The sequence below is a fragment of the Diadema antillarum genome, unplaced genomic scaffold (genome assembly GCF_040938485.1).
Source record: "Diadema antillarum isolate AM-2024a unplaced genomic scaffold, OU_Dant_1.0 scf00000050, whole genome shotgun sequence".
In the NCBI taxonomy this organism is placed as follows: domain Eukaryota; kingdom Metazoa; phylum Echinodermata; class Echinoidea; order Diadematoida; family Diadematidae; genus Diadema; species Diadema antillarum.
The window spans coordinates 1075-69392 of record NW_027270939.1 but is presented as its reverse complement, the minus strand read 5'-3'; the positions used below and the strand labels follow the sequence as shown (position 1 = coordinate 69392).

The 68318-nt window shown below is 40.1% G+C and overlaps 2 protein-coding genes across 2 annotated transcripts; one reads left to right on the top strand and one right to left on the bottom strand.

The window, feature by feature from the left end:
- Positions 1-2765: 2765 nt before the first annotated feature.
- On the top strand, positions 2766-10608 carry LOC139715529 (spermatogenesis-associated protein 24-like). Its single transcript, XM_071627096.1, has 5 exons — positions 2766-2903; positions 6011-6073; positions 7257-7387; positions 8509-8579; positions 10400-10608. The coding sequence occupies exons 1-5, from the start codon at positions 2772-2774 to the stop codon at positions 10606-10608; spliced, it is 606 nt and encodes a 201-aa protein (XP_071483197.1). The 5' UTR covers positions 2766-2771.
- A 27359-nt stretch (positions 10609-37967) lies between these two features.
- LOC139715554 (bifunctional UDP-N-acetylglucosamine 2-epimerase/N-acetylmannosamine kinase-like) lies at positions 37968-64361 on the bottom strand. Its single transcript, XM_071627117.1, has 13 exons — positions 64278-64361; positions 60816-61057; positions 57816-58245; positions 55193-55367; positions 54171-54383; positions 51765-51852; positions 48362-48572; positions 42788-42920; positions 41577-41645; positions 40774-40926; positions 40030-40212; positions 38970-39086; positions 37968-38203 (listed from the first exon to the last, which is right to left on the bottom strand). Exons 1-13 carry the CDS (start codon positions 64278-64280, stop codon positions 37968-37970), a joined length of 2253 nt encoding a protein of 750 aa, XP_071483218.1. The 5' UTR covers positions 64281-64361.
- Positions 64362-68318: the final 3957 nt, after the last annotated feature.

The following is a 68318-nucleotide window of genomic DNA, read 5'->3' as shown; positions in this document are numbered from 1 at the left end:
TTGTCATTTCTGACATCGTTATTTTTTATTGTGCAATGATAAATAGAAATATTAAATATATATATATATATATATATATATATATATATATATATATATATATATATACATATGTATATATATATATATACATATATATATATATATATATATATATATATATATACATGTGTACAATGTACGAGAATTGTGATGGTATTTGGGGGCTTTATCATTTTTCGTGCTGGAATTAAAATCTAATTTGTAAATTCATCATTGAAGAAATCGAATTTTATTGTGTTGTGTCTATTCTATATTTGAATTATTCCCCATCATTTATTTGATAGAAGTTAGTGGGTTAATGTATTAAGGAAGGCGTTTGATATATCTGCAATAAGTACTTATGTTTTCAACACCTCGTTGACTAGTGTGTGTTTATGGTGTTTGTGTTGTTCGGATTAATGTGTGTAGCTTGCAGTATAATGTCGCGTGTGTTGGTGAATGGGTTTTATTGAGAAGTGAACAATGGGTGTCCACTCATGGCGGCAATTCTAACTATACTTTTCATGTCTTTTACAAAGGTGGGCAGTGCTCACCTAAGCATTATCTATTTTCTGACATTGGGTGTCATTATCATAATTATGATAGAACATACCTTCAGCCAATCATGTATAAAAATTTTCCCAAATTCCGTTTTTGTTTTTGTTTTGTTTTGTTGTTGTTGGTTTTGTTTTGTTGTTGTTGTTGTTGTAGTTTGTTTGTTTGTTTGTTTTTTTGGGGGGAGGGTGTTTTAAAAGTGTGTGTGTGGGGGGGGGGGGACACACTGAATCATAGAATTAAGGCCAATATCAGCTCCTCGCTAAGATTAGACCACTTTACTAACCTTGACATTCAAGCAAGCAAAGACGGAGCCAGAAAATTAACAACATTTAGAGGACAGCCAATCGTTTGCTCGCTGTACTTGTCTCGTCAAGTTCGGGTAAATGATCGGTGCTCTATATTTACAAGGAAAATATGCTCCAAAGCATAAACTAGACTACAAAGCAATAGGGCGTATACTATCACATAAGATATATTTTTCAAGTGTAATAGGACTTGTAGATTTACGTTGTGACTTACAAGTTTAACCACGAGACAAGACGCATTGAACAATAATTTCCCTCAATATGAAACTATTCCATCGAGTTTTTCTTATTGCAACTGATTGACATATTGCCCTATATCGACGTAATTTACTTCGATGTTGTGCAATTTGTCAATCCGATGCAATCATTTTTCTTCTTTCCCCTCTCTCTCCCTTTGGACGAAAGATAAGTTAATTCTGTACAAATATTTGCATTTGCACTGATTGATCTTTTTGCCTGAGAGGCGCCTATACTTTCTACTCTGTTTTGTTATCGATAAAGTTCCTTGTTGTTGTAAATTCCTTAATTGTTGTTGTTTTTCTCTCATGGGAATAGGTCCGGGGAGTCAATGGGAGTATAGGTTGGTTAAACTATTACCTTTTCCACTGATCGATGATAGCAAAAACTATTCAACTATATAGCCAGAGACTCCAACCCCAAGCACCTTCTGATCTGGAGATTCTCCCGTCCGAAACCCCTAGCAAACGGGAGACTCCAAGTTGATGTGTGCGAAGCGCGAAGTTCCTAGGGTTCTAGATGTTCTCTGGTGCTATCTAAGGCTTAGTTTTTTCAACATACGACAGCAATAAGTAAGAAATCCTTTCCACCGGGAGACACAGAGCCAGGGCGGGAGAAATCAAATCTCAAACGAGAGAACGGGAGATTTTGCAAAAATTGGCTTTCGGCGGGAGATCTCCCGTCAAAAACGGGAGAGTTTGAGTCTCTGTATAGCCTGTTCCTCTCCTCACCCATCGTGCGGATTGCACACTGCTAGTAGTTAGTTGTTGCTGTACGTTTGAAGTTTGTTTGTTTTGTTTTTGCGAGGAAATATAGGCTCTGCTATACGTAACCCCGTTTTAGCATAGCCTTTCAAACCAGCTAGCGACAACATCCGCGGATACCGCTCCTCTTCCAACTCCCTGTTAGGAGTATATAGTAATGTCAAGTTTCTTTATTGTTCAAAACGTAGTTAAAGGCACAAGAACATGGTAACAATCTCGAAGTTTATAAACAGCATAACATGTTTTGATATCAAACTACTATGCAATGAAACCTTGTCATTAAGTGTTCAGAAAAAAAAAATGTTGACACCAAAGGTGACCCTGCTGATTCAAACACTTCAGTCTTTTAACTTGCCTTTCCATTAGGCACCACAGGTCAACTGACACAAGATGATTTTCATCATGGTCCCATGGAATTCCTATATAACAATAGCCAAAATAACTATACCAACAACCAACAACAAATATTATCAACAACAAAAATAAATAAATCAAAAAGGGGAAATTATATAACATGGGAAGATGAACTAGATATTGATAAATTCCTAGTATACCAGGTAATATAGGGCCTACATAAAGTATAAATCCGCACAAATTAATCAAACCTTTACCTCTTGCTTGAAGGTGGATGAATTTTCAAAATGTTGCCTTTTAACTAACAACTTCCTACATTCGAGTATGTACTAGTAATGAAATTCATCTCCTAAAACATTTTTCTTGCATTTTTCACAGTAGGTGAGCACGTGGAGCGCACGTACAGGGACGGACGTGCGCGATGCTTTTTATATGCGTGCGCTTATAAATTGTGCAGCTAGCTTGGTACTGTATACTATTGGTAGGTCTTCTTGACTATGTAACGAGAAGTTTGGGAGCATGCCTGGAAGTCATGTCGGATGGCAGTGAAAACGCTTCCGTCAGTGGTGCAAATAGCTTAGAGGACTCTCATCAATTCGTTTTCACTCAACTGCAAGATGTCGTGAGAACCCAAAAGCGTTTGATTAGTACGTTATGCGAAAAGGTCAGTACTCAAAGCGAAAGTTTTGAAACGGTCCCATATATGTACATTGGTGTATGGTACATCATCAATTGTAACGTCAATGTAAATTTACCCATTGCATTTGCATTCACAGACCTGTGGTGTATCATCATGGGCATGGCATGGCATGGCCTGGTGATGATTGACATTAAAATGTAAATTTAGCCCGACCGTCGCGTCACAACATCCTGGCAGCGACAGGGCTTGATGCTTGTTGTATTGCGTCCTGTGTTTCAGTAGCTGAGTAGGTAGAAACTATACCAGTCCGGGAAACCCGCTCATGAGGACCGCTCCCGCGTAAGAGGACTGTCCCTCCTCATGAGGACCTCCCCCCCCGCCTCATGAGGCCCCCCGGGGAACGCCTCATGAGGCCCCTCATTCACTTCTTATTCATCTCACATCTGACGTATAAATTGTCGCAACTTTGCACGGTGATTTTTTGTTACACACACATGTCCACTATCCATGATGAAAAGAAGAAAAAATCCTGTCTGTTTTTTTTTTTAAAAATCGAGTTTTAATCAACCGATGCAGAGCGCCCATCAAAACACGGGCGCCAGCGCGTTCGCACAATGCAAGACTGCCGCACCTAGCGGCCTGATCCTACTAAATATTTTCGATGCTTTTTTCTGCGGCTCTCACCTCTCCGCGCACGAATCAGCCTCGTGAAGCTGAAGTCTGACATCTTTTTACACAAATTCGTAACGAGAAAAATTAAATCAGTACTAACCTGATCTTGTCCATATATTCCAAATTACTATTCCACACTGATAGAGTAGGTGGGTAGATGACATACTCCAGTTTGTTAGCAAAATAATCACTTTGTAGGTATGACGAGTTCACTTTCTTCGTCAATTCCGCCCACGATTCCGCCGCCCGCTTACCGTTTGGGCGCTTTTGCTGGAATCATCCCGCGACGCGACGTACGTCGCATCACATCACGCATCCAGCACATGTCTGGTATGTGCTGGATGCGTGATGTGATGCGACGTACAGTCGCGTCGCGGGATGATTCCAGAAAAAGCGCCCAAACGGCGGAATCGTGGGCGGAATTGACGAATAGTAATTTGGAATATATGGACAAGATCAGGTTAGTACTGATTTAATTTTTCTCGTTACGAATTTGTGTAAAAAGATGTCAGACTTCATCTTCACGAGGCTGATTCATGCGCGGAGAGGTGAGAGCCGCAGAAAAAAGCATCGAAAATATTTAGTCGGATCAGGCCGCTAGGTGCGGCTGTCTTGCATTGTGCGAACGCGCTGGCGCCCGTGTTTTGATGGGCGCTCTGCATCGGTGCAAAGTTGCGACAATTTATATGTCAGATGTGAGATGAATAAGAAGTGAATGGGGGGTCTCATGAGGCGTTCCCCGGGGGGCCTCATGAGGCGGGGGGGAGGTCCTCATGAGGAGGGACAGTCCTCGTACGCGGGAGCGGTCCTCATGAGCGGGTTTCCCGGACTGATACCCATTCTAAATTTCTATCATCATGATCATGTATTCATGGTATTAAAAATGCAAACAATGGTCAATGACAAATTTTGTGTAGAAGAGTCGTGGTAGAGTTGGAGAGTTGAATGTGTGTGTGTTCATGGGCGTTTAATTTGAGGAACAACGTTGACCGACCGGTCTACATAGACTGCGCAATGTTGAGGGTTAATAACTAGAGTCTACGACTATGTAAGTAGGTGGATGTGCAGAGCTACACTGAATTGACGGCCGGCGCATGCGCACACATCACATGTGCAAAAATTTCAAATTTGATTAGATACCTTTGTTTTTAATCAACCGCCTGTTCTCCATTCATAAAGCATGTAAATCTAGTGTCAGTGAATGGCAAATATGTGTTAACATTGAAATGATCCAGAGAAGGTATGCACGCTTCGTCTGCAATGACCATCACAGAACAAGCAGTGTCACAGCCATGCTTCAAAAACTTCAATGGCCATCCCTGCAAGAAAGAAGAGCACAGGCAAAGGTTGCAATGATTTACTGCATTAAGAACTCCATGATATCCGTCCCTGCAACAGTTCTGACCCCATCGCTACCTCTTTCAAACAGGGGCCACGACCAGAAACTCCAAGTACCATTCGCAAGAGCACAAGTCTTCCAAAGAAGCTTCTTCCCAGATGCAACCAGGCTTTCGAACTCATTACCCCAGGCCACCATCTCCTGTACCTCTCTGTCAAGCTTTAAGAGAGAGGTACTCAAGACCCAGCTCCGTTAAGACAAGGATGCCTGTTTTTTAGCCGCACATAGTTCCATGTAGATTTTTCTTAATCCAGACACTGTACATATGCCTGCACAGCACAACAGTACGAAAATACACCTGACGGTGGCCTGTACTTATAGTGAAGAAGAAGAAGAAGTGTAGTATTATAGTAACTGATGAGGGTTTTCTTCAATTCTTTTTCCTCCTGTTTCCTCAGGTTATTTACCTGTACCACCCTCATTTCTCTTGATTTGTGTTTATGTTTGAACGTTCCAGCAAATTGCAATTGCGCCCCGTCCCACGCATACTTGTCATATCATACGCCAGAAAATTATTGCGTGAGGGTGGTCAATCTGAAAATGGGTGGTCGATGTGTAGTAGACTTACTATGCTCAGCGCTGCACTGGCACTGGTCCGACGGCCCCTGACCACTAAAAATCACTTTCGGACCAGTAACATTTTCAGGAATGGACCAGTAAAAATGGAAAAACTGGGTACCTACTTGTCAGACAGACAGGTTGGACCAGTAGAAAAAAATGGTTAGTATGCAACGGTGCTATACTAGATGCAGTGGTAGTCGTAGGTCTGGACCCATTTTTTATGTCGAGTTGGAGGTTCCAGATGCAGACAACAGAACCCCCCCCCCCCCCTAAAAAACAAACAAACAAACAAACAACAATAACAACAATAAACAGGCAAACAAACAAACAAACAAAACAAAACAAAATAAACAAAAAAGACAACAAATCAAAACACCTCCCAGCCCCCATACTTACTTGCCATGCCCATGGCCATGTACGTGTAGATCATGCAGTCATTACTAAGTGGAAACTGTCCATTGATTTTTTTTTTCTTTCGTGAATGCTGTGCTATCTACAGATTCAAGATGCAGAGAATAGACCAACCCAGGAGGAGTTTGACAACTTACAGCAAGAGTTAGAGGTAATCAGTTTTGCCCAAAATTCATAATTCAAAGGACAAGTTCACCTCAATAGTAAACATGTGGATTGAGTAAATGAAGCAATATTGGTTCAGTAGAATACATCAGTGAAAGTTTGAGGAAAATCAGACAATCCATTCAAAAGTTATTTTTAAAGTTTCTACGCAGTCACTGCTGGATGAGAAGACTACTGCAGGTCATGATGTCACATACATAGGGAGAACGATAAAAGGAAAAATAAAAGGAAAATATTAACAAAATTCCATAAAATTTCATTTTTGAAAAAAGTACACATTCCTTCAACTTGTTACTGATGGGTACATGTTAGGGTAATATTATTTTCCATGCCTTCTAAAAGAGGCAAGTCAGGTGCTCTTTTAGCATGTGAGAAAAGTGTTGAAATACGTCTGTACATGGAATTTCTTTGATATCATTGTATGCATGTGGCATCAAAAGCTGTAGTAGTCTTCTCATCCAGCAATGGCCGCACTGAAACTTCAAAAATTCGTAACTTATGAATGGATTGTCTGATTTTCCTCAAACTTCCACTGATGTGTGCTACTAATACTGCTGCTTTCACTCAATCCACATGTACATAATTTGGTGAGCTTGTCCTCATGTGTTTGAACATTTTAACATATTATTAACAATGCTTAAGGAAATACTAGACTGTACATGTATACATTGTATTTACTTCAAGGGGCCAATCTTGATATGCCCTTTAGATTTTGAATGAAAAAAAAACCCACAAATGAACAGACTCTGGTAATTGGTTTTGTATCTGTGTGCATATTTATGTGTGTATGTGTGCCTTAGTGATTTTGAATGTTAGTCTCCCCAGCAAATTAGTTTCTATCTTAGATTTCTGAATCCTGGGCTCTGTTTCATAAAACTTGTTATCAATAACAAATTACAATGGTTATTATAAACTACTGAAATCCTTGCATCTACAGCTTGTAATTAGCTGAGAGCAAGTTTGTCTTAGAAATATGGCAGTTGTAACTGATAAAAAATTTATGAAACGGAACCCTGCTCAATAAAGTTAACTGATTTATTATTTTAAACAGACATACAAAAAAAAACCAACCCACAACTAATACAGGTGAACGTTCCCCTGCACTCTTCAAGCAAAATTGATGTTACCTCGTGTAATTTTGAAAACTGCACTTTTTTTATAACTTCCAGAATGAGAAAGATGAGCATGGGAGAACAAGAGCCTTGTTGGACACCCATTCTGAGAAGCTTCAGTTTGCTCTTGGAGAAATAGAGATCTTAACAGCACAGCTGACTAGGGAGAAGGCAGTATTTGAAGCTTCGTAAGTCTCAGTTCTCACTCTTTTGTCACTTAATGCAGTGGTCTGCAATTCAATTAGTTTGGTTTGTTGTTTGTTGTTTTTTCTCTCTTTTTTTTTGGGGGGGGGGAGGTGTTCTGTTTGTTTTTGTGTGTCTTATTTTTATTTTTTGCAAGATAGTCCCCGCGTTCACATTCGTCCCCGCGACGCGGGGAAAGTCCCGAGCTGTGGGACTTTCTCCTCCAAAACCATAATGTGAACGCTGGCTAGGACTTGTCCCCTCGTCCCCGCCAAGCAAGTTGGGTACGGGGACAAGATTTGGAGGGGAGAGTGACCTTGGGGCGAAATTGATGGCGTCCAGCTGTTGTCATCAAATGTGCGCATGCGCTATGCCTGATTTCAAGTGGCAGAGCTCGCCCCAAACCCAAATTGCCCCCACAGCTCGGGGACAGATGAGATAGCAGTGTGGACGGTCAGTCGTAAAAAAGATAAGATCTCTTGTGGCTGTCCCCGCGTCGCGGGGACTAATGTGAACGCGGGGAGTTGTAAGCTATGCATTGTAACTCGTAGATCGCTGTGTAGGTTTCTTGCTGCCTTATCTTTGGACAATGATAGCACCACTGGAAATTTGTGTATTCTTATTCTCTCTCAGAAATGATTGATCCTTGCATAGATGATGAGCTTGTCTTTGTGCTTAAGAAGGCTCAAAACTAAGGTATATACAGTCTTGGTATCAGAAAGCTTCAATGTTGTCCCTTTACTAGAATAATATGGATGTGATGCCCTTTTACTGATCCCCCACATTGACTGAATTAACTGTAAGCTTTCTCTGTCTACTTCATTGATTAAATTAGCAGTCCCTCAAATTTGAGACCAGAGAGGTGTACCTCCCAGGAAGGATGTGTGATCCTGAGTCAGCTCAGATATACAGTGAGAGGATTGTACTTCATTGATATTAGTAACATGACTGCAGATTTCTGGCAGACTTCCTGCTAGTATGGAGTGCAATTCAGTAATGAACACACAGAGAAGTTTAATGCATTTGAGTCATTTTCTTATACCTGTGACACTATACTTTGTGATCTTATGTTTAGTAAGGATGGAACATTGTGATGATTTTGGCATCCCTCCTTCCTCTTGCACAGATTTAATAAAGTGAGACACCAGGCCCTGAAAGAAACCAACAAAAATCACACATTGGCTGCGGAGTGTACATGTAAGTCGCAATAGACTGGTTTACTGTGATATTCCAATTTTGTACAGTATATCTATACTTTGTGGAAAATGGTTGTCCCTGACAATGTGGAACGCTTGCCTGCTGCATGACAAAGCAACAACTAACACAGGCAAGCAAGACTCCAGGGGGGGGCGTTTCATCAACGAGTTCGTCGGAGGTTTTCACCGACAAATTTGCTATCAGCCAATCAGATGCAAGGATTTCAGTAACTTAACAGTTGTCAGTGTAAATCACTGACAAAAAGTTTCATGAAACGGTCCCCAGGTATTGAAATAAATTGACTGATTGCATGCAGTAGCTTGTCACATCTGCAGAGGAAAACTATGAGTGTCAATACATTGTGAACACACCTTATAAAAAGTCTTGTGTAGAAAAAAGAGTTCTTCAATTTATTTAAAGTTTCTGCACAGTTGTAAAACAAAAGATTTTCCTTGGCAATCATAAAGCTTGCCCAGCCCTGTCTTACTTAGCAACAAACTAATGAATGCTAATAAGTTCTGATTTGGGTTGTAAACAAAAGATCAGAAAAAGCTGCAAAGTAGGTTAAGGAGTTTGTGTCGATTGCTGAGACCACTTGAAAGCCAGTGCCATGAATTCAACAGTCTTGTTGTAATGATAGCTCAAATGTATAGATGTTTTCCCTTGAAGGCATTGTATGAATTTTTCATTGAGCCTGCAACTATATTATGAAACAAACTTGAAATACTTGGATTTCAGTTTATAGAACATAATGGTGTATTTATATTGCAAGCGTCGGGCAATTTTTATATTTTATAAAGAACAACCTTGTTATAAGTTGTGCATGAATTTGAAAATACTGATAAACCAGTTTAATAAATTGTTTTACATAGATACAGTCATGACTTCCCTCCCTACCTCTCCTTTTCTTCTCAGGAACCGAGAATGTGTGTCATTCTGACATGTTACGTGTTCTGTGATTTTGTATTCAAAATGAATGATTGCACAATAGTGAATTTGCAGAGGGATTTATAATGAGCAAGCACTTGAATATGGGTTTAGTGTGCTGCACATGAAAATCATCTTTGAAAGGGCATATTTGTAACTTAAATCCTTGCAATGTTTACGTTATGATTGAACCTGTTCCAGATGATCTAGTATGTGCTTTATCACTTACCAAATTTGAATTAGAAAGAGATATCTTTAGTGGTAGACATTTATATAAATGTACAGAATAGAGGTGCTCTGCGTCATGGAAGGATCATTCAATGTTGTTTTGAATCAGGATTCCAACTTTTTGTGGGATAGTGAGAAACCTCTTATGAAAATATGAAAGAGCATACAATTCTAAGAGGAATTCAAAGTTTATTTGATTAAAATTGGAGTCAAAAGGGGCCTGAGCTTTCGATCCTAGCATATGTGATTGCTTTCCCTGCTTTTTTGTCATTTTGCCTCTGACAAAGATCTGCTAGGATCGAAAGCTCAGGCCCCTTTTGACTCCATTTTACTCCATTGGCTCGCCTTTATTGGATAAGCAGTTTTCAGCAGCTTTTTTTTTGCTACACTTGATTAAAATTGGTTTGGAAAAAAAAAAAGGTCTTGAAAAAAGTGCGACCAACCTTTCATAATGACGACTTTGTTTTACTTTATTCTGGATATCAGCCATTTCAAAATGGATTTGTATCAAACAAACTTTGAATTCCTCTCAGAGTTGCATGATCTGTAATACTTATAGGATAAGTGGTTTCTAATTATCTCACAATAGGTTCAAATTGGAATCCCCATATCAACCAAAACTATACCATCCCTTTAAAGTTAGGTCTTGAACATTTTGTCATCAGCCATCAAGGCAGAGAAGGAGAAGCAGGAGGACCTGCTGGCGTTCAAGGATGCCAAGATCTCCGACCTCAAGAAACGCCTGGCCAGCCAGAAGGAGAGCCACCACCGACAGCTGGAGGAGATCAATATCCAGCAGCAGCAGGAAGCCTACATCAGCCGTAACCTAGCAACCGCATCCCACAGGGGCAGGGGCAGGAGCGGGAAGAGGTGACAGGAAAAGGGATGCACGGATTCCTCCCTCTCACAGCTCGCTGGTACCACTTGGTGCTCTCTTTGTATTGTATTATATAAATTCTATGTATTTTATAATATGTTTGTCAAATTTATTTCCGTCACATTGTTGCTTCATAATTTTCAACAATACTACCTGGTGTATCTTTCATACTCAACTACCTCAAGATGACACATAGAAAAAAAAAGAATCGCAGCGCCATTAAAAGAACATTGTTCGGGGATGGATAACCAGTCACAATAGTTAAGGTTTGAGCAAACTTTATTATGCTCACGCAACACAAACTGCCGGCCGAAAGGGGCGAAGATTGTACAACAACAATTTAACATACTTCTCAAACACTGCCCGTAAGAGGGCAGTATAACACACTGGCGCAGCAGACAGAGTAATGTATGATATATACCAAGGTGGTGTTTTATTCACTCAATGCCCAGATGGAGTTTAGGAGTCTACTTGTGTGATGTAACGAAGTGAATGTCTTCCACTCAATGAGTGACAAACAAGGATGTAAGTGGGTAGTGCATCAAAAGAAATAGATGTATTTGATGAGCACAATAATTTAGTCAAGTGTATGTTGATGCAGGGAGACCCCCCCCAAAAAAAAAAAAAAATAAATAAATAAATAAATAAAAAATAAATGAATAAATCAAACACATTCATGTATTTATTTATTACAAAACAGTTATGTTCATTTTGTGTTAATCCCTTTCTCCTGACTGTAAATGTGAGGAACAAGATACTCCATAGCGTCACTGTACTTGTACTTCTGTGTTGATGGGCGTTGATGAGCTTGCTCCATCACCATTTTTCTTCTCCTGCATTTTCTTTCTGTTCTTCAGAAAGCAATCCCTCATGTTGGTCCACTCTTTCCTGGCTACATCACCTGAAACAAAATAATAGAATAAAGTATGTATCCTCTCAAAATCGTGTTGATATCCTCTCCACCATAAATGATTCTGAAGGATTAACTCATGTCTCAATTACGTTACCATCAATTTACCATTATCTCTTCCGAGTTACAAACTAGTTAAAAGGAATTGTACCTGAACTTGAAACATGTAGTTATTAGATTGCTAATAAGAGATGGATTTGCTGTTCATTCCCATATTTCTCTATTACTCACACACACAGACAGACAGACACAGACACACACATGCACACGCACACACACACACACACACACACACACACACACACACACAGAGCAGTGTTTGTAGTCTTCTCCATAATTTTGTTTATTCCATGACTTCCATCAAAGTTTGTGGCTTTTCATAACCCTGGAACAGATGGTTTATGTATGTGTGAAATATCTCGAGATTCCAAGTGGGGTGCCAGTATGATTCTACTCATTATTCTTCTTCCTCACGTCTTTGAAACTCTCCAAGCTCTTGTAGAGCCATGGATTTTCTTCTACTACAAGGATCAATTCCTCCTCCATGGGATTATCTGTTTATTTAGTTTATTTATCTAGTTTATTTTCCTAAGATTCAAAATACACTCATTGTCTTCCATAGTGGACTGCATTGTACATTCTAAAATCTTGGGAAAATCTTCTATGTAGGTTTTTTCAAATCTTATGTATTAAATGTTTAAAAGGGATAGTACAGTATTGGTGGAGATGAGAATTGGGCTTTTAACTTTTTGCGAGATACCGAGAAAACACTTATGATATAGTACAGAGCATACCATTTTAAGAGGAATTCAAAGTTTATTTGATGAAAATCGGGTTTGGAATAACTGAAACATCCAAAAACAAAGTAAAACAAAGCGATCGTAATAAAGTGTGGGTCCCACACTTTATTAGAATCACTCTTTTTTGGATATCTCAGCCATTTCAAAACCAATTTTCATCAAATAAACGTTGAATTCCTCATAGAATTACATGCTCTCTCATATTTCATAAAAGGTTTCTCATCATCTCACAAAAAAATGTTAGAAACCTGAAATTAGGTCTCAACCAAAACTATACGATCCCTTTAAGATAAAGATGTAGTTTAGGAAGTAATATGATACCCCTAATACGTCTCTAAGGCTGCGTTTATCATCTTTCCCCTGTTAGAAGCGGCTTTCAAAAGCCGTTTCCAAAGCCCTTTAGAAATGGCTTCCAAAATAGTTGCATTTATCAACTCATCACAACACGAAAATTGGTCTTGTCACTGCGCAGCTGCATTTCGTGTTCATGCTCAGCATCAGACTCGATCTTAAAAGTTCCTGTATCCAGTGTCGCTACCGGGGATGTGGATGGTTTGTCCTGAAAGACAGGATGAACAATGTCGTACCGAAAGGGCAAGTCATCCTCGTTGCCCTGTCCTGATTTGCGAGACTTGTCTTGAAGGGTCCTGTATTTCCTTTGGATTCTGTTGATCTTGTCTCTACATGAAGGGCCCTCCCAACGCGCGTAGCCGGCACGGGCAAGCTCCGAGGCAAATCTCGCGAACACTGGCTTGTTTCTCACTTTCGACTTCAGATCATGTTGAACTTCAGGCTCTGCCCACAAAAGCAGTAGACATCACACATCTTCCGGTGCTCAATTGGCACCTTTAGCAGCCATATCTGCAGTCAAAACTTATCCCTGATCAGAAGAGAGCAATCAATTAATACAAAAAGAAAACTTACAAACAGACAAACAAACGTCTACGGTATAAGTTACGCAGCGCATTTACATGCGCAAGATCCTAGCATGAGCAAATGTATTGAATTAAGGGAAATGGCTGTCAGATTCATTTTCTTCATAAAAAATATATAGAGAGAGCACTTGTTACTGAAATCAAGGCCATTCAGGCGCTTTATGTCCTTTAAGGGGATTTTAATGTACCTTTGAAATAAGTAAAATTGGTGTTTATCTTTAGAATGAATGTGTATTTGGTAAACTGTTGAATAATTATAAGTAAAATGCTTGTAAGCTTTGCAACGTGTATGCCCAAAACTCATTATCATATCACAGTAACTCAAGTCAATGGTACTGTATATTACATACTGGTTGTAGTAGTTGTAGCATTAATCAAAGATGTGAACATTCATATTTCTTAGGAAAAGAAATATATAATTGAAGAAAATGAATTGAGGATTCATACACACGCTGAAAATTTATTTCTTTTATACAGTGTAGGTTATTTTGTAACTTCACTCACTGCGATTCAAGAAATAATTGAAGACAATGGTTTGACGGAGAGAAAATATGCTGTGGATATCTTACCCTCAGAATTCTGCTATTGTGAATGCTTCCAAGCCATCTAGCTGAAACACTTGTCATCTCATATTGAGCATTGCAGGTCTGCTGGACATTGATACTGTAGAACCCTTTCCGGTTGACGTACAGATGTTCTGCAGCACCTAAAGCCACTCCTTGGATGTGGATGTGAGTGCCATCCACTGCTGCCACCTCCTTTGGAAACCCAGCCAACTGGAAGAAATCCAGCTGGGTCTCTTTCACATCTTACTCTCAGAATTCTGGTATCATGAATGCTTCCAGGCCATCTAGCTGAAACACTTGTGATCTCGTATTGAGCATTGCAGGTTAGCAGGACATTGATACTGTAGAAACCTTTCCGGTTAACATACAAATGTTCTGCAGTATCTAAAGCCACTCCATGGATGTGGATGTGAGTGCCATCCATTGCTGCTACCACCTTTGGAAACCCAGCCAACTGGAAAAAATCCAGCCGGGTCTCTTTCACATCTGCTGGAGATTTCAGAAATTTGATGAACTGTAGAACAGATGACAAACACAACAAAGCAAGTGTGTATAAGTCTGTATTAATTTCTTTGTACACATTTCAGTTTTGAACACATCAGTTCACCAAAACTAGCAATTCAGTAGTAGTAATGTTATTTCTGACAATCTGACCCCCAAATTCACAGGAAAAGCAAGCAATATAATTCCATTACTTTATGCCTGTGTCTATGCTATGATTATCCTCCCCGTCAACCTGAAAACAAAAGAATATAACAAATTATGGATGATTATGAACACGGCAAGGTGTCAAGCGAACAGAAGAGTAGGATCATAAATCGTATACAGAAGAATATAAAATGAATGATTATGTGAATACGGAAGTTTCAAACTAACAGAAGAGTAGGATCGTAAATTGTATTTACCGTCCTATTCCTAACTCTCTAACGTAGTCTGGATGGGCAACTCTGTTGTGCACTGAAGAATACAGTATAATAGAACCCTAACTTTTTAGTCTCTTCAGAGACAAATCGAATCTTTCTCTCTCGGTGGTAGAGGAGGGGGGAGACAGACCAAGGTGTCGAACATTCTCGGGTCAGTCTCCTCCAGGTCGGCAATGGCCGTGGAGACCTCCAAGGCCATCTGTGTCTCCAAGCCCGTGGTCTTCAGAGAGGCAAGGCTGGGCATCTGCCGAATGGTAGTGTGACATGACGCGACGGACTCCACCACGTGGATGATGCGTCTGCTGACAGATTCACACGGGTGAATCTGGATAAGGGGTAGAAGATCAATGTATTTGAATGTTTATGAAGATGATTAAAGCAATATGAATAACATAAAAATTGTTGAGGGAATTATGTTAACATCAAACTGATAAACATTGTAAGGAGCAAATAATTACTCACCTATTGCCTCTGCATTCGGCGAAGATGGGCGTCATCTGATGGAAGGCCGTGATGCGCGTGTGGGAGACAAACCCGCGTGCAACGAGTGGTGGACTGCAAAATATGACAAAAGATAAAGAAAATAAGGAAAATAATAATCCAACAACAAAATATAACTAAATAAAATGTAATAAATGTAATAAGGAATTTCATTAAAGAATAGAATCATTAGCAATGAAGCAAAAGAAAAGTTATAGTCACCTTCGATTGGAGACGGACACGATGATGCGGAATGTGGCACTGAGGAGTCCAGCCCCTTCCTTCTTGGACCTCGTCACCATCGAATCTTATTAGTCTACAAAACCTTGTTAGTACTGGTAATGAAAGTTGACTATCTTTTCGTCATCTCACCAGTTTTTATCCTGGTCTGTCCCGATTACAGGGGTGGCTGGAATCATCTCACAGCTCTCACACCTCGCCATCTCTCCCAATTTGGGGCATCCTCCTCTCTCACGCCAACCTTCCCAAGGTTGGCTTTTCATATCTCTTCTAATCTGGACAATGGTCTAGACCTAGAACTATCTAAATTGAAGGCTAGTTTGTTTGTAACATCCTACGTACCTCCTTGAAATGGGATTATCGAGGCCGCTTTCTTGTCCCCGTAATGATACTCGAAGATGATGAGGGTTCGATGAGTACGTCAGCATGATTGGAGTTGTCTTCCTCAGTGGCTGGATAACCACCGGTGGTCAAATTGGATGTTGATGGGCCAGGCATTTCTGATGGTCCAATTCCAAGTGATCATGACACTAGCTTGCTCGTCTGGTGTGTCTATGTGGAGTATAGCAGTTGGTAAGAGCCTTGGTGGTAATTTCCTCGGTCCCATACGGTGCATGAGTACCTGGATTGAGTCAAACTGTGACTCATTGAAATGCAACCCACAAACGACGATATTTTTGACTTTGTTGTGATCAAACATGCGCTTTCGGTTCTCAAAGTTGAGCCGCCCCATTTGCACTGTGGTGACCTATCTCCCTGCGGCGACAAGGAAGAATCTTGTACATTGATGCCGTTTTGTGTGTAGAACCACAATGCATAGCCATACACTGCTTCCCCGCAGATCTTGACTGTTAACCACTCTTTTTGTGCCTCTTTTCAGAGTCCTTAGTACTTCCTTTCGTCGTCAATCGTTCAGGCTGTAGAGGGTTCTATGTTGTAGTAGAAAATGTTAGTCGGGCATAATGGTAAACAACCCTGTAGCTGGAGATTTTGCAGTTGCAAAGCAAAGGCTGAGTATGCAACTAATTCACATCCTACGCCAATTAAGGTCCTTCCATGACTTGTCATATCACGTAACAGGCCAAACAGGCAGGATGGTGGTGCAACTGCTAGCCACTAAGTCAGAGAGAGTGCACCACATCACCATGGATTAATACTATTTTACGTGCAAGCAATTGTGAGCTGTCTTGGCCGCACCATTATCTAGATCCAGGTTCTAAAATCTCTCCTATTCTGATATGCCTTGTGATGTATCTGAGGTGATTACTGTCCATGTGTGTGACACAGCCTTTAACCAGTGTCTACTTCATGACATCCTATCCTTTACTGAGGGTGATAATCTTAACCTGATGAAATGTGTTCAAAAGATCACTGCCTTGTATTGTCTGCACTTATCCTGCTTGTAGACAGCAAGCTACTCATCCTTTGCAGTGTATACCACCTTCTGACTTCAAGCTTGGTCTGTGTGACCTTAGCTGCTATTCCCCTTGATTCTCCAAAGTTGTACATTTAAAATGAGACAAAAAAACATTGAATGTTATTCATAAGTAGTCCAATCCCAGCTCGCTGATACCCACGACTCTGGCGTCTTTGAGCAGCTATTCCAGCTCAAAGATCTGTCGGTCAGTGGTCCTACCAGTGTGCTTGGGATGGATGCCCACTACTACCTTCCACTGGGCATCCTCCGGAAACACTATGCTGGAGTACTGGTCGGGGTCACAGTAATTCAGGACCCCTCCGACCACACTCACAGGCACCTTGGGAGGGTGGCCTACCCTCCTCGCCAAGGTCGGACCCAGACCCCTGACATTGAGAAAGCGCCCCATTCTGTCCAAATGGAAATGAGAGTCAATGACTAGGGGAGGGGAAACTGCCCCTTTGACCTTTGGTTGGACCGTTACCCGAGGGGTCCACGCAGCCGGTGTACTAGCAAGTGCTGCCGCCGGCCAAACGGCCACCTAGGGCACCTCCGCCTTGACCGTAGGCTCCTCCCCCTCACTCGCACTGCTCTCGCACTCCATGGGGACAGTTGGAGGGCTCTGCTCCCCTTGGCCTCCTTCCACCCCTGGGACTGGTGGCCAATTCTAAACCCAATTTACTACTACATTACTATAGCCTAAGCCTACCTTTTACTTTACCATCAAACGAAGGTTGCCCAGCTCACCGTCTACAGTTCTCACAACAGAAGTGATGATGATTTGTGTGTTTGGTTGGTTTTATGTTTGAAGGAGGAAGTTAGATGCTTATGGACTCAGGAGAATAATGGAGGCATGACTGCTTGGCTCTGGAGTCAGAATGCAAGTGTTCTTTATTCACTGTTCTCCAATATATTTACATTTGATACATCACTGTACATCATGTTTACAAAACATGTCCTGGTGACTTTCCAGAGTTGCTTACATTTACATCGCTGATATCGTGTGATGAGGTGAAGACAAATATACTCGCCTGTGCAAGGAGAGTTGTCTCTCCGCCGCATCCATCAGAAGCACGGTGAGTTGCCTGGATGTTGCGCCCTGACTGTCGGCAAGGGCCATCCAACGCTGATGGGTCTGGTGGTCCATTAGCACAGCCTTGTTTCGGCTGTGCCTCTCCTTGCCTCTTTTCCTTTTTCTTTCTTTTTTTGCGCTCTCTGATAGGTTTAGCCGCAGTCTTCTCATTTTCTTTTTGATTTTTCCACCTCCATGAGTACGACTTTATTCTGATACACAAGACACAAGGGAAACAGCTTATCGCTAGGCTTACTACTTAGCTAGCTGAGCTGAGCTGAGCTGAGCTAACTGAACTGAGCCGAGCCGAGTTCGGGGCATGCATGATCGATGCACACGTGTACGTATATACACAAAGCAAGAGTTGTGCACTCTTTTATCGTAGAGGGAACTATACAGAATTCGTTGCATTTACAGTTCCGTTTTATTTTTTTAATTACGGCCTTTTTCCAGGCTTCGCAAAAAGGTGAGATCTGTTATTTTATTGAAGATTATGTCATTAAAATCGATTTTCACGCCATTTTGGTTTCAGAGATAAGTTGTAAGTCCATTTTCTTTCAAATGATAACAGAATTCGGGAACTTTCAGATTTAGGTGTGCAAAAGGGACGGGCCATCTTTGAACCAAATGAGATGAAACATCGCCGACAATAGTGTATATTCAGGCTAGAAGAATTTGTCTTAAATGTGTTTATTTGAGAAGAAAACAGTCTTAATTTACCAGTGCTGAATTAATCATGGACCCTACCACATTTTATCTTCATTTCATCCAAGATTAGCGTAACATTGGCATTTCGAGTCTAGCTCAAATCCATGTCATCAGTCATCGTCTCTAATATATCGTGCTGAATGCCAACGACAGGATATCGTCTGTTGAGAATGAGAAGGGCGTTAAGTGGTCTTGAACACTATGGGTTTTGTGGCAACTTAACGCCCTTATCATTCTCAACCGACAGTGACTGTACTGTTTTAATGTTGTCTCATGAGGAAGCTTAAAAAATCCAGCTTCTCGCAAAGCATGATAAGCTGGATTTTTATCTTATCGCTATCTTATCGCTATGCACCATCTAATAACTGCTGGGTGCCATCTCATATTTTTTTTTATTTTCCAGCACTTTCATCTGTTCATCCAATAAAAGCCTCTCAGGGCTCTCTTTCGGCATCAATTTGTCCAAATCATTGCTAGAATGGAGCATAGCTTCCGACTGCGTTTCTGAGAGTTCAATAGCTTCTGCGGCCATCATTTACTTGATGTGCTTCTTCAGAGCCACATTTTCACGAGTCAACTGCTGCCTCTCCCCCTGCAATGATCTGCAGCGCTCTATCAACCCTTCCCTTGAGAGTGACGATAGTTTTGAAGATGAGCTCGCTTTGGTCTTTTTCACCTTGTCACTCTGCCTCATGGAAGCTACGTCCCCTCTGTAGAACCTACATGGTCCGCAAACTTCTTCCTCACTGCTGGCGATAAGAAGCTTGCACAAGTTGTGCCTCAAAGTTTCGTGGTACTGTTTACCTCTATACGTAAACTCGCCAACAGTTTCAACATGTGCAGAACGGAGGAGTTTTCCTCGCACCTCCTCTGTCATGTCAGGTAGTCCTTGCATGGCACATGCTCCGTTATATATCGAGACAGCACTTTTGCAGTGTCTAGCGTTAGTGTCTCGCCGATTCCCACATCAGCAGTATTTACTCTGTGTCCAAACACAGAGAGATCCCATGTTAAATCTCGATAGACAGTCAGACACTTTTCCACCTTCACTTCAGATGTCCTAGTTGGCTTTACAGTCAAGAAGAATGTCCTGTCACAATGTTCACTCTTCAACAGCCTCGCTGCTTCACCAAGAGTTTCACAGGCTTCGTGAATAGCAGGTCTTGCCTTTTGGTCACCACAGATCGTGCACTCCGGATTATGTTTGACGAATTCCTGTGGCTGGATGTTGAGGTTCTTCTCTCTCGACTTTATCTTCCTGTACCACACAATCTTCAAGTCACATGCTCTGCACAGGAATGGCGGGTATACGTCGGAATCCTCATTTTCGACATCAATGAGGAGGGCATCCCTGAGAACCTTTGCGTACTCAACTTTGGGGCGCGGCTTCCTATTTCCATCTGCTTTGATGGTACCCTTACAGAGCCGGCATAGCTTCTTCAGCTCACAGGCATGAAGATCCTCCATAGCTGTATCCTGCACATGAACGAGAAACAAAATGGCTTTAAAATTGAGCATGCTGTGACACTGCGAAACATAACAAATCTGACAATAATGAAAAATATGCACCAGTATTGCAATTCACTCTCTACACAAGCATGATGAAGTCTCATACTGGATCACTCATACATAGGATTTCTAGTTTTATGCATATTTTACTTATAGTTTTACCACACACGTTTACATTTGTAATATTACTGGAACTATTTGCATATAATGAAGTATAGCACAAGACAGTCTATCATAGATTGCTATTTTTTGCACCTTTCAAGATTAAGCATCATTTAGAAGTAACATGCCTATGTATTCCTGTTCTTGGTATATTGCTTTCAATATGGTGCCGTACTTGGGGGCTGAGATATTACAAGTAAACCTCTAGACTCCCCTCCCCCCCCCCCCCTGCTCAATTATGTTTTGATAATAGAGCTCTACTTATAACAGTAATATTAATGATAATATTAATAATAATAATGATAGTAATAGAAACAATAATAATTATAATAATGATAATGATTATAATAATAGTAATAGTAATAATAATGATAATAATAATGATAATGATAATAATAAAATAACGCAAAAAGATACACACAGGCCTAACTCAGGTCAAGGCACTGCTCCATTACACCTCCAGTCCCCCCCCCCCCCAAATAAAAATAATAATAAAAACAATGCGTCTACCTACAAACACAGGAGGGCCTATACAATGTCCATTCAACATTTCACATTTGACTTTCACAAATACAAGCCTCAAACATATAAAAGTTTATGATCTCACCTGGCTGTGAGCTCTCCCCAATGGAACCCAGTGGCACTTCCATTGCCGGTCAGTTATGTACGATATTGTGGATCTTGTAGTACCACGGGAAGTCTGTTAGGAGTTGTGACCCAGACCCCGAAGGACCAACTTCTGCGGAAAGGCGTTTATATTCCTTTTTCAATGCATTAACTTTATTTTTTACCGCAGAAGAACTTCTTGATTCAAAGCCTATATCATGCAGTCTCACTGCTATGACTTCCCAGATGTCCTTCCAAGTAGTTGTCTTTTTTTGTGATAGCCTCGGCGATGTCTGGTTCAGCCCACACTGCTCGTAAGGCATCAATTTCTTCTTTGGTCCAATTATAATAGGAGTTATGTGTCCTGTCAGAAAGATCTCTTCAGCTTCATATCATAACACAGGGCAACAAGGCATAGAAACTAGAAACCAACATGGCCAAACAAAGAGACAGATGTTGTGCCCCTAAAGCAGGGCTGCCAAAATTGGAAACTAATTTTAGTTGAGAGTGAGACTCCCATAGGCCAATGCTATGATTTAGGATGCAAAATGAGTGAGATCAGAAGAAATGCATGCAAATGAAATAAAGTTTTAGGGTGAGAAAGGACCAAAATGAGTGAGTCTCACTCTCAATGAGTGAGAGTTGGCAGCCCTGCCTAAAGACGTGTGTCTTGTTTTCCTTTGACTGTATCGCGTGCATGAGAATGATTGCTACACATACCAGTCCGGAACTTCAAGTCCCTGTACTTTCTTGCCTTGGACGACATTTCGGTCCATGTCAGGCGAAGGTCCTTTGCTGACCGTCCCCTTGGAAGCCCCTGTGCTTCCAGCTCATCCAAAGCATTTTGCCATGAGGCATCCTTCCTCTTCTGTACCTACATTATATTTAAAAAGAGATACTTTTAAGTTTGTTGATAGTCATTAGTGTACGTTAATGAAGACATGTTTTTGTTTTTTTTTTTAGAACTGTTTGCATTAAATGAAAAGTGTATGTTCTTTCTCACTCTTTCTTTCCTGCTGCAAGGTCAGTTTGGGCCTCCGTTTTCCCATTACTGGTATTTGATGCTAGTTCACTGAAATGTAATGTATGCAAAGAAAAGGAAATATCTTCAAGGTTATTACAAGTGCATTATTGCTAAGAAATTGAGTTTTCAGGCACAGGCTTTGTTAAGAATAGCTGAATATAAATGATAATTATATAACTGTGCAAACCCTTGTCCATTCCGTGTTTTTTGATTGTGGGAACTGTCCTTTTGGCATACTTATAAGGGCACATGGGTTTGAAGGTTGTACACTCTTGCAAGTGATGGATGCAAGTTAATGAAAGATGGGGGTGATTAGTTGTCCTTTTTTCGATTGCCTCGGCGATGTCTGGTTCAGCCCACACTGCTAGTAAGGCATCAATTTCTTCTTTGGTTCAATTATAATAGGAGTTATGTGTCCTGTCAGAAAGATCTCTTCAGCTTCATATCATAACGCAGGGCAACAAGGCATAGAAACTATGTGGCCTCAGAGAGACGTCCCATGCGGCGCTGCCTGATTTCCTCTACACTGGGTGGTGGAAAGGGTGCAAGACGAGGTCTGATGTGACGTGGATCATTGGGCAAGAGGATAGCTTTGGAGAAGAGTCTCGATGGGTCTACTTCCCTGCGGGCTAGGATGCTGGTCATGATGTCCCTGATGTAGGGGTACGTCTTCAGTACTTTAAGGGCCTTGGCAACATAGTTCCCTGCATGCTTAGACCAAGTTGCTACATGTCTGAGGAACGAAAAACAAAAACAAAACAAAAGAGAACAACAACAAACAAACATTGTATGATAAATCAAACACACATCAACACCCAGCATTGTCTTGACTGCATACCACAATTATTTGAGTGTGGAAAGTTACTGAGAGTGCAGCAAAAGGTTGACAATACTGCTATTGCCACTGACAAGGACAACAGTATAGTGATATCAAGGCTCGCTTCCCCTGTGTATGCCAGACAAAATATTACATGTAGCAAAAAAAAAGACTGCTGAAAACTGCTTATCCAATAGTGGTGAGTCAATGCAGTTAATATCACAGAGGAACTATAGTCCACATGAAACAGGAATGAATTTCGTCCATAAAAAAGAATAAGTGTATGCTATACTTTGGCTGAAGTAATTTAGGTGAAACATGCTGAAAATATTCACAATTACTTCCTTCACATTTCCATCAGCATCTCTTTTGACTGGTCTGTCTTTGTGTGCCATGTAATCAATCATGGCAAGGAGATTTCTTGCTCGATATGCTTGGTAGCTTTAGACAAATGAGTATGACAACTCAACATGTAGTTGTTATTTGTTTGTTTGTTTGTTTTTTAAATCTAACTAAACTGGTGAACCTATACATGAGGCACACACAATTTCTGCACAGAATTCTGAGATTAATTAAAAATGCATTCTTATGCACATCAGTGCAATGATTGAACTATATATGTTCATGTTATCTAAAAAACGATAGTTTGAGAGATCATGTCAAAAATAAAATGTCAAGGAAAAATTGCTTTTAGAAATTGGCTCAAAGAAAATGTATCCATATTATCAAGTTGCGACCCAGACCCGGAAGGGCCAACTTCTACAGAGAGGCATTTATATTCCTTTTTCAAAGCACTTACTGTATTTTTGATTGCAGAAGAACTTCTTGATTCGAATCCGATATCATGCAGCCTCACTGCAATGACCTCTCAGATGTCCTTCCTTGTAGTTGTCTTTTTCTCGATTGCCTCGGCGATGTCTGGTTCCGCCCACACTGCTAGTAAGGCATCAATTTCTTCTTTGATTCAACCCTGTCGGACTCCCTTACTCTTTGTGCCACTGGAGGCACTAGCTTCCTCTGTCGTGTTGTGTATGCAGAGCACTGGCGACTTTTAAAAAGATATTCGTCAAATTTTGTATTACAAGTAGAACTGTACACTTCTCCCCCCCCCCCCCCCCCCCCCCCCCCCCGCTGCCTGATCAATTATGTTTTGATAATAGAGTTCTACTTATAACAATGATAATGATGATGATAATAATAACAATGAAAATAATAACAATAATAATTATAATAATAATAATGATAATAATAATAATGTTAATAATAATAATATGAACAACAACAATAACACAAAAAGATACACACAGGCCTAATCCAGGTCAAGGCACTGCTCCATTACACTTCCAGCCCCCCCCCCCCCCCCAAAAAAAAAGAAAAATGATTATAATAACAATGCATCTAAACTACAAACACAGTAGGGCCTATAGAATGTCCATTCAACATTTCACATTTTACTTTCACAAATACAAGCCTCAAACACATAAAAGTTAATGATCTCACCTTGCTGTGAGCTCCCCCCAATGGTATCCAGTGCCGCTTGCCTTGCTGATCGGTTACGTACGGTACGTACGGTATTGTGGATCTTATAATACCACGGGAAGCCTTTTAGGATTTGTGACCCAGACCCCGAAGGGCCAACTTCTGCAGAAAGGCGTTTATATTCCTTTTTCAACACATTAACTTTTGTAAATTATTTTTTACCGAAGAAGAACTTGTAGATTTAAAGCGGCTGCTGTAAATTCAGGACCACCATCTGACGTGATCTCATTGGCGATGCCATAAGTTGCAAAGATACGTCGCAGGCAAGCGGTGAGGCCGGCAGCTCCATTTGCGGCACTTTCAACGATAGGCCACTCAGTTGGAGGATCTGTCGACAACCACAAGGTAGTTGCTGCCTCTGTACTGGAAGTAATCTGCACATATGCACTGAAAAGGGTAGGCTGGTTCAAAGCATGGCATTGGTGAGGCACTAGGTTGTGATGGCGCCATTGTGGATTCCATACGGCGACTCCGATCGGAGGCAGAAAGTCTGAAAGAACTTGGACCCAGCGTTTTTGATTTTGCCGTTCTTGAGGGGAAATTTTTGATAATCGGAAAGATGTTGTCGTCATAGATAATAACCCTGAGGTATTTCGATGGCTGTTGTCAGGCGGTTGCATCAAGCGAATGACGACAACATCTGAAGCATCAAACAAAAACATATGTACAGAGTTACTAGAGTTATTGTCTATTCTGTTTATTGGGTTTGGGGAACAGTTCAAAGTTTTTTTCATCAGTCCACATGATAATCATTCTTTTTTGTTTACTTTGTTCAGAACCGTCGAGATATCCGTTGCGATGCCAGTAGTTGCATGCTGCCAATCTCTTTTTCTTACGGTTGTCAGTGCGAAGTGGTTTCACTTCCATTTTGTAAGAGGTCTGTCCCCTGGTTGACTCCTAATGTACCGTTGCACACAACTTGGATGTACTGTAACACCAACACCAAGAATACCACTTGAATTGAGAGCTCTTGCAGCCTTCCTATAGCCCCTGCACCATTTATCCTTCACAAATTTTGTAATGAACTGTTTAGCAGCCGGAGTCAATTTACCCGGTCTTTGTTTACGTTTTTTATCCTTCAAACTTGGCCAATGTTTCCTTGCCCATGTCTTGGCAACAAAACTCTTACTGCGATTTAGCATAGTAGCAACCTTATTCATACTATGTCCCTGCATTCTGAGTTCAATCACTCGTTTTCTCTCATTTTCTGATGCATTTTTACCTCTGTTCCTTGCCATTGTTGTTATCACGTGACTCCCGTCCCTTTAAACGGAGGATGCACGCGGAAGTTATCAAGTAGACTTCACTAAAATGTCTCCAAAAAAAAAAAAAAAAATAGCTCAATTTTCACGCCAAAAGTTTCTACATGGAGGCTGCCATCTTGTCAGTGCAAGTGCATTGACATTAGCTAATTTCTATTCAGTCCAACCACCAGAGGGCAGCATACATGATTATTCAGCTAGTGTATACTTATCCGCCTCACCCTATATTTAATTTACCTTTTTGGTGGAATCCAGTTTCAGGATTCTGCCATACGCCGATGTCAAGATGCCTCGCATGGCGGTAAGGTTCTGCATGACCTCGTTGGCATGAGTTGTTTTGAACCATGATGCGAGAGGCAGAGTGGGATACACAGGAGGTTGCTTGTAAGTTGGAGGGGGGATCTTGAGCCGATTGCACGTTCTCTTGTGCAATTCACAGTCAGAGAGATACTCGAGTACTCGTTTAGCCCACTCTGCACTGTGAATCTCATCTAGCGCTTGCTGGATGTAGCTACAAGTATTTAAGGCGTGTCTGGTGGGCGTGACACTGTTGAAGGGGGATGCGGTAAGCGTGCGACTATGGAAGGGGGGGGGGGGGGTCCGGTGGGCGTGCAATTGTAGACCCCTATACTACTAGTATTAGTATTATAGACGATAGACCTAACCAACCATTTTAGTTGTTCTATGTTCTAAAAACATTGATTGTTAAAATCTAATATTATATTGACTCTTCGGTTAAGCAGTGCAATGGAAGGGTTAGGATATGAGTCCAAGGTCGATACTAGACATCGGAGTAGTTTTGTTTGTAATTTATATAATTTGTTTGTATTTTTGTAATTTTCATTGACATTCGCATTGAAGGTTTTTTGCAAATCAAACGGAAAATCACGCGTAGGAGACACAAGGATAGACACTGTTTACACACGTGTACTCACACAAATATAATAACCGGAAGCAATGCGTCTTTGTTAGATTACAGGATAGACTATGTTTTCCGTTATACCGCAGCCAGAAATAGACATAAGTTATTATAATCAGTGTCCATTTGAAATTAATCAGTAAAGCAAATTGTACGCACTCAATTTTGGGTGCTCCTCCTTCAAACCCGGAACTGTATGAAACAGAATGATGTTCCCGTATGTGCGGAAGCGTAGTTCCACAAACAGATCCAATTTCGGTTTTTCTCCGCCTGTGGGCTGCATACCCACAGGCAGTTACGTGGTTTTTTGCTTCCTGGATAGCGGCCGGAAATTTTTCTGAAACCCCTGGTCTTCCGCGTCGTTTCCTCTTCTTTTGCTCCGAGTTCTTGATGTTACGTTTTCTCTCCGGAGGACTCTCCAGCCAGGAGAGAATTTCCTTTGTCGAATTCATCGCCATCGCGTAAAACGAAAGGTTTGCGCAAGTTGGCTTCATGTGCGTGTGCTATTTATACGATTCGGATTGCGTCCTACTGCGACCGGACGATAAGCGTCCTACCACGTTCCTCTGCGCGATGGCAAATTAATTTTTTCCCCCTGCCACTGAGCGAGGAAAAAAACGTTCAGCAGGTATTGCGCGCTCGGCAAATCGTCCTACCGCAAATTCGCAGGATCCCGCAGTAGAACGCTAGTGAGAATAAATATCCCTTCCCTAAAGTACCTTTCATATAACTAATACTGTGAAACTTACTCGCCCCAAAGTGCTCTCGTGAATTTACTAGGCTAAACAATCTCTCGTCCGAAGCATTACTATGGGAAATGATTAAGACTAACTGCAGCATTAGCTTGGGCAAGAAGATGAACTTGAAATTGTCAGATGCATCTTTAATGCTACGAATTTGGACCCACACATTGTCTGCTCTGTCATCCAAATCGATTAGAAGTGGGTCCATTTGGAAATGCACGAACTCTAACTCGAGTTCATCCATCTTGTCCTGCAAGAAATGAAACCTTTCTACAAATTATGACACATCACTAAAGGACATCTCCATCCTCAATTTGGGATTCGCTACACGCGAGTGCATTAATAGTTCATCCTGCAGAGGGAAGGTATCAAAGACATAAGTGCATACAGTAAGGAAGTACTTTCTGACAGAGGAATAGAACTGTGATTGCTCTTCTTGGGTGAGTTTTTCAAGGCATTTCCTTGTTGCACTTCCCACAATGAGATCCTTGTCTGCTTTCTGGTTTTGTTCAGATTTGTAGTCCACTTCATATATTGACACGTCCACCATAGCAGCTGGTTTGACGAAACGAACAAACAAATTGCGTACAAGTCCTTGCAATTTGTCATGGAGCAGATGGATTTTAGGAGCTTCCTCCTGTAGCTCAAGACTGAGTCCTGTAAACAACGGAATGACAGACTGTCTAAACAAGAGGTAAACTTTATTCCCATCTTGGAACTTGTCACAGATTTCACCAGCCTCGCTAGTTGCTTGTGATGTCCCTTGAGTGCATTTACTGCTGGTTGATGTTGTGCGTGCTGCAGCTCCTACACCTTTCTTTGTACCTGCATGCAGTTTTGATGATGCAGATGAAGAGGACTTCTTTTTTGAGGTGGGGGGAGGTGGGTTTGCAGTTGCACCACCATGGGAAGACCTTGAAGGGGCGCTGCTAAATGGACAAAAAGGTGCACTTGCAGAAGCACTTTTTGAAGATGCATGAGTGGTTGTCTTCTTTGCCGAGGTGATGGTAGCACTGCTCGACTTCTCAGCTACATGGGTTGCAGAACTCATTGTCTTCTTTGCCGAGGTCATAGTAGCACTGCTTGACTTCTTCGTTACAGAGGGGTTAGCACTAGTAGTTAGTTGTCTTCTTTGCTGGAGTTATGCGGACAGTAACATTGCTTGCCTTCTCACCTTCAGATGGTGCAGCAGGAACCGTCACTCTCTGCTGCAAAGAAATGAAAGAAGAAAAAAAAGACTTTATTACACACTTGCACAATAGCACAACCTTGTTATAGCGAGCTTGGATATAGTGAGGTTCTGGTTGTATTTGTAACAAGGTAATTTTGCTGGAGGCATCTCTTTACTCTTTAGGATGGAAATATGGTAAGAGTAAAGTTCTAGCCAACTTATACTGTTTGTTATTAATATTCTGTTTTTTGTTGATATGCTTCTTTTATTCTTAACCGTTATAATATTATGCTTCACAATTCATTTTCAATTGTATGAATCATTCATTTAAGACTGCTCAATTGCCAGAAAAACAGACACACACAAAACAGAATAATATGTTTACACTATGTTACCGGCGAACTACAGGAGAGGACTCAGATTCAGTTCATGGATTTGATAATTTGAGATAACGTGATGCAATGTGGAGAGATTATGCATTGTTGTGCGTCCATGAATTGAATTTGTGTCCTTCCGTAGCTAGGCAGGAACATAGTGTAAATGTAGCATAACTTACTGAAGTGCATGGAATCTTGAATAACTTCATAGCACTAGTAATCTGACTGCTTGAAGATGTAGACACTGTGCTAGTGCCCTTTGACTTCTTGGCTAGTGCAGTACTGTTTTTCTCTAAGAAAATGAAAAAAGAATAAATAAGATGAAATTAAAAGTCTCAAACTTACAAATACCCCATGACAATAAGAAAATAATTAAATGCCCTTACATAGCACATAATACATAGCAAATTGCTCTGCGCTTAAAACAATTATCATTTGCCATTCTTCAATTTACTTTTATTTTACCATGTTGACTTTTAAATAAAATAGTTTCGATATTGATATTATACAAAAAAATAGGGCAATAAGGAACAATGATATCTGGTACTGAAGTACTGTACAGTACACAGCAATAAAGTTTTCCAATATTTTTTGAAGTGTAACATTTGTAAATTACAATATTTCATTTTTTTACAACTGTATTTTAAAAAAAAAAAAGTTAATTGAACTTACGAGAGTGATCAATTTTCTTGGTAGCACATGGTGTAGCAGTTGGAGAGGACTTGGTGGCTGTACTTAGAGAACCATTGTGTTCCAGCTTGGAGTCTTGTATTGCAGCCCGTCCATCATGGCAGACTTTCTGCTTTTTTGACTGGGTTGTGGTGGGTAGATGAACCAACACTTTTCCTCTTTCCAGTTGGCATTGCAGCTTCAGCTTCTGATTTAAAGTAGAGGGTGAGAGGTAACCACTGCTCAAGTCGTTTCTTTCGCGGTGGTTTTATTTTCGCGCTGTTAGGTTGAACCGCAAATTTAACATCACACGAAAATATTTTGAACTCGTGGCTTGTTACAACGCTATCATTACCGACTGCGAATTTAAACACACACGAAAAAGTCGGCACCGATGGAAACCGCGAAAGTTTCTGTACGTGAAAGAAACCACTTTTACAGTAACCTGTCCAAGCAATGCTCTACAGATAGCCATCTTGTACACACATGTCGGAGAATATGATGTGTTTGGACATCACACAGCATCTGAAATTTCTTGAAATCCTTACGTCTCTTACTGGATTTTTCAAGGTAGTAGTACACGTGGAGGGGGGGGGGGGGGTGTACATGTCACCCCTGTGCTGTATACACCCCTATGCTCAAATCACAAGTAAATAGATAGTTGCATAATGCTTCAATTGTATTGAGATGAGTAAAGCAAGGTGTTGTGGTTACGTATACCAGTGCCAATATTGTGGGTCATTAGTATTCATGCCATTATTCAAAGCTTGCAAAGCCTACTTATGTTCATACTAATCTGCAACTGTGTATTAAAAAAAAGCATCATGCACATGGCAGTAGATGTATTTTAAGTACTGGTATCGATCCCAAATAGGACATTTATTTGCATTGAACATTGATACGTATGTGCGTATCCGTTACCATCACAAATCCATATCAGACGAGGCAATGGCATCGCCTCCTATCTCATCAGTTTGTAAATAAAGTCTTGTTTCATCATTGATGAAGAAACAGTAAACTCCCACTTTTGGATGGTAATCTTATCTCTAGGTTAATATGAGACTTTCAGAATGATTTGACAGAAAGATATCACATGTCTTCAACACAGGAAAATCTACTCGAATGCAAATAGCGGTAGATGTAGTTTTTGTCTCTTTTTTGTTCTTTGCACCAGAAGGAAAACCCTGTCTATATGCCCAGTAAACAGTTTTGCTATATCCCTCTCAAATCTCATCAGAAGGACTATTTTACATTTGTTGAGGACAGTAGAATAAATAAAGGGCATTGCGTTCAGCTCACACAAGAAGATGTAACACAACAGTAGTAGTATTGATAATATGGCAGGCATGGCCTGTACTACACAGGAAGATAACATTATGCTCCATCATCCTTAAAGTTATGGAGCCGAGAGATACTGGAACCTTCTGTTATGGAATTAGAAGTGTTTAGGATGAACTACTGAAAATAAGGATTTGGAATGTTTCCTTCCATAAATATATATATATATATATGTATTTGATATACAAAAGGGAAACTGGAGAAAAGATTTGTGCAGGAAAGCGGCTGAATATGTCATGGAATATTTGTGCCTGTACGGTAATCATATCCATTTTATTCTAGATACATTATATTAATTTACACCAAATTTCCTCAAGCAGATGGCATTACTCTCAGGCACATGACAGTGCAACACAGCAATTATGAATGGAAGAACATTATCTGTTGGCATATATGTTGTTTCTGAGACATATTTGAGTTTATCTGTGTGAATGTATCATTCCTTGGTGAATCATTCTTTTTTTTTTCTTTGAACTACATTTCTGTCACAGAGCAAACCCGTTCTTGTCTGGCAATTCTGTTGCTATGGTGCTTAACTTGAATGCAATCCAACTTTTACTTTACCACAGGTATATCATTCCAGTAGGCTGGGTTTACTCACTTCTCAGTCAATTGTTTCTGGTTTTATGCCATTCATTCTCTGTGGTTCACTGCCTTTTCTGGCAAGCATGACATTATCAACAAATTTCAACCCATGATAGGTTCTGTTGTATATTGTATATATTTGTAAATGCTGACACATGCTTTTATATGACATAGTTATTTTGTAATAAACAATGGTAATTTCTGTGAAAACTTACTGTTTTTGTATGCAGCTCTTTGTAAAGAAGTAAACTTGTCTCAGTTTAAGAATTATAATGTGGTGCAAGAAACCCACATTCTTCTCATACTTTAAATATCAAAATGTCAGTTTGTAAGGGACTAGCTGTTTCTGCATCAATGGTATTTATGTGTGTGTGTGTGTGTGTGTATGTGCATGTATGTATGTATGTATGTATTAATGTGTGTATTATGTACATATATACATATATTTCATAACTAGTGTATAGTATCTGGTACTTCTAAAAGTTGAAATTTGTGCGCATATTGTACAACATGAAACAGGCATGAAAGGTACCGGGAAATAACAATATCATTATTTAGTGTAATGCACGACAGTAAATTGGAAAAATGCGTCCTTTTTGCGCAGAAGAGTTAAAAGGTCGATCCTTGTAAAAAAAATATAAAAAAAGGTGGAGGCAGCCAAGTGCACTGTGTAGCAGTTAAATTGCTTTGGATTTGGGTTGGGGTTTTTTTTAGCTTGTCTTTTTTTTTCTCTCTTCATGGACAATATGCCATTACATGTGGCATTACATTATGCTGTTCATTACATACATGCTATTACAATCTTGTTCACGAATAGTTGAGGCAACACACCTCAACGGTAAGCATGACGAATCAATTCCTCTCCACACTCGCCACGTCACAGCACACACCTCACCCATCTCACACAGAAACATTCTAGAAATCAAGCCCATTGAAGCATGATGCCATTATAATCTGTAGAAGTAGTCATTTATTTATTCATGTACTTTGAGTGACCTAATAAAATGGATGTACAGAGAATACAGTATATTTTTCATCTTCCTCTACACCATTTCAACTGGAACAGACAAGAATTGCATTGGACCAATTGACTCAATTGAATGGGACAAGACACAATGACATTTAGTATTCAAAAATGAAATACCAGACTCGTCCAATACCATCTCAAGTTATCAGTAAGTCAAGGCAGCACTGTTCAGTCATCTTGATAGAACTCTTGCAGGACAATAACCTCAAAATACAATTTACATTGTATGTGAACAGGTTGCGAGCAGTAGTTACAGGGTTAATGTTTGTGTACCACCACAAGAGGTGGTATCCATGGTTATGCAATGACAGACACCGGTACTCGATCATTGCAACGTCGAGGAGATGAAAATAAAGAAGCTCTTGAAGAATAAAGAAGATCTTGAAGTCGTTCAACTGTCGTTAGAACTGAAACGACTAACCGGAATGGCTTCCGTACAAGCGCAGCCAAAGTATTAATAAAAACAGTACGCAACCTTTCAGCTCTATTTCTAGTCAACAGTTTGTCTTTTTTTAAATCGAGTAAGAGAAAGACTGCAAGTGCAACATAGAGTTGCTTCAAGTGTGATATGCATTTCACTTACAACTACAATAAATATAGTACCTTACTCTAGCAGACTGCCTTGTTAAACAAGGCATACTTACAACACATAAATATATATTTCTTTTAATTGTCTTTAAATTTGTGAGAAAACAAGAATGGTTGGTTTAATAAAATTTCCAGTTCTGAATGATGTGTAAGTAAGTAAGAAATGTCCTGGAACATCTGACATCATTAATTACACAGGAATGCATTTTGCACACACATGACACTGTTGACAAATTGTTATTGAAACATCCTAGTGATGCAGGCATACATTTTTGTTTTTCGTTTTGTTTTGAGGTGGAGCGGGAGGTTTTAGGCAGATATTATGAGGGAAGTGCTTTCATTTTTTTTTTTGACATAATATCACCTTTTGAACTGCATTTTGCCATCTTCTGATTACCAGTGGCAGTAAAACTACAGGGTGGGCAAAAGGGCTGGCTTTAACCCTTTTAATATGTGTACAGCCATATTGATGGGGTAGGAAGTACGATGCTTCAGACACACATTCACACACACTCAATATACACAGACAAACATTCAAGTTCTCACAGTTAACAGCTTAAAAAGGCAAAGCAACTTAACAAAACAGATTTGTAGGTATAATGATGTCCAGCACTTTGGTGTACATACAATGTATAGTCCTCACTTAAAGGACAAAAGGCAAAATAGACACCAAGAATGAAAATACATTTGGTGTCAACACCTTCTACACAAGTGATTTTTGAAAGATTATAATGTAGATGCTCCTACTGTCCAAGCATGTGAACAGTTTGCTGCAAATTTGTTACTGTTTTATGCACTGATCAAAAGCAAAATCTTGCACCTAAAGAAAAAAAAAATGGATCTACAGTACACATTTTAGAAGGAAGTACATAACCTAGGCTTCTACAGATTAACTAGTTATGTTTTTGTACATGGCTAAAATGATAAAAGATTGATAAGGCATTCTCAATGACTGGACATCTCTCTTTGAGCAAACTATACATTTTTATGATCAAAATAAATGCAAAAGAACACAAACAATTAGACTTGATATTAAAAGGGATGAGCATGAATCCAGCTACATGTGACAAGACAAATGAATTTTTAAGTTGTAGCAAAGAAAAAACTATACAAACATCCCAATGACCATAGAATAATTCAAAAGTTGTGCTGCATTGAAATTGCAGCCATTCTAACACAATATGACTCCGCAATATCTGTAATCTTCAGAAATTGTCTAAATTATGTGATTCACTGAACTGCATTTTTCCCCAGGTTTACAAATCTTTTGAAGATGGTTCATAATTTTTGTGCCATTGGCAATAACATTTATCACTCCAATGTCTTGCTTTGTATTTTTTGACAGATGCAATTGGATAGTGTAGATATCTATCACAGTGTCACACTCTCCTACAATCATGAATTAAAATGGAATGTCTTTAAATGGGCAATACTGGCATTTCTACCTCAATATTGACTTCTAACATCAGTTATTAATATTCACATTTGATCTGAATTTGATGCCGACATATCTTGTCACTTATTCTATAAACTTAAAAAGACAAAAATATTCAGTAAATTCTTAGAATATCAATAAGAAATAAATCACACAGATAGAAGATATCTCCTTCATTACTTTATGACCTCATGTCCGGCATCTGTTCTGTTGATGTTATGATTGGGCAGCTATTCATCAACAGCCTCCTCTACACCCCCCCCCCCCCCCCCCCCCACCCCCCATCCATTTCCAATGATAATATAAGATCCAACTGTACATGCCATACTTCCTATTGTGACATAATCCTGAACATCATCTACCATTACATCTGAAAATGCCTACAATGGACCATCATGCTCTATGCTCAATTTATCTGCATAATGGTCTTCCCTACACTTAACTGGCAAGCTTTACAGAAAAGTTCTGCCCGACACGGCAGTTGTCGACATATTTCAGAAAAGCCTGTGACTCCACGACCTGCTCGATGGAATGATCAAATTTAACATGTAAATACAATCTTTGCTGACTCCAACTCCTGTCTACATGATTAAAAGCTAAATATAATGCTATACATATGTCACTAATTGGAATTCTTTCTCCAATCCTTTTAAGCTTGACAAACTATCAGCTGGGTCATACACCAGAAAGATAATCTTACGGCAGACACCTCCATCATGAAGTCAAGACGGGACATGAATTATGCTAACCTTCTCCCTATGTTATCAAAACTAAGTGGAATGGATGATGTGTTAAAAGTGTTAAAGTTACAGTGGAGGATCCTATCTTTTGAAATTCCATTACAATGAGCTACTGTGGCTATCATTTCTGTTGCAAAACTTTTTTCAAATTCCCATGGCCGATATCAAACCTTAGTGAAACTGGATGAATTATATAATTTTCATCTTACTAGGTTTCTGCTGATCCCAAGACAAAGCTGATTAACTGACACACAGAGTACTTCACATAAGAACTATTTCATAAGACTTGGCAACCATGAGATAGATATGCTCAATAAAAGAGCTACCTCATGAAAGAATCAGATGTGGTGTTAAAAAGCCAAAAGAAAAAGCAATATCATACAGTCAACTACAAAAATACACAAGACGGCTATTAAAGTTACTTTCACAGCATACAGAGATAGCATCATTACACACATATAATCATAATTGTCTATAATATAGACATATTAAATTCATAATAACAGAGACTCCAACCCCAAGCACCTTCTGATCTGGAGATTCTCCCGCCCGAAACCCCTAGCAAACGGGAGACTCCAAGTTGATGTGTGCGAAGCGCGAAGTTCCTAGGATTCTAGATGTTCTCTGGTGCTATCTAAGGCTTATTTTTTTCAACATACGATAGAAGTAAGTAAGAAATCCTTTCCACCGGGAGACACAGAGCCAGGGCGGGAGAAATCAAATCTCAAACGGGAGAACGGGAGATTGTGCAAAAATGGGCTTTCGGCGGGAGATCTCCCGTCGAAAACGGGAGAGTTGGAGTCTCTGTAATAAGCATTTATTTCTCAATTTTTCTAAAAGCGCATACACTCTGAAGCCTCAGACCTCATTCAGATGGCCAAAATGTTTAAAATCAAATCAAATGAAAAATAAAGGGCCGGGCCATCCTGTCAGTCTCGAATTCCTTCAACAAAGTGCGCTGAACCCTGCTACTCAAACTGCGCCAAATCTCCAGAGTTGGTTACATATAGATATGTTGAGTAAAGCTCTGGAATGACGTGCCTCTGACACGGTGACAAGACATTTTGCTTCTGCGACAACAGTTGCTCTGGTCCTGTTTTCTCGAAGGACTTAGGGTTAGGGTTGTGATAAGGTTTAGGGTTTAGTTCAATGTGAGGATTAGGAATAGGGGTATGTTTGTAGGTACAATTTGTTTCGCACATGTTTTGTGACTGAAATTTTACTGTAGACTTTTGGACAAGCTCGCCAGTGACCGAACACGAATGCTGGGTAATTCCCCTATGTATGAGACATTCCAACCTGCAGCCATATTACTTTGTGCATGCTGCAGCACTTAATGAATGAAGCAAGGCCATTTACCATGCCAGGGGAAAAGGACTCTCACACATTTGAAAGTACCCTTTTAGCATTGCAAATATTCACAAAATGACTGAAGTAACACTGTACAGCACAATTTCAGTTGTGTAACGATGAAAATGCAAAATACTAGCCAGAAAGGTTTGTTAAAAGGTTACAATTTTGTAGCTTACCCAATTATGGTTGCTACACATTTTTTCATAATCAATTACAAATAATCAATAAATCGGGTCGCAGCACTTTTCTTCGATCTTCCATGCTACAGTGAATCACATGCAGAATACAATTACAAGTTCCAAATCGATCATCACGTAATGTTCTACCTCCCCACAATGCTGAACGGGGAGGGTGATTCCAGAATAAAATTGGTATACCCACTTTAATTATTTTGTATGTTTGAAGTCAAAATACTAAAAAAAAAAAAAAAATGAAGAAGAAGAAGAAGAATTGTTATCCCAGCAAATCTTGTCAGCCAGAATAGTTTCTTGGTAGAGCTTTCCAATATATTGCAAGCATATATTCAAATTGGTAAAAGATTAATTTTGAGCCCCTATGAGTACTACTGTCTTAGTTCCAAATGAACCATGAATTAGTTTACCAACGATATCTTCGATTTTGTTCCCACTTTGGCACAATATATAGCTGCAGTGTTGACATTCAAGTATCAAGCGAGTGATTGTTTTGACAGGACAGACATTACAGCAAAACTACCACTAATTCTTGACAGATTTGATTGCCTCACTTAAAATTGCAGCTGTACTGAAATGTGAACCTTTATAAATAAAACAGACAAACAAACAAATAAACATACAAAACTCCATCGGAAACGAGGTGTTGCGAGTAACACACAAAACACCCATGTAGAAAAATGCACAAGCAGGAAAGACTTCTGAAATTTACTCTTGTCCATGTACATTACTTTGTCAGCACTAGATGCGTGATCATCCCCAGTACTTTTCATTCTAAGGAACACAAAAAAAAGACACAGAAAAAAAAAACCAGCTAAGTACACAATGTCCTTCTATGGGAGGAACAATAACCGCTGGCCAAGTTGGGGCTTAGAACTGTTCACATCTTGTGGCACAAAACGGAGGAAATAACGCATGCTGGCACTGTTTTGCCTCAAGAAAGATTGTAGACACATACATACTACATTGTGCCTTGTTTAGGGATGAGCTTCTTAGGAGACACAAGGCACCCAAGATTCGGCCGACAGTTCGGCCAATTTCCTTTGAGATGTGCTTTGGGCACAACACGGTGGACACATGCTTGTGTCTAGTGTTGTAGCAAAAAACAAGTAAACCAATAAATGACTTTAATTTTGTGTGTGCAATTACTAACAAAGCATTAGCAAAGGCAATCCCACAACTCCGCTTCCCGCAACAAAATGCGATTAGATGGTAAGCACTGAGGTGTATCGGGTCCAAAGGAATATGTTTTAATAAGTCCTCCTTGTTGCATACTCCAGCACGAGACTCGCCGCTCCCATGAGGGCGGGCTCCGTGAGATCGGAGCTGAGCACTTCCACCTCCCCGGCCGACGGCAGGCTTTCTGTCCTCACCATTTGCTTGACGGGCTCTAGGTAGACCTTGGACAGCACGCCGCAGAGGATCACTAGCTTTGGGTTTAGGATGTGGAGGAGAGAGACAATCGCTGTGCCGAGCGCCTTTCCAGCTGGAAAACAAGATGAAAAACAAGATGAGAAAGGGAGAAAAATTCAGAGTTTGGGGGGCCAAGGTTTAGTGTTGCAAGTCAATCTGACTCAAGAGTCAGAAAGTGATGCAATCTGTCAGTTCCAGGATTTGTAGTTTTCTCCATAAGTCTTGTCATCAAATCTACAAAACTATCAATTTGCAAGAGTAGAAATACTAACCATCAACAAAGTTGAAACGACTGAGCTCTACATGTGTTCTCAACTGTGCAATACTGGGTATTCAATGACGTATCTTAGATATCCCTGAGCAAAGATCTATGAATTTCTCAAACACTTCATACAAGGCTCTCAGACTATAAACCCTGAAGAGACATCTACAGAATCTAACAGATTCTTTGGTCTTGTGAGAGATCATCTCCCACAATGTTACCAGCCCCACGGCAAGACTGCATTCAGAGGGGACTATCCTGACCAACCTCCGACAAGAACGATGAGAAAGAGCAGGAGAGAACCAGTATGTTGGGTGTGACAGGGGATACAGCCAAAAGACAGAAAGGGATGCTTCTTGCAGGGCTGTACATGAACTCATTTTTTTCTACTGGCCTGACCTGTCTGATTGACAAGTACGTACCAGGTTTTACCACCTTTTACTGGTCCATTCCTGAAAAAGTTACTGGTCCGACAGTAATTCTTACTGGTCAGGGACTGTCGGACCAGCGCCAATTTGCAGCGTTGCTTCTTGTCATGGGTGGGAAATGGGACAAGTTGTGGTAGGGGGTCGCTTACCTGTGTCCAGGATCTTCTTGGCGGCTGCGTTGCCCTGCTGGGCAGCTTCGATGAGATGCTTGGCCGTCACTTCCTCATCGTTGTTGATGGACACGCCCTCTGCCAGCAGTTCCCCGGCTGATGCATGTGGAGACCAAAATGGGAACAAATCAGTCGGTCACTCACAAGGATACAAGAGTGAATTCTTTCTTACGATGTCCTATTAATACAACAGGAGACAACTTTCACATTCGACACAGTTCTGGCTGAAACTTGGTGCAAAAGATTGTCAACGATTTTCTTGATCAGAGTGATCAGAGTCATTTTAGGGCCACTCACATACTCCAGAAAGGATACGTGGTGCACCATGAAGCCTTCTACCACCCAATGTTCTACCACCAAGGAAGCCTTCAAAGATTTCATAATTTTTTTTTGTGCTTCCTCTCATAGTGCCTTATAAACATAATCATAATAATTTTTTTTTGTGCTTCCTCTCTTAGATGCAGGCCTGAAATCAAAATAATGATGTGTCTAATGAGAAACCAAGAGGTTATTAATCTTATCTCCCCCCCCCCCCCCATATCAATCAACTCAATACCATCCAGCAAACTACCAATCTTTAGGATGATTATGTTTATAAGGCACTATGATATTTTGTAGAATCTAGTTTTCAGAGTTCCTCATGAGTACAGCTCTGCCATGACTACACTGGCCTACCAAGTCTTGCACATGGCATTATTTTCACTGCTACAATTTCAGTTGTCGTTGTAGTTAAGATCATAGTCAGTAAGTTGAGTTGTGATTATAGTTGTAGAGGTAGCTGTGGCTGTGTTATGATCAGTCTTAGCATCATATTTATCATTATATTCATTTTGATAAGGATGATGACAGTGGATGATGTTGATGATGATGATGAAGATCATGATGATGATGTTGATGATGATAATGAGGATGTTGATGATTGATGATGATGATGATGATGATGGTGATGGTGATGATGATGATGATGATGATGATGATGATGATGATGATGATAATGACGATGATGTCGAGATAATGTTGGCAATGTTTCCATACACACCTTGGTGTAGTTTCACAGCCTCCCTCTGAAGGGCCAACCCAGAGCTGTAGGCTTCCACGCAGCCATTGCTACCACACTGGCAGCTGGGGCCATCCAGGGAGACTTTCATATGACCCAGCTCCCCTGCGCAGAAGTTGGTCCCGTGGACAAGGTGCTTATCCAGGATTACCCCACCACCGATGCCTGCATTTTGATATTGAATACGTTGCAAAGCTTTAATGTCTATTCTGTAAAAATTCTGACTATCCAGTTACAGACTTCCCTAATGTTACTCTTCTAGGTTACTTGAAATAGAAGTGGGACAAGTTACATATTACGGAGAACCTACAGTCTGGAGAATTTGAGTAAAATCACTAAATCCTACAGTTATTATATCAGGCTTTTACAGTGACTAATACAGCAAAAATATTAAAGAAGCGAGAAATAATTGCTTAAATTCTGAGGAAATAAATCATATATGATGTAAAATGATTTACCTGTGATTGAACTGAAGAAAACAAAATGAAGGAGAGCAAGCTATAGAAGACAACTTTGAATAGATGCTATTCTTCGAAGTTGAACAATGTGACCTATGATTTGAAACCTCGTAGACGAGTAAAGCGGCTCCCATTTTAATGAAATCCTCGGGACCGGCAATTTTCACTCATTATGTCGAAATTCCGTTGCAACCAAACAAACAGTAAAAAACATAGGCTTGTTTATCTCCTTTATTCTTCTCATACGAACAAAACTATCCTAAAATACCTGTGCCTGTTGCTATGGTGATGAAGTCCTTGACATCCTTGCCACGCCCAAACTTCCTCTCGCCGAGGGCCGCGCAGTTACCATCATTGTCCACCCATACAGGGAGATGGAGAGTGTTCTCAATTGGCGTTCTCAGGTCGATGTCACTCCATCCTGAGTTCAGAGTAGACAAAATATCAGTGCCCTCCCTGTGTTAACACTCTTTTTTTCCTGTGATCTCTATTAACCATTTCTGTCCCAATGAGTCAAATGTGCACAAATTTTACACACATACCAATGGATGAGAAATTAATGTGGCATGCAACAGGTTAAAGGGCCTGACATCTACCCCTTTTTCTTCCACTTTTCCATTTTTCGTTGACTTTCTGTTATTGAGCAATACTGAAAGACACAATAATTCACATGTCTGGTTATTTTATCGAAACATTCATACATCACCATAAAATGACAACAATAAGTAAAAGTGGTAAAAAACAAATTCTTAGCTTTACTCCGTGAGAAATATATCAGAGGTCCCTACGACCTTGTTAAATATGTATCATGCCTCTTTAAGAATTCTACACTCACACTGGAAAACCCACATTGATAGGCAACCACTATGACATTAAATCAAATGATGCTACAGTGCACACATCTGCAATTAACAATCCTCAAGGTGATAATTAACAATTTCCGTCTGTCAAGAACATTCTGCCATCTTTGTTAGGTGAAGTGCTGATGAGTGGATAATTGCACTGACACTGGTTTGAAATTCAAATGTCAGCATAGATGAGTGTATGTAGATTAAAATCTATCAAACTTACCATCAATGGCCTTGGTTGAATGCATGACAAGGCCTTCTTTGGAGTTCACACGCCCGCCTGTGCTAATGCCTGGAATGAAAGACATGACCATTACAACACTGAAGCATTCAGTGGAATAGCTTGTCATTTTTCAGTAAATTTCTCTTCCTCCATTTTTTTCATCAAACAGTCCCAAAATGACAGTAAATAGGGAGCTACAGATTTGCGACACGGATGTTAATACGACGACTGCATTGGCCGTTCTCCTCTCTCCCAGCATAAAGGCAAAGTTGCTTTAGATTATGTGAGAACACAAATAAACAAAGTAAAAATGGCACTTCCAAACGCTCAGCGCATCATGTAGCTCTTAGCGTCATGAATTTGAGCGGACGCAAAATTGGCCCCGAACTGACTGTGAAAACTTAAATGACGTGAGATCGATTTTCATAAGCGATTTTGCACATGTGCAGAACAAGTTTATTCCTCTGTATGTCCGCATCGTGAAAATCTAAAGCTCCCTAATCTCTCCATGTAGCAGGTGGGGGCATACTAAAAATTGAACACGGCCAGTCAAAAGAATACATAGACATAGATTCCTGACAAAGCATCTGCATACTAAATAAAATATAGAAATAAATTCTCAAATTGACAGACTTTAGGAGAAGCACTCTAAAAATTAACACTGCATGAACAACAAAAGTGATGGACCCTCAATGACTTGGCAAAAGATTGTGATATGAAATTAACAGCGAGACATCAACCAGACAGGCTAGGGGGAGCAAAATCAAAAGTACAATGACTCTATACAGACAACATATAAGTGCATAGGACAATGAATGAGAACTAAACTGATGTCATGGTAAATTACCAATTCAACACATTACTGTTACAACCCTTTCATTTACAGGTTACTCTCTTCAGAATAATGCTATGATAAACCGTCATTCATATAACAGAATCTGAGGACATCATACATTTGAAGCAATAAATGAACAGTACTTATCACTCCTGACAGATAGCAAAACCATAAACTAACACTCGGAGGGGGGGGGGGGGGGGGGGGGGGGGAGAATCAGAATTTTAGGAAAGTTAGCCAGTAGTTTTAAAAGACGGATACAGACATTTCAAAAGCGGACAGAAGAAATTAATTAGTGAGAAGGATAATACACTGGACCAAGAGGAAGAGTGTTCATTGTGATGATAAAAGGCATCTATCGCTAGGGGCAACCCACCTACACCCAGGACCCGACAGTTGATGGCATAGCTCTGGCGCATGGCTTCTATCAGTAGCTCCAGTAGGGTCTTCATCCGCTCCTCGTTGCCTTCGTGGGGGGTGGGTTTCGACAGCCGAAGCTTGATTTCACCCTGGACAAAAAAAAAAGAGGTTAAAAATCAAACTTTAAGCATCAGAGCCAATAGGGATCATAACGCCCACAATTCTATCCTACTCATTCCATCATCACATCAGTGCATACAACATCACACAGGAAATAATTTCTAAAGACAACTACGAGTCATAAGTATAAGCCTTATCTTCATCTTAGTCTTAATCTCAGACTCCTCAAAGTTTGCTATACCAATCTTAATCATTATCATCAATAATGCCTCAGCTTTTGTCCATTAAGTGGCCAAAATGCAATGAGAGAAAAAAGGAGCATTAACACTCAGACAAAGGGAAATTCTTTAGCTATTTTAGACAAGATAAAGGCTTGCAAACGAGATAATTCAGACTTTCTGAGCCTTCAGGTGTACTGAAATCTATGCCTGAACTGTCATGATAATCTTGTTCTTAATCACATACTTAAAGCTGAATATCAGCTGTTATCAGCACTAATGAATAAAATTATGAGTGAGCTAACACTACACTTTAATAGCAATCACAGAAAGAGAGAAGGGGCAACATCACACTGCTAATGTAAATTCAGTAGCTACCTCGGACCAAAGTGCTTCTAAAATATCATACTTCAACACATGGTAACACTGATAGTTCATATTTTGGATTTCAAGTGTTTGCCAGTCTGCCAGCACCCCATTAAAATTTATAATGGAGACTTATTAAATCAGTATGTTGTTATTCCTCAGCGTTCCTTGTGTAATCCAGATTTACCAATGTCGCTGAGATGTACTGCCAAAAAGGGGCTCCTAACTACAAATATTTTTTCCCTTTTCCACTTCCCATATCATGGCTTATTTAGTCACTAAACAATTGGTGATACTAAGTTTAACTTTGTTTTTCATGCGGCAGTCTTGCTGACACATCTTCAGACACACATCAAGGCCAATGCACCACAGCAGTACATTCTTTCACATCACAGACAGCAAAGGATATCTCATGTATTTTTATATCTAATTTAAATACAAAACAATGTGACCTCCCCACTCACACATGAGAAATCAACCATGATCTGACTGTTAGCAGTGCAAAGCATCTGAATGTGGCACATTTGAAATTAGTACAAGTAAGCCCAGTATCTAACAGTTGCATCAGCATAAGGAAAACACACTTACAATGTGACTGGATATAGGGAATGCAAGATGGCAATCATGACATGAACACTGCACATGATATTTTGTGGATTGAAGTTGCCACTTTCATCATCACTTCATGATTAAACATTAATGATAAAAGCACTGACAATACATTGAGAACAATGCTTGGGTACCACCATATCAGTCATGTTGGGGCAGTCCATACATTTGTATAACACTTTAATCTTAACACACTGATGAACTTCACTACAGTCTAATATCAACAAATTCTGTCAAATTCCACTCATATCTGACAGTAAGTGCAGGACTTGAGTACATTTTGTTCAGGATATCTAAGCAAGTATCTCATACGGTTGCTCATAAACCTCTGGTCCAATATTCCCACTTCTCACTGCAATGGAAAGAGAGGACACAATATGCAAATTGTGCCACAGGGGGCATGCCTGAGAAAACAGGGGATACTACTGAGTAGGTCTAATCCCACCCTGTGCTCAATTCATATTCACCTATCTCCATTGGAGCGCAACCCATTAACCGCACAGTCTCGATGACTGATTCCATTGTTTAGGTGGATCTCTTAGAGTCCCATTTTTACTTTTTGACTGCTAATGATGCGTCTATTAGTATTTATCTACAGTCTATAAATAACTCTGGCACTGGCAGATTCACAGCTTGAAAATGTCAGAAAACTCAAGGGGGTACCTTACAAGCTTAAAACGTGCCAACAAATTCTGCAGTAACATCAACTTCAGAAATGTATCAAAGGGTAATTCACCTCAAATACATATGTGAATTCACTGAATGCAAAAATATATCAATGAATTTTGAGGGGAAATCTGACAACCTGGTCAAAAGTTGTGAAGTTAAAGTTTTGGTTGAAGGGTATTGTAATATAACCGGATTTCTCCAGTTATTGTGTGGGTTCTTTTTTGGGTAAGTTCGCGGACACCTCACGCAGACTCACAAGGATCACATCATATCGCATCATCACGTAGAGAAAGCATCAATAATTCACCGAGATGACAATCGAAGTGCGTGCGAAGAAGAACTTTATTACCGTACTCGCCAATCCGTCTACCCGTCAGGACCAGTCGCCTGACACGATGCACCACTGTATCGCCGCACGAATGGCCGATACACACAGCGTTACAAGACTTTAGTGTACAATACACTACAAAACCACGGGGGGACTCCGCGGACACGTCCGCCCCCGACGAGCGTCAGCTCACCACTCCTCGCTCCTTCTACCCGAGCGAGAGTATAACCACGTGCGACCCGTGACCCCCATCGAAACTCATACGGTCATGGGGTCACCGCACGCCCCCTACGTCCTAACCAGACGTACCAGAGACAGCAACTTCAGTGCTCTAACCTCATTTCATTACACAGCCCCTCCCTAAGACTAGTCAGTCCCTTGACTAGGGCAACTCGGGCTTTACATAAATAATGAAATGACCGAAACCGGATACTACAATCCCGTATCCCACACAAACAGAAACATAAACAATAAACGCTAGAACAACATTTTTACGTAAACTTCACAGATTAGCGTAAGCACATTTACCTATTCTTACACGCTAAAACAACCAAGTGTATGACAAACATACGCGAAACACTGTCTCGCAACTTTGCATTTACATGTATTTACATAACTTAATAAACACACACAAAAAGATGTGAAAACCGCATCATTACTAAACAAGCGAGGCATTCATCACTACGCATCATTGTCTCCCGCCTTGCTTAAACAACGAACGCAGAAGTTACCTTTCAAAAGTATAGCTTTTCCGATAGTTTACATTGTATTTACACGTATTTACACACACACACAAAATAAACAAAGCTCTCTTAATAGCAGTCCACATTTTAAAGACAAATAAAACACTGTAGCGTCATAAGTCGTTGCGCCTTCCGCTAGGGGTTCCCGTCCTGCACTCCAACCATAGCGTCTCCGGAAAATTCCTTGCGCCGTCCCACTTGGTGTATCCTTATCGTAAGTCATCTCGCAGACCACATGACAGATATGACAATACGTCACTGCTGGTGTCAACCTGTCGAGGTAGCACATGGCGTTGCAGGTATGGTGCACCTATTGCAGGAATCCCGCAGTTTCCTACATTATATACATTAAATTGCGGCTGTACACGAGTCACTACAATCACCTGGCGCTCTACCCAGCATCCCTGATACGAGTCATCGCATCGCTGAGGAGAGTTTCGCTTCCTTGGTTGATTGCGCCGGAGATCAGTATGGAAAACGTCGGAGAAATGGATTCATCTTTGCCGGTATGCGAATCGATAGGGTCAGACTCTGGTCGAACGTCTGCAGTTTCGTTGAGGAACTTCCGAGGTGCATGGTGCCAGGAGGACATGACGATCCGGCTCCTGCAAAGGAGCATCAATACCTCCACCAGCCTCGATCCACGACTGCAACAACGGCTCGCCAAAGCACTGTTTCATTCGATCCACGTGCATAACGCTTTTCTTTCCGATGTTTTCTCTTGTTTTCGGCAGGTCACGTCCGACAACCTTCCTACAACCAGGAACGGTCCTTGTCATTTCCGTTGTCATGATGCGTAGCAACGCAGAATTGCGTTAAAATGCACCAGGAACAGAGTTTCGGTCTGATCGTGAAAACATGCATGTGCACGCATAGCAGGCATTCGATTTGAAGGCACTACTAACGACACTGCAGGCATAGCAGGCATTCAAGGTGAAGGCACCGCTGGCACTACAGGCGCTACTATTTCTTCTTGACGAGTAGGGTCCTACTGTATTTTCTTCCGGCGTAGACTTCTGCCTCTCATACGACTTCAACTTCATGATGTCGGTATTGACAGATGAACTTGCAGGCATACCGGGCATTCAATTTGAAGGCACCGCTGACACTGCATGCGCTATAAGGGTCCTCTTGACAGGCGCTATTCTCTCTTTATCTTCTCCAGGCTGCGTAAAGTCTAAAACAATACAGGCGCCTTCGCCGGCAAGCGCCTTTCCCCTGCAGGCGCCTCCGCCTGCAGGCGTCCTTCACTGCAGGCGCGCCTTCCCCTGCAGGCGCCTTTCACCTGCAGGAGCCTTTCAACTTCAACTGCAGGCGCCTTTCACCTGCAAGCGTCTTTCACCTGCAGGACGAAATATACGCAAGATGAATTTACTGATCCAGACTCACCCTGCAGGCAACGAAAAATATAGTAGGCATTCGTAACGAGGGCACTACTATAGCACTGCAGGATTAATCATCTCTCCTCTAATGCAAAATATGTCACAATAACATGAAAATGATCGTTATAGTAGTCTCCTGGTCCACGCAACCCATCCCACCGCTGCCACCAATGTAATATAACCGGATTTCTCCAGTTATTGTGTGGGATCTTTATTGGGTATGTTCGCGGACACCTCACTCGGACTCACAAGGATCACATCATATCGCATCATCACGTAGAGAAAGCATCAATAATTCACCGAGATGACAATCGAAGTGCGTGCGAAGAAGAACTTTATTACCGTACTCGCCAATCCGTCTACCCGTCAGGACCAGTCGCCTGACACGATGCACCACTGTATCGCCGCACGAATGGCCGATACACACAGCGTTACAAGACTTTAGTGTACAATACACTACAAAACCACGGGGGGACTCCGCGGACACGTCCGCCCCCGACGAGCGTCAGCTCACCACTCCTCGCTCCTTCTACCCGAGCGAGAGTATAACCACGTGCGACCCGTGACCCCCATCGAAACTCATACGGTCATGGGGTCACCGCACGCCCCCTACGTCCTAACCAGACGTACCAGAGACAGCAACTTCAGTGCTCTAACCTCATTTCATTACAGTATCAAAGGATAAGAAGACAAACGATTCATTATGTCACTGTATGGCAATGGTGCAAATACAGTTTAAAGAGAATTCAACATATTTAAAGTCTTTTTTTTTTTAAAATACATAACCAAAGAGCACTTGACTGTTTCCCAAGGTGGGGGGGGGGGGGGAATAATATTACCCTAATAAAATATGTCACTTAACAAGTCCAAGGAATGTGTACCTTTAACGGATGTGGGTATTTTCTACATATTTTCTACATGTCATTGTCCTGCTTTGTCACCACAAACTATTGTAGTCTTCTTAATATCAAGTTGATGGCGGCACTAACTTTAAAAATTGGTAACTTTTGCACTGATTGTCCTATCTTCCTCAAACCCTCACTGATGTGTTTTACTATTATTGCTGCATTCACTCAATCCATATGTATATTTGGAATAAATTCCTCTTTGATAACTTCTAGTGGCAGGGGATCACAATTAAAACAGACCACTCACATTTGCGGCCACGACGGCCACACGGAGCTGGGTTCCCCCCATGTCGACTGCGAGGGCGCTCTGCGTCTCCAAGATGTGGTCGATGTCCATGCTCTCGCTCTCCGGCATCGGGGGGAAGATGAACTGCTTCTGGATGGGATCGCTGTGCTTGATGGACTTGAGAAACTTGATGATGCGGGGGATGGCGTGTCCATCACCGTAGATGTAGGACCTGAAAGATGAAAAGAATCTCACCGCGTAAACTTAAAGCCCAAACGTGGATTTGGGAATCTACAAATTATGAAAGTCTGCGAAGTCTATGAAAGTCAAATGGTCTGCGCAGAGATCTTTCCCAATATCATCTTTTCTCCTAGAAAGAAGAAATTACAGCCTTCACACTAAATGACTTTAATATTGTAATGTTTCAGGAATGGTGTCTTTTTTCAAAGGGTGTCATAATTGATCTATGCAGACAACAAAAGGGTTTTATGTGTTTTTGTTTTTAGGTAGGAACCAGTAGAATTGTAGGGTGACTACATACATTGCAATTTGCATAGCTATTTCATGTGAAAATTGAAAATTCTGTACTACCAGTGAGAAATCTCTCAGGCACTTTAAAGGTAATTCTACACCATGCTCAAGTTTGACTTTTAAGAAACAGACAAAAATTAGAAGAGAAATATTGAAATTTTATTCATATAAAAAAAAAAGAGAAAAACAGGAAAATTCAATGCAATGGTTCATGTGCTTTCACTGACTATGTATCAATTGACAGAGGTGATAGGGCCGTCACCTCATTACTTCTCCCACTAATTTGTACATGGATATATAACTTTCCGGTTGATGATTTACCCACTGCAATGTCTCTCCCTGCCCCCCCCCCCCCCCCCCCCCCAATCATTGCTGGGTAACAAGACCACAACAGTATGACACCATGGATCATCACATTCACATTGACTTCATATCACACAGAGGAAATTGAGGGAATGCTTGTGTACAGTTCAATGAGAGGCTTGCGAGGTGATGACATCATCACTGCTGCCAATTTGAGTATGGTTGGGATTCGTACCACTGATTCATGGAAACATGGGAACAATAAAAATTCAATAACCTTTTTATATTAGGGCAGATTTTGATGAAACCTCTACCCATGTGGTTAGTGATTTATTCTACCGTTGCTACTCATAACAAAAGCCAACTTGAACACAGTATGGAATTGCTCTTGAAATGAAACCTCCATAGTCAGGTTTGATGACCATGAAGGTTAAAGGGATCATATAGCTTTGGCTGAGGCCTAACTTCAGGTTTCTAACATGTTGGGGTAAGATAATGAGGAAACTCTTATGAAATATGAAGGAGCATGCATGTAAATCAAAGGGAAATTGAAAGTTTATTTCATAAGAATTGGTTTTGAAATGGCTGAGATACCCAAAACAAAGCAATACTAATAAAAGGTGGGACTCCATTCTATTCCGACCGTTTTGTTTTACTCTGTTTTTGGATGTCTCGGCCATTCCAAAACCGATTTTCATCAAATAAACTTTGGATTCTTCTTAGGATGGTTTGCTCTGTATTATTTCATAAGTGGTTTCTTGGTATCTCGCAAAAATTAAATGCCCATTTCTCATCTCCACCAATTATCATCCCTTTAAGTTAAATACATGTATGGACTTGGAGTCCTCTTCAAAGGCAGCCACAGGCCAGCTGTTTCTAATCGATAGTTAAGAGCAATCACAAATCCCCAAAATATGGCCAATTATTTATTTTCTATTCCCACACCTGATCAAACACTGTGAATATTGGGGCTCTCATTCCATCTTTTCAGACTATTAATATTTCCACTTCTGCTTTAAAAGTTTTACCTTGAAATTGCCCCTGTGATATTGGGGGGGGGGGGGGATGAGGCAAGCACGTCCTTACACTAGGCAAACATTTTGTATGCATAGCCACGACAGGGGTAAACATGAACTCCATAGTTTGCAACACGGGACGGACGTGCTCAAACAAAGCCTGAGTGACACTACAATAATTAGCCCTGTATTTCCAAAGGGCGAAGTGTAATCCTCATGTACAAATGTACACTGGGTTTGGCTTTACTCAGCACTAGGGTTATATGCTGCATCTATTGTCATCGTGATATGCCGTAAACTGACGTTTGCATTTGAAGCCATCTCTACGAATACGTTAATCAACTGTAGAGAAGTAGTCTGACGATGATAGAAATACAGCAGTGCTTGTGGTTACGTCAAGATAGTTAGACACAATAGCCTGAATTCACAAGGGTGGTTCAAACCTAGACCACGGTACAAATTTCGACCATGGTCTAAAGTAAACATGAAATAGACGTACCTTTGACATGCGCGCATAAATGCGTGTTTATTACTGGACGTCTGTTGGCATACACAATCTGTCAATCGTATTTACGCAGAAGAAATTTGCATAAACCATGATAAGACAAAATGGCCTGAATTCACAAAGGTTGTTTAATCCTAGACAATGGTAAAAATTTAGACCATGGTCTACAATAAGCATCAAGGCGCACCTTTGAAATGGGCATATCAAAGCATGTTTGTTACTGGACATCTGTTGGCATACACAATCTGTCAATCGTATTTAGGCAGAAGAAATTTACATAAACCATGATTTAAATTTAAACCACCTTTGACCTATTGTGAATTCCAACCAATATTTTCGCCAGATTTTCATTTCAGTGGGGTGACCGATAGCTAAGCCTAGCTACCAATGCAGTAATGAGTACTGGTACACATTGTGAGTTTTCATGGACAATGTCATGACTCTGGGGGAAATAACACAAAATTTGGAGCTAAACCCATTAAGGACGAGCTGATTTTACTTTAACACACTTTTCCCATAGACACCTCCCCAAGTGTACACGAGCTGGTCTTCAAGAGGTTAATAGCCAAAACATAAAGTGATATTTCTTCATCACATTGTATCTAAAATAATGATGACAACAATAATATCAGAGAGCACTTTTACTTAAAAAGGGATTGCAAACAAATACAAATATTATCATATTAAGAGAAAGAACATGAGAAATCCTTTTCTCTCTCAACATTAAAAATAGAATCTTTATTAGATACTACGTCTAATGGAGGGTGATTGCTTCCATACCACAGTTATTAAACAGCTGCTTGATGATCTCAATTATGGCTAATTCAGTATAAGGAAAGGAAAATATGAGTCCAACTTGACTATGAAGAGAATCACACAGAAAAAAAAAAGGCTATATTGGATCAGAGCCAACGTCACTTGGAAATCAATTGGACAAACGCTGTTCCCTGTTCAAGTCACAGGTGCAGAAATAATTGGATCTATATCCCTACGCATCTCTAAAATGGGCATTGAAGCATACAACATTTGATTGTAATGGCTGCACGGGTATTAATGGGCCAATACTCACGGAGGAAAATGCTTCTGGTACTGGATTTTGAGCGCGTGGAGAATCTTTTGAGTTGTGTCAGCATCTCGACAGTGTAAGACATTCTCACCTGAAACAGACAAAAGATGAGGAAGATGACAGGAATGTAGGATGCCTCATAAATATGCCAGAATTGAAATGAAAGGAAATCATTAGGTCTCATTCAACTCAACTGTATTGAATAAAGCAAATCACTAAACAGAACTGAAAAAAAGCTAGAGTTTAATTAGGACAAGAGAATGAGAGCAGGTCTTATTTGCACATTTACGTGTAAAAGATTCAAAAAAACAAATTAGTCTTCAGAAATCTTCTCACTTCATTGTTCTTTTAAAACTTCAAGATGGCTGTTTTGTTTCAGTTTTTTCCCTGATTTGTTCTTTCCTTTCGCTGCTTTCAATGAAAACAAATTCTCTACAAATCAAATTTCCTTTCAAGAAAAATCTACAAACCAAGCTTACTCTCAAACACACCAGTAAGTGCAAAAAAAAGAAGAAGAAAAAAGTAATACAAATGTGTATACCTGGTTGGGCATCATGTACACAACAACAAATTACACATGAAAACAGTGTTTTGGTTGTTATCATTTTTTCAACATTCATAGCTTCATGAACTAAACAAAGGTACTGTAGGAATTTTCTAATATCATTCAAACTTCAATATACTATTAGCTACTGAAAATGCCCAAACAAAAAAAACACACTTTTTTTTTCCGATCACAATTTTGACCCTAGAGCAGAATTTAATGCTGTATCCATCTATTCATGGCTATATGTTGCTTCACTGAATTTATTCTGTACAGGTTGGGTTTTTTTTCCTCTTCTCCTTGACCTCATCAATCAACAATGAACTTCCTCAAACGACCACTGTGAAGTCCATGCCATAACTGCAGTGACCAATCATTCACTTTGCCTCCACAATGTCACCTTCTCCATCTACTTATGGAACAATTTGATACGCTTACAGAAATAATCACATGTTATACCATTTATTTCCTGTCTCATCCCCCCCCCCCCCCCCCCAGCAAAAAAAGAAAAAAAAAGGGGGAAGCATTGGCTCAAATGAAATCTCAAAATTCAGTGTTTCTAGTAAAACCTGACCAATCAAATTACTGTGATCACAGCGAGGTCAGATTAGACAATGACATAAAACCATACAAATAAGTATAACATAACAACACCTTGTAGGGAGAAGGGGTGGACAATATTCCATCAGAAGCTTTTCTATTCTTATTTGCTTTCCGAGATGGGTAATAATCCTCATTCAACAGCTTTGCAGCATGAGGTCACTCTCTCTAGCATACTGTTGCTCATTTAAAAACATACACTGAAAAAGAGACTCTTGTGGCTCTTCATCCTTACTCTTCCATGCCTCTTGAAAGGAATTCAGGAGTAAGATAAACTAAGAAAATATTACAAATATTAAGTTCAAAGCACTTAGCTTGTCCTTCGAAAACAACAACATGCAAAAAAGCATATGCAAGAAGTTTTTTTTTTTCTCTTTGTAACTTCAAGTCATCATCTGAACACGGAAACATACAAAATCTAATTCACAGTACCTAGTATGTTCTCTGCCATTGCATTATGTACACTTTAGTATGACTTTACTCTAAATGAGCAAAAAGATGTCTGCTTAGAATCATAGATACATCGCTGCAAATTAATACTGTAAAGTGAGAAATCTTTGCGGCATGAATTATTTGCGAATTGGAGCTGACAGCCTATTTCGCGGCATACAGGCATTCAATGGATATAGTGTAGACAAACACTTGTGTGTGTAGTTTAATTTTGCAAATCTTTGCTCTCGTGAAATTCACGAAATTAAAACGCACACAAACATTTCTGGCTTTAAAGTAACTACTGGCAAACAACATCCATGACACAGGAATTAGATCCAGGATTTTTCAGAAATATACTGCTTTCTCCTGACACTAATGTGCAGACAAAATGAGAGTAAAAAAACCCAAAAAAAAACAATGAATGATGATAGACAAAAGCTCAAGTAATTTGACTATTACATACAGTCAATTACAACATCCTCTGCCTTCTGAAAAAAAAAAAATTGTCTTTTAAATTACAATTACAGATCTTCACCTACACATGAAGTTAAATGCTCTAGACCTTTGATCACCAAGATTGACATTTCCCCATCTTAACGAATCATACTACTGCGTATTCCAAGCTGTGGTGACAGCTTTTAAAATAATTACATTTTCTACTCTGTGACTTCTGATTGTTATCTTCATCCAATGTAACAGCTGCCTACGTATTTCTATCCTTTGTTAACACATCATATTACGACTGGATATTCCGAGCTAAGATAAGGCTGGCAAAATGGCATCTTTAGCCGAGGATTAGTAACCTTGGCTCATCATCTGGGGGCAGTACATACCTGTCTCTCGACCCGTTTGCCTGGACCCGAGGTTGACCACCGGCGTTCCGAATGCTCCGGCCTCCCGGACGCCGGCACTGCTGTTGCCAATCATGCAGCCGGCGTTGGCCACCAGGATGATGAACTCCTCAAAGGGGATGTGTTTGACTGTGTAGAAAAGGGGGTGCGTCTCTATCCCTTTCTGACGCATGATGCGCACTATCTCCTTGCTTCCTGCATGATGCATTTATACATGAGAAAGAAAATTAAAAAAAAACAGGAGTTCAGACAAATCTTTCATGCCACAAAAACCTAAAGTTCAAACGAATTACACCTAACCTAAACTGTTTCATAACCAACCCAGTAAAACAGGGTAAACTGGAAGACATCATGGCAAACATTCTTATGAAAAATCAACCATTCATGACGGAATAAATGGGTTTAGGACAACTACCCCCTGGACAATTAATTACCCCAAAACTTCCCCTGACTCTAAACCTAATCCCTATCCTGAACCTAATTCCAACCCTAACTCAATATCCTATCCCTACACCTAACCCTAATCCTAATCTTCACTCTAACCCTATCACTATTTTTATTTTATTTTATTTTATTTTATTTTATTTTTTTTTGGGGGGGGGGTTCTGATTGTCCTTGAGGGGAAATTGTCCTGATATGGGGAAAAGCAGTAGAGAGCAGGGCAAGATGAGAGTAGTAAGGGAAGAATGTGTACAGGAGGAAACAGGTGCAAGAGGAAGAAGGGAAGGAGAAAACGAACAGAACAGTAGGAGGAAAAGTATATATATCTGAAAATAGGAAGTGTTGACAAAGGATTGAGAGGAGGATCCTCAAACACTGGCTTCTAATCAGGAATGCCATTCAGGATATTACAAAAAACTTTTTCTCCTGTTTGCTCCTACAGGGCATGCAAGGCAAGGGCTTCCTTTCAAGCAAGTGCCATCTGCACTACTTGCCCTACATTGAGGTCTGGTAGTCCTGGGCGAGTGGGAAAGCGGGTTTGCAGCACCCTGCCCGCTACTCACCGGCATCCACATTTGGGAAGAGCATGATGACCCTCTTCTTGAACTCCAGTAGGGCGTCGACCATGAGGCTAAACATCTTGATGGAGTCACCGATGTTGGTGGTCACTGGGTGTTGGAGGGCCACGATGTAGTCCTTGCATCGCCCTTCCCCCTTCATCCACCTGTTCAGCACGGGCTGCACAGATAACAACAGCCACAAAGGACACAACAGAAAACATTAATATTATATATGATTCTTTATCTGATTAGCTGCTCACCTCACAGCAAAGAGAACTACACAATAAGTCATTTGCTTTAAAAATGAGAAATTCAATATTTGCTCTAAAATTAGACATTTGACATGGTTGTCTCCTCCTGTGTAAGTCTCAAATTCTAAGAATGTTTGTGTGCTTGAAACTTTGAAGGTTTATGTACAATATGTTACTATGGCAATCATGACTACCTCACATTACATAATCTGTACTCTCTCCATGAATATGCATAAAGACTTTGATGGAAAACCATGAGAAACATTTTACAGATCTCCTTTGTAAAACTCTGATGATTCACACAAACTTCAAAAGTTTTTGTAGGTTAAACACACAGGACAATTCCAGTGAGGATTCATTTTAATTTCGCATTTTTGAATATTTGCAGCTCTGTGTGCAACAGATGTTTATTTTATCTGCAAACTAAGGGCACAGAAGTTCCCTTGAAGATCTACTGAGAGCTAAATATTGAATAAAGACATGTTGCATTTGCCGTGGACTTTATAAGTGAGAAGCCCATAATCCATGAAAGTATTCTAATTACATGATTAAGACTTTCATACATATATTATCAACAACAACAAAAAACATATGTAACATTATGTAGGCATACTGTAATAAAAAAAAAAAAAAATGCCCAGGAACGAAAAATCCACAGCATGGTTGCACAGAGTAATTAGAACACATCAGTACTGTGCATCCTCAAAACAGATACAAGGCAGTGACGCCAGCAGTTTATTTAGAAAGTTTTCGGGAAGACTACAGTGCTAATCAATTCTCCCCAGGAAATGTACTATAAAACATCCCAAATAACAGTAAATGTGCTAAAATCCAAATTTGCTGAACAACATTCCATATTCTATGATAATCCAGCAGCAAAGGATAATAACTGATTACACAATGATTACAAGACAATGAAAAAAGTGTATACTGGGACAATCGTTCATCATTCAACCAGTATAAAAGAATGGGGGGGGGGGGGGGGCGGAGAGATACTGAAATCTCCATGTATGTTCCTGTATTTAACAACACAATGTGCTGAATTTATTCTGAATCATGGCAGCAGGAAGATTATGACCACAGAGTTTTCTGTCCTCCTATTCACTTTGATCTACAGCATGCTTCTGAAGAGATAATGAAGTTTACTTTTCAGATTATAGTGCATTCTTTGTGCTAAAAGCAACCCTCAGAGTCAGATGGCCGATTGTCTATCTCTTCTTTGTCTTTAAGCTGTTTAATTTTCAAACCAGTCATAGTCATAGGGATGTTTCCCCTCATTGATTCCTTCAGTGCTGATGTGGCATAAAAAAGCTACAGGTGTTTACACAAAGGAGTTGAACCTGCCTTTTGCATCCCAAGTGCTGCAATTTTATTTTTATTTGCTATCCCTCACACACGCTGTAGGCAAAGCGCACTTGATCACAAAGGCTTCAAAGAAGAAAATAAAGCTGGACCTTAAAAAATAAAACAGAATCACTAACCAGAAATGACTCAGGGCATTCATATGTGCCAACCTTCTGTAGTCAATTGCATTATGAGTCCTAAAAAACTGATTTTCTTTTTATTACTATTTCTCACTTGTTCACATACACTGCCAAGAACAAATTTTCGCAGGAATATAATGAAACACGATCAAGCAGGATTGACTTTTGCATCACGACGCATATTGCAAGAGTCCAAGATTTTTGTGTGTATCCTCATAGAACAATTGATAATTTTTGCATCCTGTTGCAAAAATTGATTGTCATTACCCATCAATTTTGGGTGTGCGTGAATGAGGCTATTAAAATGTCCTTCGCATGACCACAATGCAGCCATGCCTACCTTGATCATGCAACATGACCAGTCTCATCACAAAACATACAGGAACTAACACAGCTGTGCAAATGTGACTGCGAGCACAACCCAGCTGTAAAGCCGATTGCCTTCAGAGAAAAAAAAAAGTACAAAAAAAAAAAAGAACCAGCCCACAACCAGGATATCAATGCCTGACAGAGGTCAACTATAAAGGAGGAAATCGTATTATATACTCTGAGATGTGACGTAAGCTGGAACACCTGATGTCCAAACCATGATTTCAAAATTTGTGGATAGGTTCTCTTGTCATCAATATGGAAAAAAAAAACTCAATAAACATGTATAATCAGAAGGACGTAGTGTGTCAAAAAAGGGTAAAATTGCAAACAAACACTATATAAGTGAACACGTGGATTTTCATTTGAGACACACAGTGGTTTTACGGCTGCACCAGGCTTCCAAACCAACGGATAATGTGCTGCGGAACCATTTTCTTTGTTGCTGGTTTTCGTTGTTGTTATATTCTTTGGTTTGGTTGTTGTGTTTTGAAGGAAGAAGAGAAAGACAGAGGAACTCACGTCACAGTCCTGAACATTGGCACTCAACAGTTTATCGTAGGATGGGCACCCCGCTAAGAGGATCCTGTCGTTATCTTCGCACATTGCCAAGAGGCGACGATGAGCACGTTCCGTGCAGCAGATGTGGTAGTGCGCGAGCTTGGACATAGTGTGACGGATGCTGTCGTCGATTGTCCCGCTGACTTCCCCGCCTTCCACGTGTACAATGCGAATGTTCATGAGCGCCGCACAGGCAGCTAGTGAGAGGATATCAAAGCGGTCGCCATGGACGATGAGAACATCTGGCTTGAGTCGCAGCATGACGTCCGGCAGCTTGACCATGGCGAGGCCAACAGATTCCACCATCGCGGCTTCATCCTCCCCCCTAACGATCGTGTGGAGGCGGCTGTCGATTCTGATGCCATCTTTCTCTATGAGCCGATATGTGGACCTGGGGTAGGATGTGAAACATAGAATCAAGTAACTGGGACTGCAATCAGTGTAGAACCAATGAACAATATCTGTTCATCACAATACACTACTCTTCCATCAACAAGGACAAACACATTATATACACTGGTGTTGATACAACCATACACCTCAGAATTTCTATGGATTATCCTCCTCCCTCCCTTCTCCCCCCCCCCCCCCCATCTTTCGACTTCATTCCTGTAAAATACATGTATATTTTTGGTACGAGGACTCACGTTTCTATTCAAAACAATGAACAGAATACAATACAGTGTATACATCACACATGTATTACTTGTACATTGAGTGTGAATGACGAAAACTAGTTTAAAGTTCCTCTTCAGGAAAATTAACATTTGTAAAGTATTTGGTAAATTTGGCAGGAATGGGATGTATCAAAGATGATGTTCCTGGTATTCCAATGAAATACAAGTGTGATGCTGCTTATCACTTCTCTTCCTCTTCGACTTCATCTCTGTCTTTGTTATCAAAACCTTGTATCTCCATTTCCGTTCTGATAAAGAGTAAGAAATATTCTTTTAATCCTTGTGAAATTCTTATAAAATTGAGAATGGCTTATAACGTCAATCATCCTCCTTGCAAGCTGCAAAGTCTCTTTGGCAGATCTATGTACACAAAGCATGTATACAAAATTTCAGTGTAAATCAATCTAAAGTATGGGCTATCTGTTTTATTGTGGGACTTATCAGAAAACATCAAAGATTCTCATGCAGCCGGCACCTCTGTGATCATTGCAACCCTAAATAGCAGCACATATTGACAGATAGCAACTGCAAACAATCCCATGTATCACAAATATCAAACTGAGCAATAAAAACCTCATGAGTGTACATTGTAGAGTGTATCGCCACGCCATATTTTGACATTCCTTTGAGTAGCAGAGAAATCATTAGATGCTAGGATCATGTGCAATCTAATCCAATCCAATAAAGTTTTATTGACTAGAACTTGAGCGCAGAGCTAAAGTTTGCAGTTTGATGACGTCATTTGTATAGTGCCGTGTGATCATGCCAGGCCCTAGTTTCATTTCAACCTTCTACCAACCAATAATTGTAGGTCAGAGTCAAGCCTGTCAACTGAACGGTGAAGAGTTTATCATCTGTGTTCATATCAGAGGTTACAGGGTCAATTGATTTCCTGCGATAACTAAGTCAAGTTCTGTTCCCTGCAATGAAAGAATATGCACTATTGTGAAGTTCATAAATCTGTCTTGGTAATGATCCGACACACCCCCCAAACTCTAACGATAAACGCCTTCTCATTCCGTCATTTGGCAACAACAGTGTATGCTTAGGGCACGAGGTGTCGCAATCGCTATGTTGGGTTGTATGCACATGTACTATCAGTGTCATATGCAATGTAAATAACTTCAGCTTTTCCCCATTCTTATAGCAAATGATGGTATCCTACGGACTTACGGCCAGAATACCCTATAAATTGTGTTTCAAGAGGGTATTCATTTGAAACTAATATCCAAATACATTCAATTAGATGGCAACTTAACACAACATAAAAACAAAATAACAGAGAGCAGGATATCGATGAAAAAGCAAATCGCCATATTACACGCCATATTAGGTAATATCTTTATTTATTTAATTGAGTCCAACAGAGAAACTCAAAAGACAGGACAGAAATGACAAAAAAAACAAAAGATCTTGCATCATCATTCGTCGAATTCAATTTCAGTTTCCTTTCCACAGCGGAGCTTTCTGAACTACCAATTACTTTTGAAGGTGTCATTTGACTTTCAAACGTTCGCAATTTTGCACTTCAGACTAACCGATCATTTTTGCATCTTATTCTCAGCATACCAACTTATGAACGTAGGCCATAGTGGTTTCCTAGATTTGAAGATTGATGGCAGGATTATATGTTCTTAAATTAGTGTATCTATTTTGATACAATGTTCAAGAACAATTGTGGTATCCAGACGTATAGATAACAGGAAATTTTGCATTTATAATCCCAATGATCAACAACACAAATACATATATTCCTTAAAGTTTGTAACTCAAGCTTTACTTTCTTTTTTAAAAGAGAGAATGAAAAGGTTTTGATCTCTAATGAATTGTTTTAAGGAATGTTTAAGGATCAACTCAAACTATAGATTCACAAGTTTATTTTGATGGTCATATGTTTCTTTCAATCTATAGTTGGACATTTGTGTCATTCAAGGCAGTAATTCCTTCCCTCTCTGGAATTTTATAACAAACTTTAAAACCAAAAATCGTAAGTGCACTTCTCTACCTCTTATTTGTGTGCAAAGCATAATAAAAAGCACACCAGATGTCATACAGGTGACTCTTGTTCCAACGAAGTCCTCAGGGTCAGCAGTTTTCTTTTGTTATATCATTTTTTTCAGCTGAAAAATATATCAGAAATATACATAGCTAATAATTTTGGGGTCTGAATTTGAGTCTGACTTGTAACAAGAATCTTGTAAAAGTAATCGTTATAACGGGAGTACAAAGAACTGGGTACACTTCAATTTTCAAAAGGAAAAGAAAAAGATGGGCGGGTTCTGACCCGTAATCGTCGATGAGGTGGCAGCCGATCACGATGGTTGAGAGGAGGAAATCATCTTCCTCCTGAACGGCCTTCATCAGCAGGCCCAGCTTGGAGTAGTCGGCCCGGTTTGCCGTGGCAATGCACACGCGCAGCTTGCGCTTCTTCTCGTCCCCACCTCCCTCCACCTTCTGGGACGAGTTGATGTTGTTCATGATATCCTCACGCCGTTGCTTCTCACTCATGAATCTGGTGTAGGTAATCTGCATTCGTGGAGAAGTTTGACAGAGGAAGAAGATGTTTGAGTTATAAAACAGCATTTAAGGATACATTACAAACAGACCTCCAAGTGATTGGTTTGCATACAAACCTAGCCGAGTTATCACACAGTTGAGATCAGTAAGAAAGGGCTTTTAGTGTGCAGACAGGGTCACATGTGTGAAATATTGCATAAGGAAAGACATGTTTTGAATTTCAATTGACAGATCGATGAGGTCACATCACATTGGATAGAAAACTGAAGACTCAGATTAATGGAGGACAGCTAATATCATTTAAATCATCATATAATCATTTTAAAATGACTAATCCCTCACAATTTCGTCCAATTTGGCATTCATTAAATAGTAGCAAATCTTGAGCTGCTGGTGTGTTTACAAATATTGCCAAGTATGCACAGAACTCTACATACTGTACTTCATGGCATTGATCAACTCATGTCACAAGTCTACATATTTTTTACCAGTAACCCCGATGGAGCAGTGTAGTAGCAATGCCAGAAAAGTGGCCACTTTGATAAGTTACTTGCTGCTGTGTGTGCATTAAGTAGGTAAAGGATAGGACAAGGAGTGTTACAATGCCCCCCTCTTTGTGTGTGTGTGTGTGTGTGTGCATTTTGTAATATTGGAAAAGCATATTTCTCTGGGGAAGGGTGGTATGGCCTGCAAGAACAGAGTTGGTGGGCAAAAAAAAAAATGCATTGCAATTCACATTTTGTTGAATTAGTGTTAAATTTAAGTATGATAATAACACTGTCTCATCATGCACATTACATTGTTCAGATGTCATGCTGTATACTATTGTGCTATTGTCGTAGTAGTCTTTTCATACTTGAGAGAGAGAGAGAGAGCATTACTATGTGTCATGCGTAAACATCCTTGAGCTACAAATGTAAATGCATTAAATGCCGAATTGAAATAACAGAAGACTTTTTCCCCTAGTACAAATCAATTTAATGATCCTCTATTTGGCAAACACACAGTCCTATGGTTGTTTTTTTTTCCTTTTTCATTGTAAGCTCTTGCTATGGAATCCTGTTACATTATATCTGGTTGCCATGCTCAAAAACCACAGTGTCATTCAATCCTCAAAGACATTCTCTCTGTTCTGTGGTTCGATGATAACAAATTCAGCCACGCAGTGACGTCAAACAAGACATGCCACCATGAATACATCACGGACAGAGACTAAAAATCACAATTGACCACAGCTGGCATTCAGGGTGAATTTGCTCAACTGCGCAATGCTGGGTTATAAATGCACCCGACCCACCCCCAATCACTGTTGATTTGATATGCATACATGCTGCATACAGAGTACAAAGTTCACAACACTTCTTAAGAAAAGAGTTTGCAAACTCCTGCTCCTTTTGTCGCTATTGATAGAGCCCAAAAATCTACTTTGTGGGAGCTCAATGCTCCGTTCTTGTTTTACGTGAACCACCACCAATAACTCAGTGCATGATCAGATGCAACGATTTGAACGGTAAATATAAAAGCATTCTGACGCAGAATAATATGATACGCAAGCATTTTTTTTCTTCAGAAGGGTGTGGTTCCCCACAGTGCAGTCTCAATTCTTGACTGACGTAGTTAATATGAATGGTACAAATTAACACATAGAAATTTGAAATACTACTAGAGGGGGCCATGCATGACATCGATGTGGGACTGCAATAATCAAACCATCACTATAAATCTTAAGAAATGATTCAGTGGGATTATATCCAAAAGTATGAGATTCATTGTCACAATGTGGTCAAAGATGAAAATCAATACATTAAAAAAAGAATAACATCACAACTTCCAAAGTTTCTGCACAATGTCTCAAGTGGTTGGAAAAGGGCAAATACAAAAATTTTATTCTCAAAGACAAAGAAATTTCAAAATCTCTACTCTGGAATACAAAGGGCAACTAGAGAAGCCTTGACTTTTACGATTGATGATTGTACACTAGGCAAAATGGCTTCTGAATGTGCCGGAGATCCATATCACCATGAATTTCACAGAATTCTCCTATCAGCAAAGTGCACAGGTGGACTGGTGCTATCGCTTTGGATTTGGACTGAGCATCTTGAGGGAATTCCCCCTTTTCCAAGAAACTCTGCTTCAACTTATCAGCATGTTTCTGTCTTTCTCTCTCTTTCTCTCTGTCTCTATCTGTTTGTCTGTCTGTCTCTCTATCTCTGCTCAATCTCCCTGATCATGTAACTAATCAGGAGAAACAGGATATGAAAAGACAACCGTTTCTGCCATTTGTGAGTTGCTATCATTTCAGCAGAAGTTTCCGGTCATTTACAATCTGTTCCTGCGCATCTAAACAACATAAACACCTTGCAACATGATTCTGCACTTCTGCAACTCCTACAATGACAGCAGCATAGATAGTGTGAACATTTGGTTACCTTGGCAATGTAATGGTGTAAATAATTAGCTGCAACGAAATGTGCAACAACAATAACAAAATTCCAAGAAGATATTGATTACTGAAAAACATCAGAACAATAAATATCTTCAAATGTAAATGAATCATTAAAACACACAAAACTGCAATATATTTCAAAAGTTGTAATCATTTGCCTGGTCAACTAGACAACTTTCATGTGCTCAGCATATTTCTTTTTCCCCTCAAAGTGCATCAAAGCTTTTAACAATCCGATTCATCCAATGAAGCTGTTCTTTCCTGGACTGAAAACATTGAAATTAAAGTGCAGTTTCCATACCATCCCTGGGGTGGCTTTATTACATAGAGTTAAACCAAGCAAACAGAAAGATACACATTATACAATGCAAATTCAAATCAGGCCTAAAAAATGGAAGCTATGGCATTGCAAAGTTTCACATATTTTAACAAAAACTGTGATATCAGCAGCAATACTGAATATATGCAAGTTTGGTATGATGATGTTATTAGCACCTATCAAGTGTCCAACCAACAAACACAAAAAGGCTTTGTTAAATTTCTTTCTCTGACACAAAGTCAAAAGGATAAGCTTGCATCCTTCACATAAACATTCTGCAATGTTGCAAAAACATTATGCACTACTCAAGCAAGCGACTGATACATGGCATGTATTTAGCCAGATGCTTTTCTTACTGTTTGACAAAACCATGCTGTTCAAAACCTTCATCATTAGAAAATCTCAGTACATTATGTAAATTTATGTCACAGAAATCACATATTTCTTGCTTGTCAAATACGTACCATATGAGGACATGCATAGTAAGGCACACTTGTATGCAATCTGCCACTTGAGCAAAACTGAAAATGCAAAGAAGTCGTCAAATACCAACTTCACACACTATCCACACAGCACACTACCAGGTATACTGCTATACAGCATATAGTTCACTCACAGACAAATGTCAACTATGCCTGACGGTGTGGAAAACCTCACAGCCACGAGTCCAAAGGCAAAATTACTGTCAAAAGACGTAAGCATAAGGCCAGTGACACGAATCAATTTCTAGTGTCTCATTTCAGCAACATATGCGATATAAAGACAAACCTCACTTGTAGTCCCTTTTACACTGCACTACTGCATTACTACCAGCTCAGTGCCAGTATTCACAAATTAAAAAAAGATAAATAAACAGTGTATGCGCAACGTACAGAATAGTTCACAATGTATATATGGGGGGCCCCTTTTGTCCTCCTCTATTTTTCCTGCATTCCTTACTGCTTCATATACATGTTGTACATTGTACTACTGCCTATCAGGGTCATCCCACTACAGGGTATCTCAATGCAATTTTTACATTTTGGTGGCGCTGACTACTGTAAAACCCTACAAAATCCTACAAACCTACAAAGGTTTTGTGTGTCAGAAGATTCATTTGCCAACAATAAATCATAGCTGGGGACTATTCAAGTCTCATTTGGTCTTATATGTCAGCAAAAAAAGAGGCCTATTAATAGAAAAGTCATAACCTCAGGCCTGTGGAGCCGTTTTCTGCATAGTGACTAAATTCCATTTCAAAGTGGAAGAATACTTTCCCTGCTAAAATAATACAAAAATAAAGAAAAATAAATGCAGTTTTTAGAAAGCCACAGCAATAAAAATTGAATGGAGAAAAAAAAAAGAATGAACAATCAAATGCTGAAGTCATCAAAATTTCTTGATAGCTTGGGATTGGGGTGACTACATTGTAGGGACATGGGGAGGTGTACCATTCATTGGATCCAGTTTATCGAATGTGTAGGCCCTACTTTTTCAAAAAGTGAAATTGTGTGGAATTCTCTTTAAATACTTCCCTTATATCATTCTATGCATGTGACATCACAAACAGAAGCAGTCTTCTCATCCAACAGTGACTGCACTAAAACTTCAAAAATTCATAACTTTTGAACGCATTGTCCAATTTCCCTCAAACCTTCACTGATGTGTTTACTGATATTGCTGCATTTACGCAAATCCACATGTACAAGGTGAACATGTCCTTTAACTCTTTATGTGCCATGGTGTGAACCCCCAGTGTGCCACATTATTTTGAGACTGTTATTATGCCTTGGGGAAAACGTCCTGTTTTTCAATTATATTTGATGTTTATAGATTTTTCTTTTTGATACCCAGGACCTGTTATGACCAGAGTTGTAGAGAAAATGCCACACTTTGCTTTGATGTAAATTGGGTGACAAATCTATGATTGCTTTTCTTTCAAATAAACAGTTCCTACATTATAGTAGAGGTATGACTTTTGCACACATAACAGTGACAGAAACTTACAATTTTCTCACAAATCAAGAAGGAAACATTGTTTGATAGTCAATCACCACATAAAATGCAAGCTACGTGTAACAGGGATGGAAGTGTGAGAAACGCTTTCATCGTGCTGCGGCATTTGGCGATTTATTGATCGATTTGGGCAGGTTTGTGCGTTTGAGCAGAATATGCTACATGTAAGTTGGCACGCCGTCGACTGAGTCGGACGTGCGAACGTGGCACATAAAGAGTCAAAATACTAATCAGCTTCTGCTGAGTTGAAGACTGAGTTAGCCAGGCACATTTACTCATAGGCTGTGACATGCTAAAAACATGTTTTTTCTCCCAAGCCTCACAATGAATTAAAACATATTAGACGCAACGCAACTCTGCCACTACCTCTCCCTATTTTCATTATCCTGTGTTCCTTACCCCTTGGGGGTGGGAGGGATACAATTCTACAGCATAGAGTCCCAGAAAAAAATATACATTTCTGTGGTTTGGGTGATATATTATTTTACGTGAATTTTTTACTACTCATTTTCAGTGTTTCAGAATAAAACATGGTTGAGCCTTTTGCTATTCATAAACATACCATGGTACGCCCTATAGTATAGGCCTATATCAGTTGTATGTAGGCCTAATTATTTCATTTCAGTGGCAGAATTTCCAGAGAAGCCTGTGAACTGTTAGCTTTATCATATATTTGTAAATCGGCAACACGTTTTAAAATCAACATTCTATTTCTCTTCAAAATTGGCAATTCTCTTTTTTTCTTTTTTTTTTAAGTGTCTATCTGATCCTGTGCAGACGTAATGAATTTTCCAAATTTCATCTTATCTTTCTCCAGTATCCACAGTATGCAGTGAAATTTTGAGATGCCAACTTAATACTGACAAGATCATTTCTGAAGCAACATACCTCCAGTCCAAAATGGATCAAATTGATGAAAAGAAACCTGTAATTATCAAATATAGCTCTTGACTTTGTACATTTATAAAATATATGTCTAGTATAAGGTGTTAGTGGCTATAACAGCAGCAACAACAACGACAAAGATGATACGTTCGTAGACTGTAAATTTTACCATCTTCAATTTTGAAATTGACTTGCCACAAAGCATCTTTTAACTTCACTTCAAAGGCAACTTGACTTGAGGGTACTGCCTTGGTTCCCTTCCAAGATTTCTTTCAGCAAAAATGTCCTCAATAAGACAAAAGTGTGGTCACCTGAGAATAAGAGTTGCAATATACAGTCAGGGAGGTGCCCACCTCCCTGGTACAGCTATCTCTTTGGATAAGATCTCCTGGTATACTAAGAGCAAACACTAGGAGTGCCAAAGGTGTGACATCCTGCTTTAGTAATGCCCTATACAGCATTACTCTATACAGTACAGTATAAACCAAGGATGGGCAAACTTGTGGCAACTGAATGGTATAGCCTCAACAAACATCCGTTGAACTAATATTTAGGGGTATTGCATGCACCATTGGTACACCTTTTGTACACTTGGGACCATGACTGCAAAGGGTGGGGGGGGGGGGTGGGGGGGGTGGGAGAGACTCGGGGGAGATATTAATTTTACTGAGTATCAAGAATGAGAAAACTTGCATGAACTATTCGTCATCTGCAGTCACACTTCAAATAATCTCTCTTTTTTCCCCTCAACCATTTAGGCCTCACATCATAATGAAACAGAACCACATTGTTGTACTGTATGCATAGAGCTTGTGTGCTAGTCCCAAGAGTTCAAGCACATACCCTGACCAGGCTGTGAAAGCATGTGTTGATTACATCACATTATGTACCTTTATTATAGTCCAACATTGTGTAGCTTGATGCTATTTTCCAGCCCAAAAGCAGAGTCGCCGGTCTGTCTAAGAATGTGTATGTCAGCATGGTGCAATGAACCTGCTTGCCTGCTAACCAGGACTTACTGCCAGCGTGGCTAAATTAACAGGTCATTAGCCTTTTTTGCAAGGGGCCTCTGAACAATTGAACTGGCCATTCAAGTGGGAAAAATATCTTCTGTAATGCCGTGCATACACACATACAGTGTCCAACGGCCATCTTCATACAGCAAATCAGGGAAGTGAATAATGTTGACTTGATGTACTAGAAACTGATGCCAAGATTAGACATTGTTTGTGTGTTTTTCAATGAAATTCTATTAATAAGAAGGAAGGAAATGGCACTGACGCTCTGTAGTTCTAACACAATGCAAGTGTGAAGTTCCTCAGTGCCAGAGTCTAAAGTAAAGGCCCAAATGAGAGCACTTGAAACTTGTCTAAAGGATTTCAGGGAACTCTCCAGTTTTGTCTTCTGCGTAATTTGTTGGATTGATGTGTAAGAAGATCGCTGATTGGAAGGAGAGCTGCAGAGTAATAGATACTTGGCGGTGTTCATTTACACATGGCTCAGCTGCAAGCATCCCCTCCTACCCCCACCTCCATGAATGAAACCCTGGAAACTTGGATATTGCCTAGAAGCAGAGACTGCAAAGGGAAGTATGGAACAGCTGCAACATGACAAAACCAAAATCA

Bases quoted from the DNA above. Each gene is read 5' to 3' on its own strand.
- LOC139715529 (XM_071627096.1), top strand. From the start codon at position 2,772: ATGTCGGATGGCAGTGAAAACGCTTCCGTCAGTGGTGCAAATAGCTTA. The intron at 6,074-7,256 runs GTAATCAGTTTT...TATAACTTCCAG, and splicing joins ACTTACAGCAAGAGTTAGAG to AATGAGAAAGATGAGCATGG. The intron at 8,580-10,399 runs GTAAGTCGCAAT...TTTTGTCATCAG, and splicing joins ATTGGCTGCGGAGTGTACAT to CCATCAAGGCAGAGAAGGAG.
- LOC139715554 (XM_071627117.1), bottom strand. The intron at 55,368-57,815 runs GTGAGTTCCTCT...TTATCTGTGCAG, and splicing joins CCAATGTTCAGGACTGTGAC to CCCGTGCTGAACAGGTGGAT. The intron at 48,573-51,764 runs GTGAGTATTGGC...TTCATCTTTCAG, and splicing joins TACCAGAAGCATTTTCCTCC to GTCCTACATCTACGGTGATG.